Source organism: Aptenodytes patagonicus, chromosome 3, assembly GCF_965638725.1.
Source record: "Aptenodytes patagonicus chromosome 3, bAptPat1.pri.cur, whole genome shotgun sequence".
NCBI classification, from domain to species: domain Eukaryota; kingdom Metazoa; phylum Chordata; class Aves; order Sphenisciformes; family Spheniscidae; genus Aptenodytes; species Aptenodytes patagonicus.
Genome location: NC_134951.1, coordinates 55,570,001 through 55,642,089, shown reverse-complemented (window position 1 = coordinate 55,642,089; position 72,089 = coordinate 55,570,001).

Below are 72,089 nucleotides of genomic sequence, written 5' to 3'. Positions count from 1 at the left end.
CCAAGCAGACACAGGTCAGGCTGAATCACCACTGGGCACGAGAGTTGTCTCACCTGATTATGTACAACACCATAGAGTTCAAAAATACCTCAGATGTGACCTTTACAAATAGAAACTTGCTTCTTTCCTCTCCCACCCACCCCCCACATTTGCCCTCCAAGACCGCATAAAACATGGCTTTTTTCTCAAAGGTTTTTGTTAGTGTTGCAAATATGTCCTGACGTTGGGGCAAATCTTCAGCATACACTGAGCAGAGTTAGGGGGCAGGACTCCTATTAACAGTGATCTAAGTTGTTTAATTCTCCTGCAAGCTGTGCTGAAAATGAGCCCTACTGTGCCATGCCGCATCAATTAGGACACAGTACGTGACCTGAAGCAACGGTTCTAATGCAAAAAATTCAGTGTCAGACTGTTTCAGTTTGTGAAAAAACAAGGCACAGGAAAGTGACTGCGAAAGATTTTTTTAATTAAAGACCCAATGTCATCTTGAAAATCACAGATCTTTCTTAAATCTTGTTACTTCTACTATAATTAATGTGATGTTTACAGTTGTGCAATGAAAGAACATTATATTTTTACTGTTTTTTGCTTTACTGTTCCAGTATGACTGTTTCTTATATAGTCATTTTGTCATATTATTGCTTGTATTTTTTTGATATTACTCCAACTCATTTCAGGTTGCATATCATGTCACAGTATTACTGTTTTCAAATAACCCCTGTAAAGACTATCCTCTGTCAGAAAGAAGCATCTGTTCTTTTGGCTACAAGAGCAGTTTTAATTTCTAAATATTTGCTCAACTTTTTACAGCTTTCTCTGTCTACTTCTAAAATTGCATTTCAGATATTTTGACAGCTAAGTACAGGGTAGTCAGGCTTTCATCAAAGTCTTCATGTTCTGATTTCTTGGGTTTTTCTTTCCACTGCATAGAAAACCAAAAGGTGGAAGTATGTGAAAAATTCTCTTTCCATAATAAAAAATACATTTAGCACTGCATTGCCACTTTCCACATAAAACATGCAGGGAGCCATTGCTGTGGACGCATGTCAAAGCCATGTTTCAAACTCTCTGTTTGACAGCAATCGAATGAGAAGGCTGTATGGATTTGCCCAGTCATCTGACATTTTGTTCGCTCCAAAACAAAGCGACGATAAAGACTTGTGCTCTTCACTTTTAAGTGGAACTATTTGTACCTTGCCTGCAGGAAACCGACCAGCAAGATATACATTAATACTCTAAGCTGCTCTAGGCAGTAGGACTTTTGCCAGTTTTAACATTCTGGTCATTTTTACTGACATGTGTAATGCATGGGGATAATCCATCAATGTGCTTTCCATATGTGGCTACACTCAAGCTAAGGCCAAACTAAAACCCCACCTGGGAAGACCCACAAGTTTTAGACAACCTCAGTATGCAGGATCACATCTTTCTCTCGTTCATACCAACACCTTTTACAAGCTGACCGAGTGATTGAACTTCACTATATCTAGGCATTTAAATGAGGGAAGTTAACACTGCCAGGAAATCCTGTTTGCTAGGAAAATGCAAGTAGCAGAATACGTTTTGTCATCCCCTAATCCCTAGCTAGGGAAAAAATGAGAGTTAAAAACAAATAAAAGCAGATCATCAAAGACTTTGTAGCCCTAAATATCACAAGACAACTAAATGAGACAAAGATCACAGAACAAACTATCCAATAAATAAAGACCACCCAGAGAAAGAAAAGTATAGCAAGCCAAATGGAGACATAACTAACCACTCTACACAGCAAATGAACACAAATTAAATTAAGCAAGACTGAAATCAAAGTAAATTACATGCAATCAAGGGATCAGAAAAAAGGCAGGTCCTAAAAGTATTGCTGGCTTCTTTCCATCTCTCCCTTTGTCTATCTGATAATAGCCAATACCATTAAGCATCTCACCATCACTGAATTAAATTTATCTGATTAGAGGAATTTCAGTGTTTGGGAGGATGTGTCTTACATTTCCAGGAGTGTTGTGCTTTAGTTTTAACGGTCACTGGAAATAAAATGCCCCTATCTGTTTGTGACCGACAAATGACATTTCATACCATAGACCTTTGTTGAGGATAATTTCAGTAATCGTTTTCCTTTCCATCTGACAGCCAGCAGCAAGAACATAAGAGAAAAGATAAACCTTTGCAAAGGCTAAGGAAACTCCATGAAAACAGAAAACACACAGGAAAACCAAATAGTGGAAGCTAATTATAAATATTAGACTAATATTACTCTAAGTCATTATTTCAAATTAGATTTGAGTAGTATAAGCTTATACTCATTCCCAAGAGAATACATTCAGAGTGAATAATAGCAGAAACCGTACTCCTGAAAGCTTGCCCAGGTGAGCAGTTCAGCAACTTCAATAGAGAGACTTATTTTTCTGAAATGGAGCACATGCCTATAGAATGGGAAACTAGGAATGTTTTCATCTTTTTCCACTCAGCTGGGCTACACCCACTTTAACCTTGATCCAGCAAATGCCAGAGATGAACAACTGTGCCTTTCCGTGGGTGATCAAGCCTGGTGCTTCTGAAAGCATGAACTAAACGAGTTGGGAAAATGAAGCAAGTAGACGACATAAAATGGGAGTGAGAGCTCAAAGTGGAGGAAGGGGAAGCTAAACATCTCACTACAGACTTTTGTGATGTGGGTTCCATTTCCTCAGACCTGCTTTAATGTTTTCAGCAATTTGTGTTCCTTGTTTCCCCAACTTTGAGGATAATTCCTTCTCCGATTCCATAGGTGAATTTTCTGGGACAGATATTCTCTACAGGTATGTCTGGTACCTTGACAACGCAGTCACCTCTTCCATGACATGTGGGCCCTAGCAGGACTAATGGGGTAGGAATCACCATCTGCTTGACCATTTGCTACTTTATTTACTCCTGTAATGGCCCTATATCTGGATACTGCCAACATGTGCTTCTTTTCTCAAATGTTTTGAGAGCTGACAGATTCCCAGCAGATGCAACCCATATTTGCTTCTGGCTGTTACAGGGGCAAGTACAATAATCCTTGTAATAAAATACTTATGGCTATACCCATCCATATTGTTCTCATCTTTCACTCTAGGCTTCAGTTTAACAACAAGTTATGGTATGGAGGTCAAAGCATTTTCAATGGAGCATTTTCTACTGTCAGAAAATGGAGTGCCACCAAAACTGAAAGTTTCCATGTAAACAGATTGATATGGAGAAAATGTTTGGTTAGAAAATATTTTGCCTTAGGTTAGGCTGGCATTAATCTCTGTCTCTGCCTCATATATTATCTCTTACACCAGTTTGTTAAAACCAGAGGCCAATATAAATTGAGTTTCAGCTTAAGGTAATACAAAAACTGCTGTGTATTGTATATGTCATTAAATTCCTGTGGACAGACCCTGAAACTTATGTCATGCCCAGTGACTGCTAGTTTTGTTTCTTTAAGTCAGTAGAGCTTCACAGAGGAGCTAGGATCCATCTGTATAGATACAAGGGCAGAAATGAAGCCATAGGGCTGAATCCTATGATCACTCAAACTTTTTGATACATTTGCAGCCTTTCAGTGGACGTAAATTTAAGACTAAGGAAAATATATGATGAATTACATATTCACGATAAAGCCATACATTACTACTTTAGTTTAATATTCCCAGATTGCTGAGGTTCCTCAAACAGAAATGATAAGATGGTCCATGTGTATTTTTCTACAATCATGCAAAATTCTGCTTGGTCATCAATAAAAAAAAGCTATTGAGAAAAAGTAAAATGCTACTTCATTATAAAGTGGATTTGGTGTAAGTCTAAACCAGGTCCTCGTGCACGAATCTGCAGTTATAGAGAGGTGTGTATAAAGACGCAGAGAAGAATATAGCAGTGATGGATTATTTTCTTTATTAGTTTATACAGAGAGACCAGTCAGAGAAAACAATAAAACTAAAAGATAAAGGAAGAAAATATGTAGTCCTTTTTTGCATAGCTTAACCAGACATTAAACCTTTATAGTTTGAATAAGGTCTTAAAACTCTCGGGAGAGGTTTTGTGAGGCTCTCACAAGTCAAACAAGAGCATAAATTATTTTGGTAGCAATTCTGGCAAGGTAAAATGGTAGCAAAGAATAAGGCCATATGGGCTTGTGTTTTAATGTAGGTTGAAAGGCTCCTTTTGCTGTCAGATTAAGATTGTAATGCTCCAATGTTTATAGCAACACATAACTACATTCTTGCAATTTAGAGGAGCATATAATTTAAGTTTGGTACAATACCAGTTAAAGTACTTGCAAAACCAGTGTCAATGTTAATTTTGAATTAGTGTCATAATCCTTGAAAGACTGACTGCAAAACCTGTGAATTAAAACAACACGTGACAGAAAGTGAGAACAGTTCTTTATCCCCTGCAGCAGAGCAAAACAGACACTCATTTCAGCGTTGCCTAATATTTCTATTAATTAAAAAGACAACAACAAGAAAACCCTACTGTATATCATGTTCTATCCATGCAGGCATGTGTTTTGGCCTTTACAGGCCTGGTCTATAAATAAAATGTAGATATATTTATATTGATTTGTTTCCATAGCAATGTAAAAGCTCCTCTTAGGTTTCCAAGGCAATATGCAGCAGAGTAACAAATCAGAAAAGTATAGGAAATGTTCAGCAAGCAATGGGTTTAGGCAGCTCCCCAGGCCTCCAAGCAGAAATGTATTCTTCATTATAGCAATCTGAAAAAATCGCTTGAAATTAAAAGAGAAAATCTCATCTACCAGGTTCATATTTCCTTTTGTCATTAAACACACTCTGCAGAAATATGCTTTTGTTTGTGACAATTCTCATTCAAGTTAGTCCCACTGACAGGAGCAAGAGATGTACCCTTTAATTTTTTTTTAAATGTAGAGCTGTCTACAAGGGTTTTAGAAACTCTCATACAAAACCTGCTGGAGGAGGGGTGGCTCCAAGAGAAAACCCCAGACAATAAAATTAAACAATTTGACTCCTCTTTTTTTTAACCATATAGAGATGCCACTAATAATTTGGGTAAAAGGAGACCTAGTATAAACTTTTATTCTGATCTGACCAAACCTTCTTGGAATATCCTTAAGATTTTTGTTCTATCTACCAAAGAGATCTGTCACAAGGGACTACTTTGCATTCAAAAGCTGAAAGGAAAAACCTCTTAGTTTTAATACTGTTGTTACATCCATGGCTCTACCCTACATCAGCCTTCAAAAGGTTTTCTGTCCCCTTCTAAATTAAGGCTCTGAATGTGAGAAGTCTCCATCTTGTCCTAAGAGCCATCCTAAGTACGAACTAGGTCAATACAAATTAGTTAAGCCTGTGAATATCTGAAGTATATTTGGACTTAAATCTTGGGCTTGTTCAGACAAAATACACATTTTACAGCCAAATTTATCACTTTTTCCTTGATATTCAGAAAAAAACCCTTATTGTCTTGAAATAGTTCTAGATTCAGGCAAAGGAAAGAATAGTTACACTAAAAGATTTTCTCTGTTGTCATATATCATTGCTGGAATTAAAGTTGCTTAAGTACTTTAAGTGACAAAGCTTTTAATTTTGGAGTTACACAAATAATGTTAGTGCTCAAGAAAGATTTGATGTACTTCACATGAGGTGAGATGCCTTACCTGCGCAGATACTGCAAACACCCTCATCACTGCTAACTGCTGCAGCCAACCTTTCTTGGGTTAGAAGGAAAAACAATAAAGCATATGGCGTCTAACTGCTCTAAACTCTCGGTATTGACTGCTCCCTCATCCTGTTCCTCTGAAGTGGCTGGTATTGCTTTATTTTAAGAGAGCTGTGCTTTATTTCTTTGCTTTGTATGTAACAAGTGATCATTCATATTCTGGTTTTGAGTATGTAATTTTTTCATTAATTTTTCACATGAATGAAGGAAGATGGAAACAAGTGAAAAACTCTTTGCTAAGTGACAATAGGCAGCATAATTGTTGATTGAATTTTCTTTTTAGAGCAGAATTCAGCCTGAAGAAAACTAGTCATTTAGCAGAATCTATCAAGTTCAAAGAGAAAAGTTTCCTTTTGTGTTATCCAAAGATTGCTCTAAATTACACACCTGCAATGAAAATCAGAAATGCGGCTTCCTATTTGAGGCTTCTCTAATTAAAATATGATCTGATCCCTGGTTTGTTTTTGTACTCAAAAGCAGCATTCAAGAAAGAAAATTTCTAAAAAGCTTTACTATAAACCTTGCTATATAAAAGGCATTGGTTTGGGGTTTTTTTTAAATAAAGGGTAGGGCTTTAAAACATGGCAAAAAGCTAGTTTATTCAACAAATTTGGAAGTTTTTAACTAGACACCTTCCCAAAGCTCTCTGGCAATTTTCATCTAACCTCACTCACCTATGACTCAAGGAAATGGAAAGCCGTGAAACACAGAAATAAAGTGGGGTCCTTTTGAGCTTAAAACAAGATGAGAGTTTCAAGGGAGACCTGTAACTTCCTTAGCACCCCAAAACTGACATTCCTGTGGGGACTTAAGTCAAAAGTCTCAAACAGGATGGACAGTTGCTATCTGGATGGTGACAGGTGTCTCCACTGCAAAGGGACACTTCAATTTCATCATTATATCTCACTTTTAATTTGATTTCCATAGCTCTTGCCACAGATGGAGATTCCTTCAGGTCTTTTATTTGCAAGCACTGTTTGAAGCATGAAGAGTTATACCAGAAAGAAGGAAACCTGTGGGAAGGACTGTAAGAAGTATTGTAATATTCACTGCCGTGGAGGGAACGTTTACAAGTGAACAGAAAATGTTTACATTTTACAATAAATATTTACAACCAGTTAATTTCCTGTATCACATGCTGAATACAGCAAAATGCCATAGTTAAGTCCTTATCTGTATAACAAATTTCTCTATCATTTGTCTTCATTTATGAAAAGATTTCAGTCATGTGGGTGATATTTCCTTTTCTCAGCCTCAGAATCTGGAAATGTTGAGGCCTGCTCCAAGATGTTTACCTCTACATCTTGCCATTATAATGTTACTAAAAAGGTTTCCGCTAACCGGAATTTTCTTCTGTGCGTTGGGTCTGCAATATCCAGGTACAAATCTCAACTTCACTAAAGGTGATGAAGACTGAACATTAAGAAGCTTTTCGTGACTGAATACCACTTATCTTTCTTTCACAATTCAGCTAAAAGGTTTTCTGATACAATCTTATATTTGCAAAATCTGACCTGAACATGCTGAAGTTAATAACAAAATGGGTCTAGCAATGGTTAAATTAAAACAAATTGTTGACATGAATGTAAGTTTTGAATAAAAGCACAAACAAACTTAACAGTTGCAGCATTATTTCTGGAAAAGGACAAAAATGAAATATGCATGCAGAAGGTTTGAAAGATGAAAAGCAGGTATATGTATATATTGGTTTTCTACAAGTATTGTATACAGTGATTCTCTAAGGCATCTGTGTATGTCATATTAGTCTTATTAGAGCACTACATTATTTTTAATGTTCGCATTCTTTTTGTGTGATATTTTTTAAGTATGTAGTTTATTCAATCTCATTCAAACGTAATGAAATGCAGCAATTAAAATAACTATTTTCTTTGTGTAAAAAGATTTGGACAGATGAAAATCAATATTAAGAAATTTCTGTGTTAAAGCTAAGATTCAAATTATGTGTTAATTTAAATTGCAAACATAAAGTGTTAAATTAATTAGTTTAGAAGCAAAGATGTGTTGAAATGTATTAAAGGTACCATTTAGAAAAGAAATGGAAGCTTATAAAGATTCAGCTGTATGTCAAATGGCAGAAGAAATGGAGACCTGGAAAAAAATACATTATATAGTTTTCCCCTAAACTGACCCTTTAAATAAATGTTGTCCCTAACTTTTAGGTAGTTATCTCTTACTTTATTTCTATTCCCTCCTGTCCCACTTTGCAATAACCCACCTCCATATTCTTTACCTTGCCACCCTATTACCATGCCATGTTGTTATAGCAGCCACATTAACTGGTCTCTTTCTCTTCTTATCCACCACTTATTCACAGGAATCTGCCCAGTACTTGTTTTTTATCTCAAGCTAATGGCAGAAAACATCAAGAGGCAATAACTATTGCCTTACACTCATGCACCAGAGTCAAGTCCAACTGAGGGCAGAGGCTGTATTTATTTATTATTTTCTTTGTTTATGTTCTTAGAACCACATTTGCACCATAAAAGTCACACACAGCTTGGGAGATGCTGTTTGGCCTGACCTATATTCAGAAGTAGCAACTACATGACAATTTTATAATGCCAATATTTGTTCATTACTTATAACAAACAGGAAGAAGCCCCCCTTCTATACTGATCCAAAATTCAGCATTTGGGATTATGTAAATTCTCTGTCTTCAATGCGGTTTAATCTACACTTCATCTGAATCTTCCTGCCTTCCTGTTTTGAAATATGGAGGCTACACTGTAGCACAAAACCTGGAAAGCTTCATTTGTTTCTGTCTTCTCCAAAAATCATCATTCGAAAGGTGTGCACTGTTGAATTACTTGATCAAATTCTTTCAGGAGCATTTGCAATTGCTAAGGAAAAGCATTTAAAGCACTGTCTGTGCATTCTATCAAGTGTGTTTGAAGAAATGACAAGTTTTTTTAGTGCAGAAGTCTCTCACATTTCAGCAATCTGGGACATCTATCTCATTATTTTTAAAACCCTTATTCTTTGCTCATGCCCCAAACCCACTGTTTTTAATTTGACAAATAAACAAGGAAAAATCTTCTCATCTTGGGGAGATGTATACCTATTTATGTTAATTAATGAAAACAAAGTCTCATCTGGTACTTTCCACTTGAAACTGACTAAGAATCAGCTTAAAGTTGCAGGGAAGTTAAAAGAGTTTTGCTAATGATATGTACATATTTTTAAACAGTTGGAGATCACAAGTTAGTACAGAGGATGATGGAAACTGCTAATTATAATAGGCAGAAATGTTGATCTATGTGTCTTCACAAGCAAAGGCTTCTTAACGTAATCCTACCATAACCCAGCAGAAAACCATTCAATAGTCGAGCTCACATAGGTATATTGGCTATGGAGAGCTATGGGGAGAAATTAACATTCTCATTCATTTCCACATAGGTTAATTAGCAAGATCAGTGGGTTTCTTTGTGCACAGAACATCACTGGATGTTGTCCGGTTAGTTTCTATTACATGTGTGTTTGAAGACCAAGCTTTTTTTACCCTTTGGGTAAGATTCTTCGACAGAACTTAAACGTGCTCCCGGGCAACAGGTCTACTATAGGCAGAGATGTGAGCTCACTCAGGCTGTCTGCACGTTTTGACCACTAGCTTCAAATGATGTTCACTGGTTCCCTGATATTCATGTCTTTGACTATTACTCCTGAATAACAGAGGATTAGTTCCAACTGCAGCTTGTAAATAACCTACAGGCCCAGATTTATTGTAGACTAAGAAGGCAAAATTATCACTACATAAAAAACAGTCATAAGACATGCTAATAGATAGATACCTGTGTAGGATATCCTTCTGCACACCCATTGACTCTGCCTCTGATATCAGTACATGGGGTATGTCCAAAAAAGTGTCTATGACACAGATAAACTCCATCAGTGATGGGAGGTATCAATGCTCTGCGTCAAGGAAACAAGTATGTCTCGGTGAGGTTAAATTTGTTTTGTCCACCAGGTAGTGCTTACATAATTAGTTTCTACACCCGCAGATATGCAGGATTTGTTCCACCTGTACCTCTAGTCGGGGCAGTAAAACCAACAGACTTAGAACGTATCATACATATTATGCATGTGCAAATCCTTATGCAACACATAAGTTGCAAAGTACACACAGACATCTTCGAGGAAATCTCAGGCAGAAATATGAGAGCCTTTGCTCATCTGTTGTGATGAGTTAGAACTTTGATTTTGAAAATGGTAGCTAATGGTAAATAGCCAAAACCTTCTGTGGACGATAGCAAAATGTACAAGACCTGATCTCCACTGTCAACATGTAAGTATCTGCTTCTGAAAAGGCAATCTGCATTTGCCTTTCCTGAGTTCATCAGTAAATGAAGGCTTACTTCAACTTAGTAATAGTGTTCACAGTTTACAAGGAACATTTTTATCTGATGGATGAGGATACCTTTTCCTTCTGTTCCCAAATTCATCAGCCTAAGTCTATTTTTATTCCATTTAGTTAGAGTAATTCAAAGAAACTTGGAAAGGAACAAATCATATAAAGAACTAAGAAAAAAGAATCTGGTAATCACACTCCCAGCACGATAAGGTCAAGATACAGTGAATGAACATCCTTTTAAAACTGCATATGGTATTTCACACAAGAAGGAAAAGGTGAACTCTAGGCCTGCTCACAAAAATCACATTCTCTTAATACAACCTTAATAGAAATAAACTAGATAGTGGTTCATCCAATGACCGGAGCTGCCCGCCACTCGCTACAAGGCCTGATGGAGTTACAGTGCTGGTACTCTTCCCTGCATGCAATCGACAACTTTTTCAGCAACATACAAACCATAGAGATGTCAAGCTTGTAGGAACAAATCCTGATGCACTCAGAGAAGATAAAATAAACATTAAATATCCCTGACAGATGTTTGTTTAACCTGTTTTTCAACGCTTCTAGGAAGGAAACTTCCGAAGAAGTTTCTTAACCCTTACAGGTGTCACCTTAGCTAACTCCTTCTGGCTGACAGTTACATCCTGTTCTTCTATCAACAGAGAAGAATAGGTCTACTACCCTATTCATTTTGACTTTTTACACGGTAGAAAACTGTTACCACATCTCCCCCATATTATTTAGTCTTCTATTTCCTAGACTTTAAAAAAATCTTATTCCTTCAATTATTCCTTATAAATTGTTTCCCAAAGTTCCTTTCATTCTCGCCACTATTCTATAGATCCTCTCCAATCTGCAGTGCTAGCACTTCCAGGAAGCAGTACCTAAGTGAGGCTTTCCAAGCACCACATTGATTAATCAACCCCCCCATCTTCTTTAATAGATTCTTAGCAATACATGACAGAACAAGCTTTGCCTTTCTTCATCAGCATTATACTGCTAACTGCTAGTTGTTCTCTGACCCACAGTTGATTTCTGATTATTCTTCCCATTTGTCAAGATCATTTTTAATCATGATCCTGTCCTGTGAAATGCTTGCCAAATCTGCACTTGCTGGTCGATTGGTCGGTCAGTCGGTTTGTTCATTGATTTATTTATTTATTGCCTCATTATCTTCTAAGTAGTTATAAATGTGTTTAGTACAGTTTGTCCTGGTGTCCCGCTGGCTATCAAAGTGCAACTGAATTCCTTCACAGCAAGAGCATGGAAACACCATACTCTTGATTCTAGCATGAGTTCCAACTACCAGACTTTTGCATAAACAGAAGGGAGCAGCTTCTTTTCACAGAGGTATTCCTATCTTAAAATAAGCAATGTGCACTCCAATTTGAAGGGAATATTGTCCTGTTGCTGTTATTTCAGATATATTGCCTGTTTTGAGCATGATGAGATCCTGAGGCCACAAGACATTTGGTTTCTGAAACTTCACTGGATCTATGCAGGAGAGGAATTACAAGGTACGCAGGAGTAATTGTTGGCAGGTACAGGAGATCAGAAAGATGTGCCATTCTTCCTAAAGTGCAATGGATATGTTAAGCATGTACAATGCCTCAAAATGTCAGCACGCAAGCAATGAGATATAAAAACCTAATTAAATTTAAAAAAAAAATGCCAAGCATTAAAGTCTGAGATTTAAGAAATCAAATTTTCATGGTGGAAATAACAATAGCATGGGTAGAGTATACTCTGGAATTAACTTGCTCATATTCCTGAACTGGATACTTTTCAAATATTTATTGCCACTGAAAACAGCAAAAATGCAGAAAACACTCACATCCATTTTCCCATCTTGAAATGAGATGTTTAATTTAATTAACTCATTTAATTGATTGAAGAATTGTGTTCTACAGAGTAAAATTTCAGTGGACATTTTGGAGATTCATGTTAAAAATACAAACTATGAAGAACATTTGAAAGCAGGAAAAGTATTTAATGATAACAAGTGTAAGATGCCAGTCTGGTTTGTAAAATCACTACAACCACTTTCGCACTGTCCCCATAATTTATACACGGTTCAAATAACTGGATTTTTAACAAAATTCAGTCAGCACTTTTATTAGTGTTAAGTGCATGTTAATGTTAATCAGCTGATAGTTAAAGGCTTAGCTTATTGTTCTGTAACACCAAGACATCCATTCTTTCCTCACTTATAGAAGAGAATGATTTCAAGTTTTCAAAACACTCAGAGATCCATACATAACATTACCATGAATTACTGTACAGATTAAAAAGAATAACAAAAAAGTGAACCTTAAAGATGTTCAGATGGCCTGAAACATACAATGACAAGAAAGACCAGTGCACTAGGTTTTCCATAAAACTGTGGCATGCTGATATCTAAAATATGCAATCTTAATAAGAGTTAATAACCCTGATCACGAAATGTACAATATTGATAGCTTAATAAAAGTTTGCTCAGGCCATTGTATTTGTCCAGCTCTTTGTAGGGAAATGTAAGCAGATAGCCATAGTAAGAAAAAGGATACAGAGTAGAAATTATCAAACAAGAAATCTTCAGCTAATTCTTCATATGCTGTATATAAATAATACAATATAAAGAATATTTTGCATAACACAGATTTAAAGGATTTTACTGAGTAAAATTAATTCCACCTACAAAATGTCCATTAAGCAACCAGACTGCAAAGAAGCTGTGGAAATGAAATCTTCCTGAAGAGCCATAGTTAGGGTACAGCACATTTCCTCCCAAACTGAGATTATATTAGAGTCAAGGTCTGTTGGGTCCATTTGGTCTATGTGAAGAAAGTCTAAGACATTTCTCCTACTCTACTGATAGAAAAAAAATTTTGTTACTTAGTTGTTTATCTTTGCCACACCTAAAATGTCACACTTGAGAATCTGAAATACCCATGATTGTCATACCTAAATGTTGGAATACCCTACTTCCATGTTAGTCTGAGGAAACAACTGCACAGAAAAGAGAGAGCTAATTAATTAATTTTGAGCCTCTTACTACCCTCCTTCAATGCGTATCACTGTTCCTCCAGCATGACATGGTCTTTTGTCTCTTCTCCTTATTTCTACGCAATCTTATCTACACCCATGGTGAAAGGTGCTGGTAGTCCTTCACTATAAAGATAAGAAATAAAATTTCTTCCTTAACAGGAGATATCCTTCTAATCTAAAATAAACTCTTTGAGGTGGACAGGTAGTCCAGCACAACCATAGATCAAACAAGCCAGGTGGACTGATCATGAGCAGCTAGTAATCTCCAACTAATTGCAGTCTAACAGTTACCACAGTAACAAGAGAAGCGTAAAGGGAATGCTCACACAACATAGAATCATAGAATCATTAAGGTTGGAAAAGACCTCTAAGATCATTGAGTCCAACCATCAACCCAACACCACCAGGCCCACTAAACCATGTCCCTAAGCGCCGCATCTACACGTCTTTTAAATGCTTCCAGGGATGGGGACTCAACCACTTCCCTGGGCAGCCTCTTCCAATGTTTAACCACTCTTTCAGTAAAGACATTTTTCCTCACGTCCAATCTAAACCTCCCCTGGCACAACTTGAGGCCATTTCCTCTCGTCCTATCACTAGTTACTTGGGAGAAGAGACCGACACCCACCTCGCTACAACCTCCTGTCAGGTAGTTGTAGAGAGCGATAAGGTCTCCCCTCAGCCTCCTTTTCTCCGGGCTAAACAACCCCAGTTCCCTCAGCCGCTCCTCAGAAGACTTGTTCTCCAGACCCCTCACCAGCCTCGTTGCCCTTCTCTGGACACGCTCCAGCACCTCAACGTCCTTCTTGTAGTGAGGGGCCCAAAACTGAACACAGTATTTGAGGTGCAGCCTCACCAGGGCCGAGTACAGGGGCACGATCACTTCCCTACTCCTGCTGGCCACACTATTTCTGATACAGGCCAGGATGCCATTGGCCCTCTTGGCCGCCTGGGCACACTGCCGGCTCACGTTCAGCTGGCTGTCAACCACCACCCCCAGGTCCTTTTCTGACAGGCAGCTTTCCAGCCACTCTTCCCCAAGCCTGTAGCGCTGCATGGGGTTGTTGTGGCCCAAGTGCAGGACACGGCACTTGGCCTTGTTGAACCTCCTACAGAACCATACCTCTGGGCCCATCGATCCAGCCTGTCCAGGTCCCTCTGCAGAGCCTTCCTACCCTCGAGCAGATCAATGCTCCCACACAACTTGGTGTCGTCTGCAAACTTACTGAGGGAGCACTCGATCCCCTCATCCAGATCATCGATAAAGATATTGAACAAGACCGGCCCCAGAACTGAGCCCTGGGGAACACCGCTCGTGACCGGCCGCCAACTGGATGTAACTCCATTCACCACAACTCTTTGGGCCCGGCCATCCAGCCAGTTTTTGACCCAGCGCAGAGTACACCTGTCTGAGCCGTGAGCCGCCAGCTTCTCTAGGAGAATGCTGTGGGAGACAGTGTAAAAGGCCTTACTGAAGTCCAGGTAGACCACATCCACAGCCTTTCCCTCATCCACTAGGCGGGTCACCTGGTCATAGAAGATCAGGTTGGTCAAGCAGGACCCACCTCTCATGAATCCGTGCTGGCTGGGCCTGATCCCCTGGTTGTCCTGCTCATGCCTTGTGAGCGCCCTCAAGATGAACCGCTCCATAATCTTCCCCGGCACCGAGGTCAGGCTGACAGGCCTGTAGTACCCCGGATCCTCCTTCTGGCCCTTCCTGTAGATGGGCATCACATTGGCAAGCCTCCAGTCGTCCGGGACCTCCCCCGTTAACCAGGACTGCTGATAAATGATGGAGAGCAGCTTGGCAAGCTCCTCTGCCAGCTCCCTCAGCACTGTCGGGTGGATCCCATCCGGCCCCATAGACTTGTGAGCGTCCAGGTGGCGTAGCAGGTCATTAACTGCTTCCTCTTGGATTATGAGGGGTTCATCCTGCTCACCATTCCTGTCTTCCAGCTCAGGGGCTGAGTACCCTGAGGATAACTGGTCTGCCTGTTAAAGACTGAGGCAAAGAAGGCATTGAGTACCTCAGCCTTTTCCTCATCCTCAGTGACAATATTCTCCCCCACATCCAATAAAGGATGGAGATTCTCCTTGGCTCTCTTCTTGTCATTAATATATTTGTAAAAACATTTTTTGTTGTCTCTAACAACAGCGGCCAGATTGCGTTCTAGCTGGGCTTTTGCCTTTCTCATTTCCTCTCTGAATGACCTAACGAGATCCCTGTACTCTTCTTGAGTCGCCTGCCCCTTCTTCCGCAAGCGGTAAACTCTCCTTTTTTTCCTGAGTCCCAGCGAGAGCTCCCCGTTCAGCCAGGCCGGTCGTCTTCCCCGCCCATTCTTCTTACGGCGTACAGGGACAGCCTGCTCCTGCGCCTTTAAGACAACATAAAAGGTTGTCAAATACAATCCATATATTTGAAAAAGTATTTTTGTACTTTTGGACATTTTTGATTTGCATGTTGGAATATATGTGCAGATAGGAATCCACTTGTGGAATTTTCCTTCATGAGCCTAATTTTTTTATCATATATTAGAAAATTCTTATCAGTATGCATGCATTTTTTTTAAGAACAGAACACTGCTTTGCTTTCTATTTTAGTTTTTATTTCTGCTTTGCCTCCTTGGTTTTGTGCCTAATTCTATCTTGAGTTAGACAGAAACAGAGGTTAGTAGTGCCATCTTCTAGATGATAATAATATATTTAGATAAAAAAAAAAAATTCTGAATCACCTAGTAAAGAAAAATATTTATGTTAGAACCTACCTGACTGAAAGTAGTTATGCAATTGAGAGATTCTATATAATAGGAAGATCCTGACCACAAACAAGAAACAGAGGTCAAATTTCCTCACTTTTTAATATTTTTCCCAGCCCTTAATGTAAGAAAGAGGACTAAATAAAATTCCTATTTATTGCTATAGTGAGCATGAGTAAAAACTTCTATCTGAAAATAGGTGTACAGACTTAATACAGTCTCAGAGTCTAAGGGGTTTCTATATTGAGCCCTAAGAATGGTATGGAGACACTCAAACTGCAAACTCGCCTTTTGCCATTTCTCTTTGAATTCATATTTCTTAGGTTTGGTATTATAGAAACTTTGTCATCTCTAGTTTAAAGAAAGGCTAAAGTAATGAACATCAAAGTGAGCAGGCAAACAAGTACAGTGGAGGATATCATGTGAGAAAGCAGATGGATGCTGAAATTCTTGTGCAATATCACAGATGTCATACAGGCTCCCCAGGCTGTTGATAAGACCTCTTTTAACTAGTTAGATGCATATAACCTGTTAAAACCTAGTTTTTTCAATTATATAGCTACATTATTTAAAGCATAGAGGCCACTCATTTTATCTTGTCTCTGCCAAGACATTTTCATAGTGCTTAATGATATGTCTTTTAGTGCCAACTCAAAGAAATATATTAGGGAAAGTTTTTGTGAAAGGCGAAAAAAAAATAAGAGAGCAAAAGTGAGTTAATGTGAGAACCACACAGTGCCCAGACACCAGGCAGCTCAAGGTCAAACCAAGCAAGCAGTTTTTCTTCATGACTGAGAGAAGTGACCTATAGGTCCCTCTCACTCTCCAGTGTCTCCTTGGAGGAGGCAACTGCTTACCTACTGCCAGCCTGGGATAAGAACGACAGCAAAGCTGCCACCACATATCCCAACTGGGCTTGCTTCCAGCTGGGGAAAGATGCTAGCCCTGCCTAGGACCACTTTCTTTCCCTCTCTGGTTCATTGCCTTGCCTCACAAGGTAGCATTTCTACTCACTATGTTACTTGTGGAGAGACTTCCTTCCTACAGCTTACTGACTTCTCATGCTCCCTTTGGGTAACTTGGGTATATCAGATTTCAAAATGCAGTTCTAAAAATCCATAACCTTTTTACAGTTGAAATCTTTTATAGGAGTCTGTGTACAGTTTCTTGAGATCACAGGTGTTGGAACTTGAGTTTGCTTAGAGAGGAAGGAAGTGAGAGTATAATGCATTTTTCATACCAGATGATGACATGGAATGTAGTCATGCAGAAATCACTCAGCTTCTTCTTAGAGACTTGGTTTCAAAGCACCATTAAGTAAAGCTGATTGTTTTGCCCAAATACTAACTTCATTACTTAAAAGTAATCTGCAAGGGAAATGCATGCTTTCTTTAATTCACTAAATGATTCTCCTTGTCGAAGTGTCAGATAAGACAAAGAACCTTTAAATCCCAGAAGAGCTTGCTCACAGAATGAAAGACAAGCCACTTTTTGTTTTACTGATTTATTTGATCAAGAATGCCTGAGTAACTTGTCTCTGTTATAAACTTCAATATAAAGCTCAAATTAAGCATTCAGTTCTAATTTCACTGAATATTACAGTATCACCAACAATTGCTCAGATATAATGAAAAATTAAAGCAGTTGGTATGCGTCTACCGGGACAAAATTATTCCCCACAATAGTAGAGCTGGACCTAACTCCCAGAAGCTTGCAGCATTGCCATGTGGAATTTGGGAGGAGCTCTGCTTTCATATTAAGACTAACAGGCAAATCCTCGCTGCATATGTCACCTTCTATCTGTAAGTCAGACGGGAAATCTCAGCCAAGGAATTATCTGTGAAAATTCTTTTCTACTTACTGTAGCAGAAAACTTCACCAAGTAATGCTATTTTCCCACCCATGAAAAAAGTTTGGGGTTTTTTTTTTTCCCATTTCATAGGCTCACATTAGCTTACGATTACTGAGATCATTAGAAATAAAGCATCCATATTTTATGCATTTCATGCTAATTTTACAGGCCTGCATGATGTCAAATCCATCTTTATTGTATGTAGACTATATAGGAATTCTGCCTAATAATAACTGCTCTCTTAATTGTACAATCACATGTGTGCACGCAAATATATTTTCCCATTCCAGGAAATCTATAAATTCACCACAGTCTATAGCAAGCATAGGAACAAAAAGGGAAAAGGACTGTAATACTCGCTTCCTGTGGCCTACAGAAGCAATGAGACAGGTGAAACTTTTGCTGTCCTTTTTACCCTTGTGACAAGCATTTTGCTTCAGAGACTTTGATTACCTTCAGCGTAGTGTGGTTCTGTAGATGAAGATGATGCCTTAGTACTGTTGGCTTGTAGGTATTTCATATCACAGTTCACTGGTTGGTGCCACTGTATATGAGCTGCCAATCTCTCATCTTCAGCTTAAGTTCAGCCAGGCTTTCCTAGGCCAGCATGTCAACACACAGATGCTGACATAAAATAATGTTTTTCTGGGATGAGCTGGTGATGGAGAAATCCGGGTCATTGCAGTAACCCTTTCAGGTCTTGAGCAGGATTCTCAGCCAGCTCTTATTGCTGGGGCCTACTCTACTAATGATATTCTTTTGCATGGATATAAGCAAAAATAATTCAGTAAGAGCAAGTTTAATCAACTACACACACATAAAATGGAGAAACACTGACTAGGCAGCAGTTGGTACAATAAAGTCTGGGAATCACAGTGGATCAGAAATATAAAATTTGGCCCAATCTGCAGAATTAGGAAGGTCTTCTCTGAAATACGTCATCCAGTTTGGAGCACCACACTTCAGGGAAGATGTGAATCAGTTGAAGAGACTGCATGGAGAAAAGGAAGGGTCCAAAGTCTAGGAAGCAAACTATGATGCACGACTGAAAGGAGCAACGTTGTTCTTCAGATGACTAAAGGACGATTGTTATCAAAGATTGCAAAGAAGGGTGCAAATTAAAAGGGAATAAACCATTTCCTGTGTCCACCAAGGCAAGAATAACCTGTTGTACCTATAAATTTAAAGTTGCATTTTTGAGAAAAAAATGCTCGCTGTCTAAAAGTAGGTAGATAATCAAATAGATTGACATTTTTTAAAAAAGGTTGGAAAATCTGTTAGGAAAGACTTATATTTAGCTGATCCTACCTTGAAACAGGGAATCGAACTGACGGTGTCTTACAGCCTCATCCAGCCTAATTTTCTGTGATGCCATGAGTCTACTATCTTAATTCAGCATCTCGAAAATTTAGGGTCAGTCACTGCAAGGAAATAGAGAAAAAGGGGGGCCAGAAACGTTCCAACTCCCCATGAGCATATGAAAGATATGAAAAATAAGAGAAAAGGACATCCTGCAGTAGGATCAGGTGCCCCGGCACGCTAGGCACTCAGATCCACAGCAGTGACCAGAGGTGACAGCCTCCCCCAGGGCAGGTGGGGAGGTCTCCACCCGGCGCAGCCTGACTCATGGAGCAGAGACCGTCGTATATATACTGCCATTAAATAGATTTAACAGGAAAGTGGGCTGGGTGTAGAGGAGGTTTCACGCCTGCTTCAGGCACAAAGGGTTCAGACGCAACTGTCAGGTATTTCAGTGATACTCTTTACATCCCAGAGCCATGTCCAAGGCACGCAGTCTTAATTCACTGAAGTCAATAAAAAAATTAACCTTGACTTCAAAGTGACTTGTAACATTTGCAGCATCCACTGGATATATGCATGCTGTATTTGCAGAAGAGTAAATAGAAGTACAGATCTTAAATTATTTAATGCCAAATATACTGAGAAAGACACTGATATATGTTGCTCTATTTTTAATGTATGCCATTACCACATGTCTAAGAGTTTAAACACATTTTTCTCACAGGGGTTAATTCTTGAGTCACCTGTTACTGATGAAATAAACGTCTTTAAAAAATTTACCTGCAAATACCATTAAAATTACTGTTCTTCAGCTACATTATTATCAATGCAGACAAAACAGGATTCTCTTAAAAATGTTTAACCCAAGCTTTTTCCCTTAAGGAAAAAAAGATCCTACATATACAAACCGCAGTTGATTTTAGACAAGGAGGGTGCTCTGAAGATGGAAATTAGGAGGAAATGATGTAACAAATAAATATTTTAAATTGTATTTCTTATTTTTATTTTAACCAGTTGAAGTTAGACAGAAGGTTACCACACTGGGAAATGAACACTAAGTGAACACTAAATGCTGCGTACGAGCATTGCTTGGAAAAACTGAAAATCTGATATACAAAAAACTATTTAATCATTACAGACGAAAACTGCATGTTCCACAAACGGCAAGTGGGCAGATGGGTGGAAGGCTTGGACGAGCTGTTTGACGGCCTCCCACCATTCATTCTGGTATGCCAACTGGTAATTATTTTGCAGAAAACTATGTAGGTCCAGGCTGTGTTTTGTCACATAAAATCTATACAATGACACAGATCATAAACAATCTGTAGGTATATCTACATTGGCTTTACAAAAGAAATGACGTAATGATAAGTCATTGTAATTTTGAAGGTAACAGAAGCATAATTGTGTATAGTAATGCGGTCACATCTGGTCAAACTGCCACATGTGCAAAATCAGAAGACTTACCAGGCCAGCTGAAAAAATAATGCTGAAATACACCAATAGACTGTATTACTTTGCCCAAATACTCTTGCAGTTATAGTTCCAGCTATGGCCCTTTTGTGTCACAGTGTTAAAATTCACAGTCCTGATACTGAACTATGTTTTCAATCAGTCAGTAATTTTTAGCTACATTTTCTTCTGACAGAAGAAAATTGAGTACACCAGTTGGGTTTAGCTATAGGTCAGCTACAGTTCAGTGCTGCAGTCTTATCTATGCAATCTGTTGAATCATTATCATGACTTCCTTTGCTGATACTGTTTCCAGCTCATCTGAAATCATATGGAGGTAGGGAAAAGCACCGACTACCAGTTCAGTTAAGAACAAATGATCCACACTGTCACTGAATTTGAGTATTTCTGATAAGATACACGGGGATCCACAGTGCACATTTTAAAGTTATAGTTAAGCTTTTAGGATAAATTAGGATGACATGAGGATGTCTCTTTTTGACAATAACAAATTATTTCTCTTTATTACAAATTGGAATGCTAAGTAATACATACTACTTTTCTGCTTATTAAAGGCTCTTCTCATTTTAGTATTGGTGCCAGCTGTCACTGAAATATTACACATAAATAATATCACACCTAAAGCTGATTCTTGACGGACTCCACCCATAGCTTACCTCCACTTTGATACTTCCCCTTTCAACACACTCCCAACACCTACTTAGATGTTCATTGATATGACATACCTGAGCTGAAAATCCTAACTACTAGCCTCACATTACTCCAGGAATAGCTCAAACATTTTCCTACTGCTCAGAACTGTACTTGGAGGACTTTTTAAAAAATTGTTATTATTTAATATGCCATATATATGTTAAGACCTAATTCTCTTTATTAGTCAGTCATTGATTTATCTTCAGATACACAATGGAGAATACAAATTGCAAAACTTCACACATTTTAAAGAAAAGATAAGGATGTTGAAAAAAAAATCTGGAATTTCCTTTAGAATAAAAGGCCAGGATTAATTTCTATATTATCCAGGATCCCTGCCTTGCTATTCACTTTCTATAAAACTACAAGGAAAATGACATCTGGGAAACCATGCTTGTGAGAAAACTCAATAGCAATGGGATAGTTGTGTAAATAAAAACTGCCCTTAACAAAAATTCTTCAATGGCCACCTTGAGAGCTCTTTGTGGAACAGAGATTCACCCTGAAGAAGCAGGGGATGATAGGATTTGATATCTGCTGTATTCAGTCATATTCAAAGTCCTTGTTTAGCTAGGTAAAGGAGTGCACAGATAATGAATTCACGTTTCCAAATGCTAAATACGTAAACACGAGTGCTTACATCCATGTCTATACACCTAAACACAGTAACTTCTCCAAAATGTGGAGGTAAAGTCAGGTTCACAGCGCAGAGCAAACTATTCCAGGCCTGGTCCTGGAGAGACACAAATGCACAAATGAGTTTAATTTTAATTTTAGAGTTTCAGACAGGTAATGGTATGGACTGTGCTAATTTTCTGGTATGCTCCAATTTTGAGATACAGACATGTCAATAGCTATTTCATACAGATAAATATCTAAAATAAGAGGATTGAGACACGCTCATAAGGCACGTATTCTCTCATTGAAATACACAGAAGGAATAGATTATTAGTTTAGACTAATAATGTTTAAACATCAGACGGAAAAAATCCTGCCCAGAGAGACCTACTGTTCCTGAATTCACAATAAGATCCCTCTTTGCGTACATAAACCAAAGTTTCACTGCCCTTCTTTGTTACCATATTGCATTTCAGATGCTTATCTGTTCATGCTGTCTACCACACACCAGCTCCTATTCTGGCACTGTAGCTGATGTCCAGGTTTTCACCGTTCATGACAAAATCATATTTCATTAGCATTGTCCACATGGACACCTGTCATACTACATTGCATCTTGTATGGAGCACTTCATAGAGAGTTTTGATGTGAAAAATATGTCCCCAGACATTTGCTGAAGAGTTGAGAGAAAAATGGATGTCTGTAATTTTTTTAAAAAGGTTAGTCAGCTAGTCTGGTTCTGATTCTGCAAAAAAAACCAGCAGTGTGGGTTGAAAGCAAACAGGAATAGTTTCAATCCCAAAGCTGTATTCTTTTCACAAATTAAGAAGAACTGCAGATTGAATTATTTATAGTCATTTGCTTATTGACTGTCACCTCCTCTTTAATTTAGGAGCTATCCACTGTGCAGTCAGTTTAAAAACATTCCCCTTTCTGAAATTTTCTGCTAAATATATTTTTATTGGTTTGAGTCTTCAGCTGTTAAAAGTCCATCATAAAAACTACAGATCTGAATCTAACCTGATTTGATTGTATAAATGGATCATCTTGTAGGTTTTCTTCCTTACGGACAGTCTTAATTCTTAACCTAAAATTTTCCTAGTCCAATATTTTCAGGAAGTACCTAAGCCATTATTGTCAACTGTTAGAGCCTTCTATTGGATGGGCCATTTTCTAGAACACGTTTTGCCAGAAATGAAAAAGATCATAGAATGAGTCAAAGGAAACTCATTTCGTATCTCTGAATCATATTTTCTCAGTTCTTGCCATGGTTGTCTGAAAAAGGAGACTTGCAATGAAAGTTCCTCTGTAATCTTAGCTATAGTCTATTAAAATTCAATCTTTGAATAAGGAGCTGATAAAGCAGTTGTCTACAGACACTAAATAAGTCACATGAACCTTAAATATATTACTTATAGGAAGGAGACTGAGGAAGCAAATGTCTTCAGGCATGAGATGGAAAGACCTTAGCCTGGATCAGACAAATCTTAAAGGAGCATTCAGTGCCAGAAGATATTTTAATCTATTAAAATGCAGTAAATCAAAGAAGTTATAAGGTACAGCATGATATTGCATGATATAAATAATTAAAAATAAATCTACTGTTGTAGTATCTATCAGAATTCAAACATTTTCTAACAGGTCAAGCCAAAGAAAGGTATTTATTGTCTGTCAAGAAGATTACTACCATTAAATCATGGTTTTGCAATCAAAAAACATATGAATTATATTTCTTCAAGGAGAAAGTTAGTACTATAGCACACAGAAAGCAATGCCCATAGATACAGAGGAGTCGGAATTACAGGCATCTCTGCCTTTATGTACACTAAAGAAAGAGTAGTGTGGGAGAATCTTGTGAACACTGGAAGTGACCAAAACCAGCTCTAAATTTTTGATTAAAGAGAGGGCAATTGAAGGGAGCAGAGGAATGATGAAATATAGAGATATTTGAAGTGAGGAAAACCTTGTTTTAAACTTGTTTGGAAGGATTAAAATAGATGAGCCTTGTAGTATAAATGGAGTCATTCATACACATTTGACATTTTAAACTGCAGCAGCACAAAACAGGGATTATACATCAGTAAGAGTAGTTTCTTTGTTGCTTGCCCAAGATTTGAGATTTGCATTATTATTCCTTGGATTTTTTATATATTTTATATAATTGAATTATTTCAGACATAATCAGAAGGCACAATTAATCTTTCTGGGATCTCCAAAGATGATTAGATATTTCTGTCTGCCAAGAATATTGTTAAAACACATTAGAGCATCAAAAATAACAGAGCTAACATTTTTTTCAAAACTGAGTTTTCCTTACATTTCTTGAAAGACTAGCAACATTTCTACTTATGACTTATTACATTTCCTACAACTCACAGTACTGTGTTCAGCCACTTTGCTCAGCATACTGTCCATATCTTCAGACATTCGTTATCAGTCAAAGAAATCCTTGAAATACCTCAAAATATGTACAACGGTCAAAGAGTCAGAAGTTCAGATAGTCACTCATGCCTTTGTTCTCCTTCCCCTCATTTATATACTGGGTGTGCTCCAGAGTGTACTGGGGATCTTTTGATTGCCTTCAAAGGGGACTGGCAGAAATGCCCTTGCAACCAGACAGACCCTCCCTGTTTGCCAGGGTATCTTTTCTGCTTCACCCCTGGGCTTTGCTGACCTCTACAAGACACACACATCTGGCAACTGATGTTTTCCCTCATGCTGCTGCTTTCTTCTCCCTGAATCATTATTGATGACAAGCTCACTATGGGGTCTCAACAGGCTTAGCAGCCTCAGCTGGACCAGGTCTGTACCAAAACTTACACTAGAGAGTGTTTTCCCTAGACTGAATTCACCATAATGTAAATCGCTCCTCTCTGCCAATATGGGAAGCTGCAAAAACTGCTCCAGGACTCCAAAAAGAGAGTGGCAAGATCTTAGTGGAGGTGAATGGGAGCTGGGTCAGGTGTGATTTGTGAATTAAATGAAGTCAGCATCCAGCTCAGCTGAAAATCACCTGAAAGCCATAACGGGGTGTGCAAAGCACCAAAAGGAGAGTAACAGTGTGAATAAGAAACTTGCAGTGACTTCACCTGCTCCCACTTTCTAATGATGGCTGCCACCTGTCCTTCTCTCTGGGTGGGATTTGCAGTCCTCACTGCAATGCACAAGAGATAATTTAGAGAAGCTTTTAAAAAGTGAGTGTTGATGCTGATGTAGAAATAGCATTCTGACTGTACTTGTACAATGTCTTTCAAGAACTACTAATTAAAGTGCATGGTAAATACTTCATTGTTATACCTCTGAGATAAATAGTATGGGAGTTGAAATGAAATTCCAACTCAAGAGTAATGTTTTTAAAAAACTAAATGGAGAAAACTTCAGTTTGAGCATACCTATACTTTGATTTATTCTGGAATCTTGAATTTTATATTCTTTCTTCTCCATGTAAGAGAGTGAACTAAACTTCATTCCTTAAAGTAACAATTTTATGTAGCATTAGGTCTGTCTGAAAATGTGGGAAAGATGTGAAATCTTTTATAAAATTGTTTTGCTTCTATTTGCCAAAATTACAACTGGTTTTAGAGCTGGTCAGATAACACAAGGAGGGGATAGAAGTTGCAAAAGTGATATTACTTCTTCATTTATGTTTTCCTAAACCAATTCAAAGTTTAAAAGCTTTCATCATACGCTAAAGCATTACAGCCATTTCTTTTTAATGGCTAAGTCCCAGATGCTGCCTGGATCTTGCAGCAAACTCCAGCAGCATGTTCTCTCATGTTGCCTTTCGCTTGTTTCCTCAATAGCCACATGATCACTTCTTGTAATCAAGAACTGTGTGATAAAGGTGTGATAAAGAGAGCTCTCTCTCTATCCCTATCTCATTATCCTCTTCTCAGCATCCCCTCTGGCCTGGCTGCATACTGAGGAGGACGGTACCCCTGCTTTCCACTTCCCAGGGAGCCATCGGGGCCGGCAGGAGCCCGTGCAGAGGTGGCTGCACCTCTTCTCTGCAGCTCAACAACACTTGTCAGGGCATGCATGCCTGCCAGTCATGGCCCTTAGGCACAGGGGAAGACCTAATTCATTAATCCTAAACAAGTTTAGGAGGAAGCTAGCCACTAAAATACTTAGCTCAGACAAGAAAGCAGTAATTCATATACTGTATATACAATAACACGCAATAGTTTCTGAGACAAGAGCCTGGGTACCAGTCAGATATTAGGCTGGCTAAGCAGCCAGTGGGATCGTTACAAATTGGTGTTGCATAGCTAAGATCTGCCTAAGAAGAAATGCAAGTACAGGGTCTCCTGTGAAAGCAGAATAAACTAAAAGGGACCCTTGAGCTCCAGACCTGGCCCTGTCGATGATTCCTTGCACATGCTTCATCCTCAGAGACCTAAGGAAATTTACTTATCTATCTCCATTGTCTATAGTTAGATTTCAGTCTGCTGCCAGCCCCCCCTAGAGCTGTCTCTGCCCCAGACTGAGCCAGCCCATCCCTCAGCTTCTCCTCGCAGGGCAACTGCTCCAGCCCCGACTAGCTTGGAGCCCTTGCTGAACTCACACCAGTTTGTCCACATCTTGTATTGAGAGGGGCCCAAAACCTGACATTGTATCTGGCTGTGGTCTCATCAGTGTGGAGTAGAGGGGGATAATCCCATCCCTTGCAGGATGGGCCATGCTCCTACTGCCTGGGCACTGCTGGCTCCTGCATGGCTCATGGTGCTCCAGGGCATCAGCGCTGCTCCCCAGCCCAGCCACCCCCAGCCCACACCCTTGCAGGGTTATCTGCCTTCCCAGGGGCAGGAGCCTGCACTGTGTGGGAGCTTAAGTCGTGTGATATATTGTAAAATCAGGTTGCTCCTAAGTGACTGAAGACAGTACAGCAGGTAGCTATTTCCTTAGGGATTTCAAAGGGAAGGAAAGGTTGATTGCAAGTGTATGCTTTTAAGGGAGGTATGCAGTCATGTAAAAGTCAGATGGGGGTCTTGGAGGAAATGTTTTTTCCCCACCACAGAAAGGATCACAGAAATAAACAATATGGTTCCTGCAACTTTTTAATTAAAAGGTGCCTCCTCATGGTTGGATCAATTTCCTAACCAGCAAGCTCTTCTTGAGCAGAGCAGCTGAAGTGAAGGACAGTATCCCCATAAGGCAGTGTTTGCAGCTTAGACTTTCCTATTTAACATAGTGTTTGTCTTCCACCTACTGTGTTTTCTATAAACACTAAACAGTTTGGCCAGGACTGAATTTTCATTTAATGGCTACTGACACCTTGCTATATTACGGTGGTTTAGAGGTGATTTTGCATTCAAATGTGAGTCTACACCTGAGAAAAAGTTGTTTCTACCTACTTGTCTCATGGAGGAAGAACCCCAAACCATCATTTCGTCACAACTCAGTCCCTGCAGTGCTTCTAGGACAGCAAATTATGTGCTGCCCCCTTATACAGACTTCATTTTGAGGATGTATTTAAGCCCCAGAAGTAAACAAATATGGTCAATGTCTATTGCAGCTATTGGAAGGAATAGGGACTGAAGGATCAAGTCCTGAATTAAATTACACCCTTGCAAGAGTTCCCATTACAGAGGAAAAAAAGGACAGAACTGGTGGGAAAAAAAAAAAAAAAGTAGTCGTGTGTTGTAATTCTCTCCAGATTTGTCCTTACGTTAATCACATCTGATATTAATGTGATTAAAGGAGCAGAGACTCGCTAGAAGAACTCGGGAGAAAGAAAAGCTCCTCCATGATGTTTGCTTTTCAATTCCTCGATATTTTGAATTCAGATAAAGATCCCTGGGATGAGTTTTCAGTAATCTCTCTGACACAGTGCAAAAACCTGATGCAGGGCTGGAGACAAGGTTGCAAAACCAACCAATTTTCTTTCCTCATTAAATGGTTAAAACCAGAATAAATGGTTATGCAATGATTCTTCAAACCAGTCCGTACATCAGATTTTAGAAAACTAATACTGTAGTCACGTATATACTATAACCACAGTTACCATGGTAATCCACTAAACAGCTCCCATTTGCCCTGAAAGTCATTGTCATTCATATGATATATGCCTTAACATCAGCTTTCAGAAATACTTCATATTGAACTACAGATTATATTTTATTGTTAATTGAAAATACTTTAGTTGCTAACAAACTTTTCTTTTATATGGAAATAAGCCCATATCAAAATGTGCAATGCTAGCTTACTGCTATGTGGGAAGCTGGTCTCTTTCTCACAGGTATCTAATAGGTTGCTTTGCAAGTATGAAAAGTATTTGTTAGCCTGCATCTTTGCAGGCTGAGAACTCACAACATACATCTTGCTAGCTGCTAGGTCAGGTATCGCTGAGGTGACGTTCAATACAGAAAAATAGAGCTCATCATGATTTTAATACTAAATTGGTGGTCGTGCTGTTTCCTACTGGTTATCTGTACAGTTTAACTTAAAAATTACATGTTAGAACTCCCCACTCAACATCACACCACTCTGCTGCACTACTTGAGGAAATTTTGTTTCTATGGTAACTGCAGGAGACTTATTCACAGCCATTGATGTCACCCACATGCTAAATTTAATTACAATATATACAAACCATTGAACCGTTGATTTCTTTCATTATACTATCTGGAACTTTAATGTAATAGTTACCAGTTATGATCACAGTGAGTATTTTAGTAATCTAAATAAACATATACAGAGAGATGGCTATAGATATATTTCCTAAAATATATATAAATAGAAAAGCTTTGGAGAGGAACAAATTTATTGTCTCTCTCCACCGGCAGATGACCAATTCCATTTTAGGCACACTTTAGAGGCAAATATCACTTCATTAGACATTTGCCAAATTCCTCTGGTGGCTCAGAAAGCGCTTGGGGACTGTGTGGTCACAGCCACCAACTGCAACAGCTGAAACCAATCCCACTACTTTTGGATCTGCGGAGTGCCTTAGTACGATGCTTTCAGTTCTGCTGGGGATTTAAGAAGTGTGTACGGGAGTCCACACCTCCTTCACCCTCCGGAGGGTGAGGGTCTGCCGGTGGTTCCTGTCCACGGCTAAGGGGGATCTGGATCTGAGGCCAGAGCAGAATTTATAGAATCATAGAATCATTTAGGTTGGAAAAGACCTTTAAGATCATCAAGTCCAACCGTTAACCTAGCACTGCCAAGTCCACCACTAAACCATGTCCCTAAGCACCACATCTACACGCCTTTTAAATACCTCCAGGGATGGTGAGTCAACCCCTTCCCTGGGCAGCCTGTTCCAATGCTTGACAACCCTTTCGGTGAAGAAATTTTTCCTCATGTCCAATCTAAACCTCCCCTGACGCAACTTGAGGCCGTTTCCTCTTGTTCTAGCACTTGTTACTTGGGAGAAGAGACTGACACCCACCTCGCTACAACCTCTTTCAGGTAGTTGTAGAGAGTGATGAGGTCTCCCCTCAGCCTCCTTCTCTCCAGGCTAAACAACAACAGTTCCCTCAACCACTCTTGTGCTAAGACTTGTGCTCTAGACCCTTCACCAGCTTCGTTGCCTTTCTTTGGACACACTCCAGCACCTCAATGTCTTTCTTGTAGTGAGGGGCCCAAAACTGAACACAGTATTGGAGGTGCGGCCTCACCAGTGCTCAGCACAGGGGCACAATCACTTCCCTACTCCTGCTGGCCACACGATTTCTGATACAGGCCAGGATGCTCTTGGGCACACTGCCGGCTCATATTCAGCCGGCTGTCGACCGACACCCCCAGGTCCTTTTCCGACGGGCAGCTTTCCAGCTACTCTTCCCCAAGCCTGTAGCGTTGCATGGGATTGTTGGGACCCAAGTGCAGGACCCAACACTTCGCCTTGTTGAACCTCACACAATTGGCCTCAGCCCCTCAATCCAGCCTGTCCAGATCCCTCTGCAGAGCATTTCTACCCTCGAGCAGATCAACACTCCCGCCCAACTTGGTGTCGTCTGCAAACTTACTGAGGGTGCACTTGATCCCCTCATCCAGATCATTGATAAAGATACAGAACTGGCCCCAGTACTGAGCCTCGGGGAACACCACTTGTGACAGGCTGCCAACTGGATGTAACTCCATTCACCACAACTCTTTGGGCCCAGCCGTCCAGCCAGTTTTTTACTCAGCGAAAAGTACGCCCGTCCAAGCCATGAGCAGCCAGTTTCTCCAGGAGAATGCTGTGGGAAACAGTGTCAAAGGCTTTACTAAAGTCCAGGTAAACAACATCCACAGCCTTTCCCTCACCCACTAAGTGGGTCACCTGGTCATAGAAGGAGATCAGATTAGTCAAGCAGGACCTGCCTTTCATAAACCCATGCTGACTGGGCCTGATCACTGGGTTGTCCTGTACGTGCCGTGTGATGGCACTCAAGATGATCTGCTCCATAACCCTCCCCAGCACCGAGATCAGGCTGACAGGCCTGTAGTACCCCGGATCCTCCTTCCAGCCCTTCTTGTAGATGGATGTCACATTTGCTAACCTTCAGTCAACTGGGACCTCCCTCGTTAGCCAGCACTGCTGATAAATGATTTGTGACTAAGCCCTCAGCCATTCCCCACAAGGTGATAAGAGACAGTCAGATGAGCAGAGCTGACGTATCATTAGGCTGTAGGATCAATCGCAGAGCAATTCTGATCGAGCAAAAAGATTATGATGATGGGGAACTTCAGAGACTGACAGACCTGTTCTTTAGAGCAGCTCCCTTTATAACTCTCATCTACACAGCCTAGCTTAGAAAAGAAATTAGAAAAATTTTGACAACGAACTGGAAGAAACAAATGCTTACAATCTGTAAAAGTCAGGCCATAGGGCTGAGGGATTTTTCAAAGCATTAGACTCTCTTAGTCTGCTTGTGACAAGCAAGACACTACAACAGAGATCATTTCTCCTCCTGTAAATGAGAACCTGGAGGCTATTGATCTTCCTGTAAGACAGTTTCCAGAGAAGCTAGAAAGAGAAAAGCTCTAAAGGCTTCACCTTTGATATATTTTCTCAGGTCTGGCCCTGGCCCATTAAGAATTTCCCTCTCTCATTCAGAGACAGTGGCCTTAGCACATTCAGACTCTGATGACTGAGCCTAGGACATAGTTTCAAGGGCCCCTGCATTGAGATGATGTGTTTTAAAACTTTGACCGTGGTCATAGGACCATAGATCAGAATTTTTTTTTTTTTTCCATTTGCAGCAGTTCCAAAGCTGTCATTTTTGTGGGGAGCTCACCAGCACAAAGTTTCCCACATGAAAGTTTTTGCAATGGTAACCAATGATACAACTATCAATTTTATTTCCAGACCACAGTCTAGAAGAAGGAATGCTAGAAAAAAGGTGTATTTGCCATGTCAGTACCTTCTGTTTCTTGTGGTTTTTCATCCTGCTGTTACAGGGAACAGTAGCACGAATAGCCTCCTATATCAGGAGAGTAGGGGATTTCCTGTATCAACAGAAACTATACCTTGCCTAGCAATGACTCTTCAAGTAAATTATTAGATGAAGCTACAATCACAAGAGATGTTTAGAAATACATTCACCAAACATTGACCATGGCTTCTTCGATTCCCGCTCTGATCTTACAGAAACTTGCATGTAATTGTTAGAACATCCAAATACCATGAAAACATTTCCCTTTCCTGAAAAAAAAATGCAGCAATTCCTAAATAAAATCTATAGTCAAGTTATAATATTGCGTGGGCTAACTCTGCAAATGTGAATAGTACTTACCTTAACCTGGAGCCTTTATGTTTAATTCTTCTCACTTTGTCTCCTCTTTTACATATTGGCATTCCTTCTTGGAAATCTTTCTGCTTTGCTGAATTCTTGCTGTATCTTACAACATCTATAGTATTCAAGAGAGAACACAGGTTGCAGCAGGGAACTGCTTTTGAGAAGGATCCCTGAAGTCAGGCTGTATGCAGTGCTACAACGTTTGCTGAAGTACATTTTAATAAAGAGCAAATATTTATAAACATGATGTCCTCTGCTGTTGCCCAGCATGAAGTACCTGCAATATCTCAAATGTGATATGAACAGTTAGATTAGGGTGACTCACACTGAAGGGATTAAAAGGTGTAAACACAGCAGAACCAGAGCAAACAAACCTGCAGAGATTGATTCCTGCAGAATCTGTGTGTGTATAAAATATTTTGTAGAAGAATAGAAGAAGTGAAAGGAAGTCTTAATTCTATGTACAGACCTGACCATGAGAGATAATGATGAGATAATAAACATGGAGCTATATTGTGGCTGCTGTGCTGCCTTGCAAAGGTTTTTTTTATTTACTTGTTTTCACTGTCACATGGAGGGGAAAAGGATGGCAAGGGAGTAAAATGTATTTTCAGGAACATGGCTAATGTATTACAGGGAAGCTTTTGCCAGGAGAACAATGAATGAAACAAATCTCCTCAGGACAGCATTAGAGAAAGTGAAACTGTTGCCGATACACCAAACTCTTGTGCATTTCATTTTTAACAAGATAAAGATTTTCACAGGACAAAAAAAGGAAATGGATGATTACACAGCACAGCTAGAAACTCTAGAACTCAGAAAATCTATGAGATACCTATTAAGATGGTAGGATGTGTGATTTTAGCTTCTGAGAGAGATCAAGACATAGATAATTCCTCCAAATAACAAAGACAGCTGTATTGTCCAGAGAAAGGGTTAAAACTATAGCAGCCTCTAAGACTGAGCAAATACATGGGATTGTCCACAGAGCAGGACAGAAACAGAAAAACCGCTAGTGCCCAGTCTGTGGTGCAAGGAGACTCAAACCCTATGGGCTCCAATGCTTCTATCTTTGGGACATAGGCAAAACCAAGAAAAAACACAAATCTCAGTGAATTCAGTGACTGAGAGTTTAAGGATTTATAGCAAAGGGGAGGATGCCTGCAGGACAAATTTAGTATGCGCACAGGTTCTCAACATGTGCGCAACAAGGGGGGCTGCCTGCCATTCGGCTGCCATCACTGTAGCCCTGTGTTAAATTAGTGACTCCTTTGATTTCAGCTGCATTGTGGAGCCAGCTGCAATGTGATGTTAGCCCTGTAACAGGCTGAAGAAATGAAGCCAGGTGGTAATGATATACAAAAAGCAATTTTAATGCAGTTGATAAGAAACTCAGCAAACCAGATACATTGGGGCTTGGAGTTTGCATAGTTTTGTTACAACAACTATGAAAACAGTTAAAAGCAAAAGGGTAGTAACCTCAGAAACTGGAGGAAAGAATCCACATTGTAAGAAAGAGAGCTGGAAGACAAACCAGAAAGCACACATGGCTAGAAAGGCAAACATATTTGCAACACCACTGCAAACATTTCTGGCAGGGCAGCAGGTTAGCCTTTACAACGTGGAATTCACCTTCAGTTGCTGCCCAGCACACAATTTTCACAATATGTATATTGCAGACAGCTTTGTGTGCAGCAAAAGAAACTGTACTCCAACACTTGAATAATGTGAATCAAATCTATGTTCACAGCTACTTTGAAATAAATCTGAAATAATTTGGCAAAAGACATTGTAATTATTCCAGGTTTGTGTGGCTGTCAAATAATTGATGATGTATGAGGTTTAGATCATTTTTCCTGTCATCAAGGACAAACCCAAGCTTTTAGAAAAAATTCATTTATCTTTTCTCCATTATGTATGTAAAATAAAGATTAATTATGTATGTAGATTCATTCTAGTCAGAGCTGGTTGAGTTCTAATTTATTTTATTATTTCCATAAAGAGTGGGTCAAATTTACCTGCACTTTCGTGGGGTCAGATGGGTATAACCGGGAGCAGAAGCTGGCCCAACAGGTAACATAGACTGATATTTATGACATCCTAATTTGGCCTGCTCACGCTACGGCTGCATTGCAGCTGCTTGAAGCTTTACCTCTCGAATAATTACAACCCCAGAAAGTCTCTTACTCAGCTAATTTATATGTGCTTTTTCCTATTGGCTTCAACAGCGTCAATAAAATCTTGTCTCCACTGTGCAAAACAGCACAGCATAGAGTCTGGCCTGCTGCCAGGGCAGAGAAGACTCATTAGCTGGGCTGCAGCATCAACCCGATACTGCTCTGCTGCTCCTGGCCCAGCTTCACATCTCAGAAGACCATTGCTCTGCACCCCACAGACAGCTCAACTCGGTTAGCACAGTGCAAGATCACCTCTGCTGGGGATCCTGCTCTGGGGTCTCCAGGCGAAGGCTCAAGCTTGTTGCATCCAAAGTATCCAGCTCCTAAGTTTCAGGCAGGGTTGTGTCTGAACTGATTTATGCCTTGTATATATTTGTTTTCATGTAATGGCATCTGTGTATTTTCTGTCTTCAATTAAGTATAATTACCAGATGAATTCATGTATGACAATACGATTGTTTAGCTTTGAAGCCTATGATTGTGGCAGTCCTCATATGCATTTAATCTTCAGCACTCTGTGAAGTACGTTAGTAATAGTTAGGAATGGTTCACTTTGCCACAGAGGCCTGTCTTCAAGTGTCTGTTTTTATCTTAGTGTTTTTATCTGTTTTTATCTTAGACTGGAAAAAATCCAGGATGTTTCCTGTTAATTATAATACTAATTTGTTTAAGCTTAGCATCAGTCTTTCTTCCATGGCTATTTATTTTGTGGTTTTTATAAGCAAATCAAAACTTTGGTGGACCCCAAAGACATTTTCTTCACTGTCTGAAAGCCAGGTTGTCCTCTCCGTGCACAAGTGGTCTAACTATGATGTGTTAGGGAAAGGATAGCACCACTGCCACTTGCTAGATTTTCAATGAAAACAGTGAGTTGGTCACACATGCTTAGATGCGTTGGCCTTTATGTTCAGGGAATGGCTTCTAGTTCCAATCCCCATTTTGCCTCAGAGATGGATCTCTGGTCTTTTACCAACTTTGGTCTCTACGTGATGGCCCTGTTTCATTCCACTAGAGGCATGAAAATCAGGACTGGGGACTCCAGACCCAGGAGCAGACACTAACCTTCCTTTGTGGATGTGGGCCTTTGTGCTTCTCAGGGGAGTTTGCTGCTATTATAGTCAACTATCTGTTTGCGTCTGTCACTGCAGAAAGTGTTGAAATGTGATGGGATCATTTCTTAATCCTCTGCAAAACCCAGCACTCCCTAGAACAGTACATTTTCTTGATTTAGCTGTATAAGACTGTGAGCCCTAGATGGAACAATAACATATCTGGCTACACAATAAATGCCAATGATTTGTTAAAATCAATACGAACACTGAAGACTACTACATTTACATGAGCACTTTGATTGACTTTACATGATTTGCTTCAGGTTTCCTCCTTACATTGTCTAGAGGAACACAGCAAAAACAAGGAGTAAAACTGGCTTGTACTACATTAGATCATGTCACACGCAAGGACTGAGTATCCACAGCAGTGATTATAAGAATTAAAGGAGGAGTGGCAGAGGTTGTCCTCATATTGCTTGAGACACTATCTGGAGGGCAATTTGAATGGCAAAAAAATTATGTATCAAAGAACACATCCTTTTCTCACTATAATCATACTATTTCCTATCACTTAACTAGCTGTATTTAGCTACATGTTTTATTTTTACTGAGATGCTTTATAATTGAAACTCACATCCTTCTATGTAATTTTTAAAGGTGATGACTGCTATTGCAGTGAATGAGACATAATGGTATATGCTCAAATTTTATAGTGCAGTAATGCTAGATTTCATTAATAGAAGAATTACTTTATTGGAAATAACTTCTGCAGTTATGATGTGAATGCAGGTAATGGGATTCTGAGAGATTTGAATCATCAGCTATGCAACAGTTACTGTCATTCATTAGGAGAGCAGCTAGAAGATGGAGAAGTAGTTACATGTGCAAGCTAGACTGGCAAAGAATTTTCTATTATGATATTAACCATTTCACTGTCGTACAGGCTGTGTCACTTACCACACACAGTGCAAAAAAGGATACGCTTTGGCCTATAAAAGCCATTTTTGCTTTGTCTCACAAAGAATGGTTTCCCACATACATGAGGTTAGCCTCATGGCTAAAAGGGAGCTCCATCCATCCGAGCTGCAGCAGAGCCCATCGACAGTGTTGACACAAGGCTGTTTTGTGGGAACTCAGAAAATGTAGACTAAAGCTGTGTCTGTCATCCAGCTACAGACCATTTCACTCCAGGATCCAAGAATGACTGCAAACATAACTATGTGTTTGCTAAGAGTAAAGTCAGGCTTTAAAGTATTTTCACTGTTTCTTTAGGCATGTATTAGCGAGTGATTCATCAAAATGCTAAGTTGGTCATTTTACAAACATGACAAATCAGCACTGAACATAATTTTTTATCAGTTAACTTTTCACCCAATCCGAAGTCCAGCAGGACCTTTGGCCACAGTCTCCCTCGAGGATATGAAACAAAAAAGCCAGGGTTATATAAACACCTCGGGTCTCAGATGCCCATGCATTTGCAGGCGGGGACTTATGAGACACCACAGGGTATCCAAAACATCTATATGGGGCTTGCAAAGGTGGCACATGATTCATAGGAGAACCACACCCTCTTGGTATGTTAGATGGACTCCAGGATATGCATCTCAAACAGGTTTGAACTGACCTCCAGTGACTATCAAAAGAGGTGAGCTGGTATGAAACAGCAACTGATAGCTATTTTCCTTCTTAATGGAGCATCCCCAGCAGTTAACAAGCAGAGCAGGAAAACTACTACCAAATACAGCTGAACAACTATAGAGGGAATACAGGGTTTCTTGCTGATCTAGAACAGGATAAAAATGAAAAGCTCTAGATCTGCTTTTTCTTGAGGGTTCTTATGAGAGGTTGAAGACCTCCTCCTCTGCCACTTCACTGCGGGAGGAATTCAGCATCTTTGGCTAGCAATAGTTTTGAGTTATCCTAAGATGCAGCAATTCCCACATGATTCACTGGGTCATCACCAGGGTGGAGGCAGGAGACTCTATGTCAAGGTAAACAGCAGGTAGGAGCGAGGTAGTCTCCAGGTAGGCATTCTCCTAGCAAGTCAGACCTGTGAGCTTCTCTGAGGCATGTGCAGCAATCTCCTGTGCTGCTCAGTGTGTGCTTCATAAAGCTTCACTTGTTTTTTTAGCAAGGGAGTGACAACCATTCACCCCATACCCCTAATCTTGCTTTTTCAGCAGCCCATCCTTTTCAGCTGCACTTCAGTTGCAGAGGCTGGAGATGGAAGGTGTTAATTTGCTGGGCATCTTGTTTACAGATTCAGTGCAGAAATGCCATTCTACTGCAAATTGGTTCTGGGGGGTGTGTGTTTAACTATTACCCATGTGCAGTGATGCTGCAAGCCATCTATTAGAAGAGAAAAACACTGACATATATAATTAGCTGTAGTCAGCATGGCTACTTTGTACAGAACTTGGGAAAAGAGCATCAAACAGCAGCATTCGGTAATCTTCTGTGCTTATGAACAGATTCTTACTAGGTGTGACTCTATTCCCCTTAAACTTTTGCAGAGAAAAATTATTGCAATAATAAAGAAGATTGGTTGTCTGTCTAACTGAAGAGGATTATTTTCTTTTTAAGCCACTGTTGTCAGCCTGACTGGCTTCAATTTTGCAGTTAATGTGGGTCACAGTGTTTGTCTTTTCCTTTCAACACTGCTGTCTTTATTTACACAGTTAATCACTGTTTTCAAACTATTTAATTATTTTGGAAAGCTTACATTCCACCATGCATATATTTCCTACAATGCTTTAGCTTTGAAGGAGGCACAAGAGAGGCATCAGGCCTGGCCTGCCTAAACCAATGACTGGGCATACTCAGGAAATCCTCTGGCACATCCCCCTCCTCCTGCCACATCCCCAAGCATGACAGTGCTGAGGTACCTGGAGACAAAAGGGATTCAGAGGGTGGGATCCGGCTCCAGATTCAGCCACCTAAATGTAGATAAATGTAGGTGTCTGCTCTGAACAAGGTGTCCAAACTTCCATCATAGCTTGTGGAGACCTAGGATTCAATTCAGTTGCCTAAACATCGGAGTTTACTTTTGAGACACACAGGGATAGCCACAACGTTTGCATGGTGATAGCTCTTATGAAGCAGGACCTATGGGTGACCTTTTGAAGTGGCATTTAGAAGCCAGATGGGACATCCCAGGTCTCAAATGCCAATAGATGCTCTAGACCTCCATTAACTCCTAAAGGAGGTTTGAACATCTTGTCGCCACATAGTGCCCTAGACTGTAAACACATTTAGGTTTTTCACTCTGAAAATCATTCAAACTTACTAGTGAGGAAAAAGATAAAAAGGGCATTAAAAAAAGCTCAGTGCAAAGAAGACATAAATTTACTGTTGACAGTTCATGCCATTTTGTTATTGTTATTACAGTACCCAGTATTTTTTAAAAACTAAGGAAGGAAGGAAGGAAGGAAGGAAGGAAGGAAGGAAGGAAGGAAGGAAGGAAGGAAAGGAAGCTTGTGTCCACCAAACACATGGTGATATGGAAGAGTGAGAGCTCACCAAGCTGTATCCAAAAAGCTTGGTAGGTCTTCATGGCACAGTGCAGAGCCATGTAGAGATACTAGTTAGTGTCCCAGCATTGGTGTAAACATGTCATTCTAGCACCGTCATGAACCAAATCTGCTATGGGACATTAATCTGAGGATCTCTGCACGATGATACATCTTTTCATGTGGAATAATCCTAAAAAACTCCCTGCATTAAGGTTCATGATGTCATGATCTAAGAAAGAAATGGAAGCTACTTGATTTTTTATTACTTAGTCTTAGCAATATTTTGAACATTTGACTGAAAGTCCTTGCACCCATTCTGCCCTCAAGCTCAATGAATTTGAATTGCAACTGTGGAAATCCAGACAAACCTTGACTGAATAAAAAATGAATAAGAATTCAGTACATACTTCCACTTATTAGTGCTTTCCATGCACTTTCCATTAGTGTTCGAGTGCATGTATAAAAAATCCTCTAGACTTTCAAATGATTTCTGCATAAGTTGGGGGATAAGAGAAATAATTGTAAAGAATTAGACAAAGCTTTTAGGCTTTATCCATATAAATGTGAAGCCTGTGTTTATAACTAAGGAAGACATACCACAGACACAGCACATATTCTACATGCCTCACTGCTAGACGTGCATATTATGTATATTAACATCATTTGGCATACCTTCTACGTGTTTACTATTGTATAGCTTCAGATTAGTCCATAAACCTTTTGCTCACTATGCAGTGATTTCTGAAACACTTCCTTCCTTCACAAAATGAAAGACCACATAGGGAAAAAGCAGCATCAGATCCGACTGAGTCCTGTCCACATTACAATCCCCCGTGGCTTAGGTGCTAAGAACAGTCACTATAGCAAAGCATGTGGAACTCCTCTTACAGCACAGCCACGCAGGCTGTGGCCCTAGTGAATTGTAACCTATATTTTAATACATAGACATACATGGATTAGTGATATTTGCCTTGAAAGAGTAGCAATGCCAAGCTCTTCTGACTCAGTGGAAGTTGTTGGCCTGCTCTCTAACATCTCTGTAGGACTGACAGTGTCTGTTCTTTGAGAGACAGTCTGAGTAGGATTTGGCTCCGTGTTTGGACACTAAAATATAGGTGTCTGTCTGTAAGTGCCTACTGTATCTGAGATAGTCAATGGAGACTGGAGTGTCAGAGCACTACCCAGTAACCTAAACATAGGTCCTGAGACACCTAGGCACCTACTGCCATTTCAGACATGCTAGAGTATCTGGGACAGCAACTCAGGGATGGCGTATATTACACTGGATATAAAGACCTCATCCCCTCAGCCAAAAGAGACAGGCTAGAAAGAAGTGTCTTATGCGTTACACCCAGCCCTAAGGCTGTGAGCTGACCAACAGCTTCAATATGGCCCATATGTAAAAATTAGGCCAAGTGCCGGGTCCTGCACTTTGGCCACAACAACCCCATGCAGCGCTACAGGTTTGGGGAAGAGTGGCTGGAAAGCTGCCTGTCAGAAAAGGACCTGGGGGTGGTGGTTGACAGCCGGCTGAACATGAGCCGGCAGTGTGCCCAGATGGCCAAGAAGGCCAATGGCATCCTGGCCTGTATCAGAAATAGTGTGGCCAGCAGGAGTAGGGAAGTGATCGTCCCCCTGTACTCGGCACTGGTGAGGCCACACCTCAAATACTGTGTTCAGTTTTGGGCCCCTCACTACAAGAAGGACATCGAGGTGCTGGAGCATGTCCAGAGAAGGGCAACGAGAATGGTGAGGGGTCTGGAGAACAAGTCTTCTGAGGAGCGGCTGAGGGAACTGGGGTTGTTTAGCCTGGAGAAAAGGAGGCTGAGGGGAGACCTTGTTGCTCTCTACAACTACCTGAAAGGAGGTTGTAGCGAGGTGGGTGTCGGTCTCTTCTCCCAAGTAACTAGTGATAGGATGAGAGGAAATGGCCTCAAGTTGCGGCAGGGGAGGTTTAGATTGGATGTAAGGAAAAATGTCTTTACTGAAAGAGTGGTTAAACATTGGAAGAGGCTGCCCAGGGAATTGGTTGAGTCCCCATTCCTGGAAGTATTTAAAAGACGTGTAGATGAGGCGCTTAGGGACATGGTTTAGTGGGCCTGGTGGTGTTGGGTTGATGGTTGGACTCAATGATCTTAGAGGTCTTTTCCAACCTTAATGATTCTATGATTCTATGATTCCTAGTAAGGAGGTTTTTATCTTCTGAGAACTTTAGCTTTTTAGTTCACAGTGATAACTAACAGGTCTTGAAGTATTGAGATATTTGTTTTCTGTTCTGTTTAAATTTCTTAGATTCTAGAAGGAAGCCCTGACTGAGCACTCCTTAAGGACTTGGCCATTATTGCTTGGTAAATTGCTAACTGTTCTGGCCACGGTCCAGAGAAGCACTTAAGCACATGCTTAAGTTTTGCATTTCCTCCATAAGTATGGCAGTGTGCTATTAATAATGTTATGTGCTCTATGTACGTGGAAGCTACCCTAGAAACAGTATGACGCTTTAAATCCACGTCCTTGAGCTGCAGCTAGGGAGCAATCATCACAGCTCCAGACAGGAGGTTATAAAGCGAACTTAAGCATCTTTGAATTCCCCTGATTCCAAAGGTTTTTGGGTACCACTGTGATCCTCAAACAATAAAGATAGAGCACCATTGTGAACCCCCGTAAAATCCCATTTTCCATCAATCTCTACAGCGACTGATAATTGCTAAAGAGCATGAATGACTTAGAAGAGAAATTTTCTCTTCAACCCAAGGCTTCATCTGTATTGCAAATGCCCTCCAAAGACCAGGGTCTTTAAGGCTTTAAGGCCACTTTACAGCTACTTGACTAAATAATTTTCTCTTTCTTGAGCTCACCTACTCTTCTCTGGGACCCAGATACACTTCAGCACTTGCAGCATCCTTTAGGCAATGAGCTGCACGACAGCTTGCATGGGGTACCTCCTCTGTTCAACCCTACCTCCTGTTTGATTCCTCTGTCTTTAGACATAACTCTTCACCCCTTGGCAGCTCAATCCCGACAGTACAGAGGGCTCTCTATTGATTTCTGGGAAAGGAAGAATGTTGCTGCAAGGCTGGCAACATATTAGACTAAACCATACATGTACATCAGAGGAAAAATATTCATGACTTTGTTCAGCCCTCAGTTCAGTTGAAAAGAAAAAATATAGAGCATTTTCACTGCTTCCCTATGAATCTCATCAACAATTTCATACAAGTACCATCTGAGGCAAATGCCAGCAGAAATAAAAAGGACTCCATACATGAAAGAGGAGGATCATTCTTTGTTTAGTTTGAGGGGAGGGAACTGTGTGATTGCAATTAATATTGGTTTTGAGCAACACAGAAAAGCCTCATGGCCATACAGGCTGAAAAGCAACATTTTCAGTTTCTTTGATGTTTTCCCAAGGAGAAGAAGGTGGCCAGAAGAGGAGAAATACATTTATTTCTGGGTAGTTTCCTTTTATTATTTGAAATATTTTTTAAAAGCAGTATGTTCATGCTATGCTAGTAGCTTGCTGATCAGATACTCAGACACTGAATAGTAAAGTAATGTTTGTAAAGGCACAAGTGCACGGGCTGATCACCTGATGAACAGTGGGAATTTTAGTTTCCCCTTAGAACTAATGTTAGCAGTACTGGCAACCTGCAAAATGCTGTTATAGATTTCCCAGATGGACTGCATTTCAACATCTGTATCTACAAGGTCTTGTATCTACAAGATATGGTCTGTACTGAGATGAAATTACCTGTAAAAATAGTTTAATTTTGTAGGAAACACTAAGGCAAATTCACCGTCCTTCTGCTACCCTAAGAGATCAGCAGAAGAACTGGGACACGTTTGTTCATAACTGTCCTGGTTTCAGCTGGGATAGAGTTAATTTTCTTCCTAGTAGCTGGTACAGTGCTGTGTTTTGGATTTAGGATGAGAACAACGTTGATAACACACCGATGTTTTAGTTGTTGCTGAGCAGTGCTTACACTAGCCAAGGACTTTTCAGCTTCCCATGCTCTACCGACTGAGAAGGCTGGGGGTGCACAAGAAGCTGGGAGGGGGCACAGCCAGGACAGCTGACCCAAACTGGCCAAAGGGACATTCCATCCCATGTGACGTCATGCTCAGTACATAAACTGGGGAAAGCTGGCCGGGGGGGCCGCTGCTCGGGGACTGGCTGGGCATCAGTTGGCTGGTGGTGAGCAATTGCATTGTGCATCACTTGCTTTGTATATTATTATTATTATTATCATTTTATTTCAATTATTAAACTGTTTTTATCTCAACCCACAAGTAAGTTTTCTCACTTTTACTCTTCCAATTCTCTACCCCATCCCACCGGTGGGTGGGGGAGAGTGAGCAAGCAGCTGTGTGGTGCTCAGTTGCCGGCTGAGGTTAAACCACGACAATAACTTCATCCTCATTTTCCTACAAACCTAAGTTATGAATTCATCTGGAACAAGCTTTTCAAAGAAGAATCATGGCCTGCATTAATTTTAGTAAAGTTCTGAATCTGACATTTCTAACAGAGAACTAAAGTAGCGCAGGAAACCAAATGTCTTCAGTGCCATCAATCCAGCTATCACATTGAACACTGAGAGGAGCTAAAGCTAACCAAGGTGCTCTCACAAATACTTGAACTTAGGCCTCACCATGGTATGGTAACCAGCTGTAAAACACAGTATATGGGAGGAGGATGGGAGGACAGGGTGGTATTTAATTTGAAAAACCTGATACGTGATAAAGGCCATGAAAAAGAGAATTTAATTCATTGTGGAAAACACAGTTAAGAGAGATCTCTTGATTGAACTGAACTGTTTTTTCCAAGATCCTAAAATGGGAAGAGTAGCTGTAGATAAGCCATATCAGCTATCATCAGAGCCTCTGACTTGGAAATGATATAAAAAATGAGATGATAGAGACTCAAGGCAGATGAAAGAAGCAGAACATGACCTCTTTTGTTGCGGCTTAGTGAAGCGGTTAAAGTAGCAACTGATACACCCAACTTATCTAGCAAAGAAGATTTTTAGAGCTATTTGCAGATAAAAGTGTTAATTAGGTAACTGGGCCATACAGAATTATTCCCAAACCTCTTTCTGTTTTATTAATCATAGAATCATAGAATAGTTTGGGTTGGAAGGGACATTTAAAGGTTTTCTAGTCCAACCCCCCTGCCGTGGGCAGGACATCTTCAACTAGATCAGGTTGCTCAGAGCCCCGTCCAACCTGACCTGGAATGTTTCCAGGGATGGGGCACCTACCACCCCTCTGGACAACCTGTTCCAGTGCTTCATCACCCTCAGCGTAAAAAACGTCTTCCTTATATCTAGTCTAAATCTACCCCCCTTTAGTTTAAAGCCATTCCCCCTTGTCCTGTCACAACAGGCCGTGCTAAAAAGTTTGCCGCCATCTTTTTTATAAGCCCCCTTTACGTACTGATAGACTGCAATGAGGTCTCCCCAAAGCCTTCTCTTCTCTAGGCTGAACAACCCCAACTCTCTCAGCCTTTCTTCAGAGGAGAGGTGTTCCATCCCCCTGGTCATTTTTGTGGCCCTCTTCTGGACCCGCTCCAACAGGTCCGTGTCTGTCTTGTGCTGAGGGCTCCAGAGCTGGAGGCAGTACTCCAGGTGGGGTCTCACCAGAGCAGAGTAGAGGGGCAGAATCCCCTCCCTCGACCTGCTGGCCACGCTTCTTTTGATGCAGCCCAGGATACGATTGGCCTCCTGGGCTGTGAGCGCACGTTGCTGGCTCACGTCCAGCTTTTCACCCACCAGTACCCCCAAGTCCTTCTCAGCAGGGCTGCTCTCGATCCCTTCATCCCCCAGCCTGTATTGATCCCGGGGGTTGCCCCGACCCAGGTGCAGGACCCTGCACTTGGCTTTGTTGATCCTCATGAGGTTCACACAGGCCCACTTCTCCAGCTTGTCCAGGTCCCTCTGGATGGCATCCTGTCCCTCTGGCGTGTCGACCGCACCACTCAGCTTGGTGTCATCTGCAAACTTGCTGAGGGTGCACTCGATCCCACTGTCTATGTCATTGAGGAAGATATTAAACAGTACCGGTCCCAATACGGACCCCTGCGGGACGCCACTCATCACCAGTCTCCATCTGGACATTGAGCCGTTGACCACTACCCTCTGGATGTGACCATCTAACCAATTCCTCACCCACCAGACAGTCCACCCATCAAATCCATACCTCTCCAGTTTAGAGAGAAGGATATTGTGGGGGACCGTGTCAAAGGCCCTACAGAGGTCCAGATAGACGACATCTGTAGCCCTTCCCATGTCCACTGATGTACTCACTCCATCGTAGAAGACCACTAGGTTAGTCAGGCAGGACTTGCCCTTGGTGAAGCCATGCTGGCTGTCTCGAATCACCTCCCTGTCCTCCATGTGCCTTAGCATAGCTTCCAGGAGGATCTGTTCCATGATCTTCCCAGGCACAGAGGGGAGACTGACTGGCCTGTAGTTCCCCGGGTCTTCCTTTTTTCCCTTTTTAAAAATGGGGGTTATGCTTCCCCTTTTCCAGTCAGTGGGAACTTCACCAGACTGCCACGACTTCTCAAATATGATGGATAGTGGCTTAGCAACTTCATCCGCCAGTTCCTTCAGGACCCATGGGTGGATCTCATTGGGTCCCATGGACCTGTGCACCTTCAGGTGCCTTAGATGGTCTCGCACCTGATGTTCTCCCACAGTGGGTGGCTCTTCATTCTCCCAGTCCCCGCCTTTGCCTTCTGCGGCTTGGGCGGTGACGCTCAAGCACTTGCCGGTGAAGACCGAGGCAAAAAAGTCATTGAGTACCTCCACCTTCTCCGTGTCCCAGGTAACCAGGTCTCCCATTTCGTTCTGGAGAGGGCCCACATTTTCCCTAGTCTTCCTTTTATCCCCGATGTACCTATAGAAGGTTTTCTTGTTGCCCTTGATGTCCCTGGCCAGATTTAATTCTATCAGGGCTTTCGCTTTCCTAACCCGATCCCTGGCTGCTCAGACAATTTCTCTATACTCCTCCCAGGCTACCTGTCCTTGCTTCCACCCTCTGTAGGCTTCCTCTTTGTGTTTGAGTTTGTCCAGGAGCTCCTTGTTCATCCATGCAGGCCTCCTGGTGTTTTTGCCTGACTTCCTCTTTGTTGGGATGCATCGCTCCGGAGCTTGGAGGAGGTGATCCTTGAATATTACCCAGCTTTCTTGGGGCCCTCTTCCCTCCAGGGCTTTGTCCTATGGCACTCTGCCAAGGAGATCCCTGAAGAGGCCAAAGTCTGCTCTCCTGAAGGCCAGGGTAGTGAGCTTTCTGTGCGCCCTCCTTGGTGCCCTAAGGATCTTGAACTCCACCATTTTGTGGTCACTGCAGCCCAGGCTGCCCTTGAGCTTCACATTCCCCACCAGCCCCTCCTTGTTGGTGAGAACAAGGTCCAGCGTAGCACCTCTCCTTGTTGGCTCCTCTATCACTTGGAGGAGGAAGTTATCATTGATGCATTCCAGGAACCTCCTGGATTGCTCATGCCCTGCCGTGTTGTCCCTCCAACAGATGTCAGGGTGGTTGAAGTTGAATGTTTCTGTGTTGATACTTTTCAGTCCTCTTTATGGAGATGCTATAAAGTGAAGCAGATGTTTTGCATGCTCATCGCTGTTAATGAGCACTGACAGACATACTTTCCAGTTCCTTTCCTTCTTCTCTTTAGCATTCTTCAGTGACAACATTTTCGTTCAGCAATATGAGTGACTGATGTTTGTATTAGCACCTTAATTCATTAAGATGTTTTAGTAATGAAAATATATATATTATTTTCTTGACATTGTAAAATGACAACTAGAAGGTTGTCACATCTAGAATGTAAGGCAAGGTAGTTAGGTATGATTGACCACCAAATTATTCTAGTGAAAGGTATGTTCTGATAGGACTAACTACTGAAGAAAAGAGTAACAAAAACATGTGTATATATGCAGGTGTAAAAAGGCTGTGTAAATTATTTGATAGAGTAGATAGTGTTTGATGCTTGGCAGGAAATTAATTTCTGCACAGGCACTTGCTGTGACAGCAAAGTGATATGACAGCCCCTGGATAACATCCAGCTAATTACTGTATCTTCCTTCGCCTTGTGTTTTTTTTTCTCTACTGTAAACCATGGACAGAAAAGTGGAAATCCATACTCCAGCTGCTGTGAGAAATAGCCATGCAAAACAAATGTAAAAACCGTTCATACAGGGATGAAAAATGTTTGGACCCTGAGAAATGCAGAATTTCAAATCATGGACTCAGGTCAGTACAACTACTGAAATATTTCCTCAATGTTAGCATCACAATTAAAAATTACGTTTTCAGGTTGGAAAGTCTCTTTCCTTTGCACCAAAGTTAAACTGTACTTCTTTAATGCCAGCAGGCCACTATGCACTAAGTGCTGTTCAAATGCAATATGATAGGCAGCCTCTCCTCCACCAAGTTAACATGCACATTCAGAAAAGCACATTCAGGAGCTCAGCTTGTGAAAGCTGGGAGGTTTCTGCTGGTGTCAGGAGTCAGCGCTGAGCTGCGGAGAAAGAACCAGAGTGGAGACAGGGACTTGAAAGTCTGCTCTGCCCCAGGAGATACCCACCTGTCCGGGAGCTACAGTGAGCAAAATGCTGGATTTGTGCATTCCCGTCACACGTGTACAGAGGCACTCGAGATGGAGTCCCTGATGGATGTCAGCCCAGCAGACACCTTTTCCAGAAAGAAGGGAAGAGGTCTTTCTTCAACTGGAAGTTTTATTAGAACCACACTTTACACACTGTGACTTCAAGAAGTCTGTAACCAAATCTGCTGATTTGGGCTGGTTCCTTCTAGATCTCGCAGCAGAAGTGCACATCAAGGGGTCGCACAGAGGAAAAGCAAGGGCCTTGTGCAAGAAATCTGATACAGATCACTGTGTTCCGCATTGAAAGGGAAGTATAAAAGAAAGCACAAAGACAGTTAAGGTAAGAACAGAAGACGAAATACAAACCTGGATATATTTTCTTATTCTAATGAAGCTTCATTCTTCCTGACCAGAGAAAGTAATCTCATCAACTGCGATTTTGTTTGTCTAAGATTACCTTTTCTTTCCTTTGTTGGTTTTGGTTTTTTTTCCCCCCTTGCTTTCTTTCAGTTGTCATTGTGGAATATAATAATTTTGGTAGTGCAAATACCTTTAAAAGGAGAGTTTTCTAACAAAAGCTGGGATTTGGGGTGGGGTGGAGGAGGAGCAGCACAGGGAATAATTTAGAAAAAGCTCTGGTGGAAAACAGTAAAAAACCCAAAAAACTGTAATTATGCAAAGCCAGCCATTTTCTGATGGAACATCTTTAAGAAGTATAAAAGGAAATATAAAATAAGTGGGGAAGGATAAGGAAATATAGAAAGAAAAAAAAAGCAAAGGAAATATAAAGTAAAGCAAATACCAGGAAATCTTACCTATACATTTTTGTATCAAGGGATGAGCAATCTAGTCAAGTCTATCAGACAAATCAATGCAAGTTCATATGTAGCTTATCTGAGTAACAGTTTCATTCTGATTCTGCTGGACAGCTCTCAGCTGTCAACCCAATGAAATGGTGAGATCCACTGCAACCCCATACTCCCTCCTGCAACACTCAGGGATGCAGAGCAGCACTGCCTTAGAGGTGGATGGAGGATACCCAGGGTATGTGTGTATTGGCGTGGTGCAGGGCAGGCTTGCCCAGCAGCAACATCACCAGCCAACAAGGAGGCGCTCAGCTTTGTATGGAGCCTGAAATCTGGACCTCTCTAGAGGCGTGCTTGACACATGGAAGCAAGTGCAACACCTTTTCCCTTTTATTTGGAGAGACTAAGCTTGGTGATGACAAGTGTGCCAGGTGAACCAGCTTTGCCTGCAGGAACCTCAGATCCAGTTCTCTGCAAGTTACAAGCAATTAAAGGCTACATATGGACAGACCAAAGTCAAACAATTTACACACGTACTCTCAGATCTATTCATTTCCTCTTGCTATCTACATCCTCTGCAGTTATTCCACTTTCTTCTCCTTTTCTCCAGCATAAATCACTTTGGCAGCTTCCTTTCAATTCCAGCCGAGCCAGATATTTAAATCATTTTCTGCACAAGGGTGAGCTTTGCAGGGCAATCAGAGTAGGAGATAGCCTCTGCTCCTGAGATGTGGGGAAAAAATTCTCCGAAGGAGAGTTTACAGCTCTTCATGAAAATTGAAGATCACACGAATTTCCCAAATTTTCTGCCTGGTGGTAGTTAACAGGAAACCACAGGCAGATCCATCTTGCTTGCTGCAGGGGTAACTGAAAAAGCTGAAATTCAGACCCTGCCACTGATCTCAGCCTGACAACTGCTAAGCTCAGGGCTTTCAAAAGAGTAACCCCATTGCAGCTCTTTGGACCTATCTCAACAACAACTTCTAACATTGCTTGTGCATCCTGACAAAGAGGAACAGGAGGCTCATTAAGCTTCCTCAGGCTTATAACAAGGAGTCCATTTCCAAGTTTCTTAATTCCTTAATATATTTACTCTGAAAGCACAAAAGTCTAAAAAAAGAGAAATTAAATATTTGCTGTTAGATTGTTTAATTTGCTGTTACAACTGGGTCAGCGGCTATCACTTGCTTTTACTGACAGAACATACTGTTTTCTAATGACTGAAGGATAACCGTAGCACATAAGATTTGGTTATAGCTTTGAACCTGTGTCTTTAAACCAAAAATAGAACATAGAACTAAAATCAAAGATGAGTGAGAAGTTAAATTAATCTTGAGACAAGAAAAACAGTTAGTCTAGGAGGTACCTAAGGTGAATTGAAAGTCAGGTCCCCAGAAGGAAAATCCAGATCCAAATAAAAGTGCCCCATCCAAAAATATTCTCCCAATTCTTTCCCTGGAGGGTTTTGCAGCCATTAGACACCTTGCCTCCTGATCCACCTGTCTCTGCACCCTGCTTGACTAAAAATGTCCCAGGGTCAGCAGCTGTCGAGCACTTAGCTCCTGCTAAACCCTTTGAGGAACCAGAAACTAAACAAAGTGATACCTAAGCCCACTGGAGGAAACCAATCCAATAAAGCACGCTTCATTCACATGTAACATGAAGGGATCAAACTCCTCACAAGCACAGTGAAAGCTGCTTTCATTTTTAAATACACCCTGAAGAGAAGTCCTAACTGATGGTAATGGCCACCCTTATCCTCATTTTAGCACATGAGCTGAATGGTTAGAGCACTTGCACAGGGAGGGGGAGATTTGGTCTCCAGGTCTGCTCAGCCTGGGGAGTGAAACTCGTATCTCTCCTTCTCTAACTTTCTTTTGACTGGAAAAGTCCCAGTTAAAATTCCCTAAAACTGCAGAAAAAGTGAAGCTGAGCTCCCTAATTCCTAGATCACTAAACAAAATTGGTGGTGCGGTCACCAGGGACTGTCTCATCTCTCCCCACAAGCCAGAAAATGCCGGGGCCACCACTCCGGGGTACCTCACTCTCTGTGCTCCCCCAGCCCTTGGACTCAGAGTCCATTCTCAGGTCTAGCACCCAAAAACTAAGTAGGGCACTACCTAAGGGGCTGCGTGCTCTTGAGCCAAGAAGGCGCTGTTTTGTTACTTGGGAAAATTTCCTCTCAGTGTTTTTTTTCAATTATTTTATCTATTCTGGCTTTACATGCTCGCTATCATATAGTCTAAAACAACATGTAAATTATTTTCTACTACATATTAACTTCTGATAAGTAATTAGCCAACAACTATTAGTGCCATCCAGGCAAGCTAAAAGCAAAGCAAGCAAACATTTTTTCTACATTCATTTGGAAAGTTTTATTTTAATACCTAAGGACTGCCAGAGTGTAAGTACTACCCAAAGATGGTCACTATACAATTATTCAATAGGTGAAAAGTTTCTGAAGACCTGAAATATGTTAGGCATAGAAAGATCTTGCTGGATGGATAAAGTGATAGTGCTCGTTTATTTAACACCCTAAAATCAAAGTGGTGAAGATAGATTTTAGCTCAGCTGAGAAGAGCTAAACTGAAAGCTAAGCAAAGATAAGTTTCCCTACACAAATCTGTCTTTTCTGAAACACTCACTTACCCAATTCTCTGTAATTCTTGTAAATCCATATCATCAATACATCTTGTTATACCAGTATTGTGATTGACTGTTTTCACAAAGCTACGTGCTTCTTTGCAGGCTGATTCTGATTACTGGGAATGAAGTACATCAGTTGTGAGCTGCGTTTTTCAAATCTGTTGCATGCTTTCAAAACAGCAGGCAGGTGGCTGACAGGTCCACTTAATACTTCACTTATAGGCTTCCTATTCCACTGCATTCTAAGTAGTGTTTGATTATTATATATTTCATTAAAATGATGAGTAACATAACGTTGTTAGAACAAATTGTCCTTCATCAAATGTGCCATCTAATGAACAATGACATTGCAGTTATATTTTTCATTAAGGTTATTCCACTGTTATCTCTGTTTTTTAGAATAGAATGGAAGTTGTTTAGTCAGTCAGTTCGTGCCCTGCTAGTTACTTCTGTGAGTCACATATCAATGCCTGTTTGCCCTCAGAAAAAATCCTACTGTTGCTTCACGTCTGTGTTCCCATATTACCACAAGGCCTCTGCTGAGACTAGGGTCTCCTTGCCCTGGGCTGCACGCAGTTGTATCACAAGAACCTCGCAGAGCCTGATCCAGCAGGGGCTGTGTCTGTTCCTGGGCTAATGCACGAGAAATAATTCAAAATGTGTGGGCTCTGAGAGCAGAGCAGAAGCACAGCAGTACCATCAGGGACTCTCCATCCCTGTTTCTGAGACTGGCCCTGTGTTTCCTCCGGAGAAGGCTGGATGCTGCCAGGGGTTCCTCTCTGGAAGGTGGTGTTTCAGGTATCCCAGTCCTTTCCTGGATCCAACACAAGGTCTTTGCTGCAAAGAGCATATGGTATAAAGCAATAAATAACACATATAAAAGAAAAGTGGAGTGACTCATGCAAGGTCACAGAGCAGGCTAGTCATCAAACCAGTATTAAAGCCCTTCTCACCTGACTCCCAGCCCAATTTAATACGTATGGCATACATTTACCAGGGAGTTAGGGTTCCTGTAGATCAGCCATAGCACCATGTAATGAATTTGATATGCATAATTCTACTTAATATGACCTATTTTGGTCCTCACAACCTCCTCCAGCCTCCTCATCCACCCAGGAAATCAGCTACCCTCTTCACCCCACATTTTCCTAAATAATTAGTGTAGCACATTGATTGTTGATTTACAACATGGTTGTAAATGGACAATTTGACACCTTCTTTCAATGAATTCTTGAAATCTGCTCTTCACAGGTGTTGCCAGTAAAGCAGCTTAAATCTTTAGTATGAGAAATGAACACAAATGTGTTGATTAATAAAACCAAATTGGATTTAGTTTAAATTGAATTATCTTTGAATAGATACTCACAAATAACTGCTTTTGCTTTTTTGCCCATTGTCAATACTTCACACGTTGCTATTTCTTTAGGAAGTCAACAGAGTGCAGAAAGGGATATAAACAGACTGTCAGACTCAGTGTGTGCAGGCCAAAGGAGCATAAAAACCTTTCTTTTTGCCACAGTCATACAAATCTTTTCACTATTCTAAATGTCACTGATGCTGTACTGAGAAATGATTAATACAGTGGAACATCCTATTTCATGCTGTTTGATTTCTGTTGTGTGGTGTTTTTACTGTAGATTAATACCTTGGAAAAGTGACTGGAGTTGTGTGGTTTGTTAGCTCAACCCTATTCAACACTGCGTGCTTAAAAAAGATCAGCTACTGCTTTATCCAGCTATTGATTACTGGATAACAAATCAAATCGCCCTCTATTTACATAATGTTGGCAGATAAGTATATGATAGGCTGCCAAGTAAGAGGTCTGAGATCAATACACTGATCAAACAGCAATTATTACTCAACAGGAGAGGAGATCTCCAGAAGGTAAAGTGATGTTATAGTTGTACACCTCTGTACATGAGCAGTAAGGACCAGGTTAACAGCAGTGGTGTTCACTGGTTCATTAAAACATCTTTCACATCTCTCTTTTGGCTGATAGGGGATTAGAGAGATCTGTGGGCTCCTAGCAATCCTTTTTTTGAGCACAATTCATCTTTTCTGAAGGACCTATCACAGCCTTCGTTGAATGAAGCCAAGCCTGCTACTGTCTTTTCTGTACCACCACATACTTATTGCAAGATTGAATCTGGATTAATTTTTCTGCACAACTTCGACTTATATAGGCACTCATCTGGGCCCTCAAGAGAGTGGCTGCTTTCCACTGAAGCTGAAAGGTCCTACAGTCCAAGTAAAGCAAGCCACTTAGCCTAACCCTCCATGGGCCTCCAGCTTGTCTCACTCTTGTGTTTTACTGCCTACTCACCCCTATAGAGCTGCTAGATCTCTTCTGGGCACCTTCTGAGCTTACTCAGCTCCTTGTCTTTGAGAGAGAGACAGGCCTCAGCTAATAGGAACTACTCTGGACAGGCAGTATGGATAGGGACTGTCTCAATTTGGGACCGTCAATCCATGACAGCCCCAAACAGTTTCCTGGAGAGACTTGTGCCTCCAACATCCTGACTTGTCCTCATGCTAGGTACCTCAGCACGAGAAACATTTCCTGCAAAAAACCACACAGTTTTGGTGGATTGCAACACATTTCATTGTTTTGGATACTTTGAACTGAAAAGAAAAACATAGAGTTATTAAAAGCTAACGGCCACTTTATGGGTCCTGACCCTTGAGGAGGGTAACGTGAATGTGTCCAGTATGCACCAGAGGGGGCCAGCAGTGTATGTGCAAGCCACCCTCCATACCTATACACCTACAAAGGAGTTCTCAAATATGTCTATTTCAAAAATATTAGTAAATGTAAGGCCCAACGTTCTCCCTTCTTTCATCTGCAAAGACAATGTAGATGAGGCATTTACACAGAGAGTAGAAAAGCCTACATGAGGATACAGAAAATATATTTGAGCTACAGTAACTTTGGGATTGCTTGAGAAAAATCCAGCTGGCATTTAAATTATGGAAACTGTTGCATTTTTAGATGGTAACAGACCATCACTGCTGGTCTCTAAATATGGATTTATTAAAAAAGCTGTGCCTTGACTGGCTAACTTACAGATCATAAGATCCAGTAGACAAGATGACTCTATTTTATTCTGGGAACAATATTTACCTTGTTACCCAGACTCCCCCTCATCTGCAATAAATTCACTAGAAATCAAAATTCTGTATTTTTACACAATAAATTCAAGTTTTTCTCATAGCCCTCTATTTCTGAACCAAGCAGAACAGTCCCACAGAGAAACAGTTCCATATGGTGCCGTTGTTTAACCTCAGTCAGCAACTGAGCACCACACAGCCGCTCGCTCACTCCCCCCCGCAGTGGGATGGGGGAGAGAATTGGAAGAGTAGAAGTGAGTAAATTCATGGGTTGAGATAAAAACAGTTTAATAATTGAAATAAAATAAAATAAAATAAAATAAAATAAAATAATAATAATAATAATAATAATAATAATAATAATATACAAAACACATGATGCACAATGCAATTGCTCACCACCAGCCAACTGATGCCCAGCCAGTCCCTGAGCAGCGGCCCCCCCGGCCAGCTTTCCCCCAGTTTATGTACTAAGCATGACGTCACATGGTATGGAATGTCCCTTTGGCCAGTTTGGGTCAGCTGTCCTGGCTGTGCCCCCTCCCAGCTTCTTGTGCACCCCCAGCCTTCTCAGTCGGTAGAGCATGGGAAGCTGAAAAGTCCTTGGCTAGTGTAAGCACTGCTCAGCAACAACTAAAACATCGGTGTGTTATCAACATTGTTCTCACCCTAAATCTAAAACACAGCACTGTACCAGCTACTAGGAAGGAAATTAACTCTATCCCTGCCAAAAACAGGACATATGGGTATTCCAAAAATATTACAAAACCAGCTTAATATCTTGGAAGGCTTGAGGAGTCCGTGCCATAACCACTGTTATACAGCTGCCCCTTCATGCTGCAAAATAGTTTCAGTATCATTCTCAGCACCTAGTACAAACAGTCACAGTTATAGTGCTGTTCACAGTCCTCCCACACCCTCATCTGATGCGTTTTCTCTGCGGGAGGGTTGTGATGTTCATTAAGGTACAATGGATACTTGTGGAGGGCTCATCATGTTGTAATGAGCATCTGGACAGACATGGGGAGAGGGATGCATTCTTGCTGCATGTGGGCAGCAATGAGGGGAAGGTTACACTTCAAGTTGTTGGCACTGCTGTTGATACTGTTGATAGCATTTTCAATGGAAACACTGTTATTAACAAAATATTTTCTCCACCCCTCTTCATTTCTTATGACTCAAGAGAGCTGGCAGTGAAATGGGGGAATTCCATTGTTCACATATTTTAAATGGTAAGAGAGATGATGTTTCCAAATGACCTTTTTGTAACACATTTTGAGAAGTTTGCCTTATGCTTCACTGCAGAGTTTGCATTTTTTAAAGACCGTATCCATGTATTCTGGACTGTTAAGGAAATTTCTTCCTAGTGCAGTAGCTTTAAAAGACTTGTTTATTTGCAAGTCTATGTACCAGTATCGGTCAATGTTTTCCTCCAGTACTAAGAAGTTCAAACATGATTGCATCTACCAACTTAGTATTAAGTAAAAGATAGTACGGAGGGAACTTTGAAATGAGAGTAGTGCATGAAATGGACAACTGCAGTTCTGCAGAATAGAAAATACCATTCTAAATGAGGGACATTTCTAGCCCAAGTTACCTTGCCATCCATCTCTAAGGTAGAAAAATATTTCTTACATCTGGCCTCAAAAAGGACATTCCAACTCAAGAAAAGTACTAATAAGCCTAGCCCAATATTGATGAAAAGACTTATCTCAAAAAGAATCGTTTATTTTTCATAAGCTGTATATGTAATATATGCAACATTCAACTTTAAAAGTCTGTGATTGCCACCTTTAAGATTCCCTTCTTGGCTGAGCTGACAAAACAGGTAAAAGTTAGGAGAGGATCTAGTCATGTGTCATGTCCTTTTCTAATACAATAATCTCTGCCATTTTTCACTCTTTTAGTGGTCTTCACAGTTTATAGACATCTCCAAGCTGGAATTGCAGGGAAGATGCCCTATTACTCTTATACCCAGTCTTCATTTACTCTTCACCCAGCAGAGAGGCTGTGCATCCAAAACCGCATTCTACAATTTTTCTTGTAAGGGCTGTGCTACAATTGTCACCTTGCACCCACAATCATTATTAAAAATTCCTCTCAGACTTGCTGTTAAATGAATACCCAAAATGTTTGTATGGTTAACCGTGCTTAGTCTGCTCATTTCAATAATCACACAGTCCCCTGCAGATGCTTGCAACCTAATGCTGTATCCGGATGGGATATAATTGTGTGGCTGGTAAACATGTAATACCCTTTTATAATAAAATCAGAGGTGTTTTAGAAGCACATTAGCAACTCACCTGAATGCATTTGTTTTGAAATTCTGCCATCACCCCCTGTTGAAAACAGGATATAAAAGTCTGATCTGGTACTAAAAGTATTTGAAATTGCACACACTCTGTTGGATTGCAATAGTTTAACAGAGCAATTTAACAAGTAACTGAGTCCATAGAACTGAAATTAAATATAAGTCATCACCAGTATACCTCATTATTATAGTGGAATTTCACCAGAAATATGAATAGAGATATGTTATTTTATTAGAAGATTTTTCTCCTAAAAGAATGGAGCAGCTTGGATTCTTTTATAATCAACTTTACACTGAAATTTTATAATTTTTATAGCAGAGTGCAAGACAAAAAAAAAAAAAAAAGACTCACACTCCCATACACAACCCAAAGTTGGGATTGAAATACTCTGATCAAGATACTGCACAAAGAGTACTTCTAATTACTTCTCTTAAGATCTTATTTTCTTGCCTCCCCTCCTTCATCATAAAGTCAGTCTTACCAATTTAGGATACTTAGCAACTGGTCCTGATCAGGTAATCTCATCTAACAAATACTAGCATAAAGGAAAGAGGAGAATCTCTGGCATTTTTCTCAGCTCCGACTGCAGTTTTGCAAGAATCTGTAATGCTGTTATTCGTCAAGAATCATATTACCACACTTACAGCTGTTTGTGAAAGCATTCTTTCTCTCCATTTGCCATCCTTGTGTTTAAATAACCATGTGTGAATATATGTGTATGTATGCATGTATGTATGTATGTTTATATAAAACCATTTGCAGCGATATAAATGTCGGAATTAGAAGTATCCTAGCATTTGTAATACTGCCAAGTTTTGCAATATTGTCAAAGTCGCATCCATTCATACAGAAGTTTTTCAAACTAAGCATCTATCTCAAGTTCCTTTATTTGCAAAAAATGTTGTGGCTTCTGCTACAGGGATCTTTCTTTGTTGTTTTGGGGATAATGAAATATGGTGAATAAACAGATTAAAAACAAACCCTTCAAAAATAATCAAAATGCTGACCTACTTAGCACAACACAGAGAAGTTTGAATGCAGTCCCAGGATAGAGTACAGCTATTGCCTTTTGTCAGGGAAGACAGTAGAGATGTCTGAGTATTATGAGCAAAAATAAACTTCATTTCTGGTCAATGCCTGCTATGGGGGCCAGAGCCAAGCATCAAAGCTCACTGATTCTGCTGTCACTGGTGCAGGATCCACCATATACTCCCTGAAGGGCAGCACCCCCAGCAAACTGGGGGATTTCCAGATATCTGGCAAAGGCAGCACAAGCTTGAGGGCAAGAACAGCAATCTCATTCCCTACAGCTTGATGTCCCAGGCAGCTATGTCCTTTGCTTATGCTCCAACCAGTTGTGCAGTATAAACGGGAGAAAGAAGGAGATGGGTACCCTGACAAATTCATTAGATCTGATGTGCTCATCAGGCCCTGCAAGTAAGCAAGCCTTGCCTGAAGTCTAGCACTGAGTGGGAGACAGAGCTGTTGACAGCACTGTACTGTGGTAGAAAGATTAAAAAAAGCATAAGGTCGTGCTAAACTGATTTTTTGTTGTTGTTGTTGGGTACAGCTATTTATTAACAGAAACATTCAAGGCACAGGATTGCAAGGTAATACTCCCAGTTCTACTGAAAGCATAGAAAAGAAATATAGCAGGACCCAGGCAGTCCGGCAACTTCTTGGAATACGTTACAGACCTTTTTTTTTTTTTCCCCAGAAGGCTGGAAGAGCAGTTATACAGGAGCCTTTTCTATATTTGATTCTTAATGAGAGAGAAAAATGAGTTGCAAATGTAGGTGGCAGAAGGCAACTTGTGTTCTAGGAGCCTCTCACCTCTCCTAGGAGAAGAAAAGGCAGAGTAAGCACCATGGACTTCAAGGAAATTAACTTCCCAGTAATGGTGTGTGTGTTACTACTTGCTTACAAGGAAGAGAAAGTAAGGCAGAGAGAAAGGAGCTCCCGATTTTCTGCCAGCTGTACAGGAGGGAAGCAACCCCATTGATGAAAACATCATCTCTAGCCTGTGCCTGCTGGGCACAGTCTGCTGGGACCGAGCAATGAAGGTGGAGTCTTTCATGTGGAAACCGAGGTGCCTCATGCCATGTGACCCAGAAGACAGCCAAAAGCTGCCTCGTATTCAAAGGCTCATCTGTAATTGCAAATCAGAGCAAATCTATTTGTAATCGTAGAAAATAAGCACATTTTCTCCTGTCCTGGAGAGCAAGTTTTATTCAAGAAAACTTTACGGTCTTGTTTGAAGCTGAACTGGTCTTTCATTTGCAATAAGGGTAATTGAGTAGAAGAAACAAAGGCATCGATTTATTCTTATGCCTCCTGCTAGGTTTTTTCTTTGACTAGTCAGTTGTCTAAGTGTTAATGACATAGATGGTCCATGACTACTGCCAACATTTTTCTAAATATTGTTGACAAGCTGAAGGGCAACATGTTGTGTGGATAGTGGGTCAGGCTTAAAGAAATCTCAATTCCAGGTTTCCAATATGTGTTATAATATGTGTTACAGCTATCAAGTTTGTAATTCAAGTTTGCCATTTAAGAGCAACAATATCACATACATGATTTATCAAAGAAAAGATAAATGGAATAATTTTGGATCTTGAATAATGATGATGATGAAGTAATGGAAATTACATTCCAAGAACCAAAATCGACCCCTATTTTTGGCAGAGATAAAAAATAAAACCTTTGTTTCTGTATTAAGGGGCAGGACGTACAAGGTCTTATGCATCCAATGGGAGAAGAGGCTCTGTATTTTAAATATAGCATGCAACCAGCTCTGTTTACAATTAAGACTATGCCAGCTTTTTACCTTCAGCTACAACTTCCACAAATTATCCCTTCTTTCCCAAGTGGAGTTTGTCAGCAGTTGCAATAAGATAACCAGATAACATAAATCATACACTACCTCAAGAGCTTAAAAATTTTAAATATTTTCCCTTCCTTCCTTCCTCTCCCCCAAAAGAACCACTCATTTAAACTTCTTAAAATCTGATTATTTTGTTGTTCCCTAGCACTGAATGAAATTCAGGGAAGGACATGAAACCAATATTCTGATCACCTAGATGTGAAAAAAAAATTGTTTCATTTTTTTGAGGGGACCCATTTGTGAGGAGTTTCCTATACATCTGTTAGCAGAGTTGCAAGGCTCTGCTATCTTTTCCATTAATTCACTGAGTTATAAAATTTGGAACACAAATGTGAGACTGGTACCTACAATTCATTTAGCAACCTGTCAAACTCCGCCTTTTCATCAAAAGGTTGTTCAGGAGCCTGAACTCTGATCTGAAGCAAAATAAATCTGTCACAGAATATCCTTAGTGAAATACACTCTAAAGATGTCTTACAAATAGAAACAAATGGTGAATCTCTCTTACCCCACACTGACGGGGGGAAGAATCGCCTTCCCTGGGGACTAAGACAAAAGAGGAGAGTAAATGGTATAATCTGAATATTAAGATAGTCCCAGCAGAAAGTACAAAATAAGATATTGAGGAAATGTGTGGAGGTTAGCACGATGCACTGCTATATTTGGTGAATAAAAAGACTGAGGGAGCTCAGAGCACAATGATGAAGTTGTAGATGCAGGGAGAGAGGAAGTATTCATGGCTTATGAATAGAGTAGGAAATGATGAGAACTATCAAAAGCTGGCTGCACTGAGCAAGGAGCAATGAAGATACAGGTTGGCTATAGACCCCGAAGTTCGTCCGAACTATACACCAGACCGGTAGCACACAGCACATAACAGCAGACGACTCTCTCATTTACCCTTACATGGTATTGAGAGTGCAATCCACAGTGGTGCAAATCCACCATATTGTGAGTGGATGAAGGCCCTTCCTCACTTGGCAAAGCTGCTCCGTGTGCCCCCAGACAGCCACTCAACTTCTAGGACATACAGTCAAGTACTCAAAGCAGCATCACCAAATTTCATTGTACATTTCTACAAAGGAGGGATAGGGGTAAATAAGAGGCCATTTATTCACTTTTAACTTCATTGTTCCTCATATGAGTGTTTGACATTGTAATTTCTCATGTTTTTATAACAACTTACGATGAACACCGTTAACCTGACCACACCAGGTAAACATGATGTGATTGCAGTTTAACAGAGCCACATCACTCAAAAGCAAGGCTGGTCATGCCAAACACCTTTCCATGACACCATGTGTTTGTGCATACCACATCATCCATGCCGTCTCAGCAGATAAATGCATTTTATGTTGCATTGGCACTACTTTCACACTTCTCACTTTGAAATTTTAGGCTGTCCCAGCACCATAGACTGCCTCTGTTTTCTCCAAGAAAAGGCAAAGTTAAAGAAATCTAAAAGTTATTAAAAGACTGTTGTGACTTTAATGCCTAGGATCTCCAGTTTAGAAACACAGGTTGCCTGTCCCACTTGGAAGAAGGAAGCAAACACATACATGCAGCGAATCACAGCTATGATGCTAAGCCTAAATCACAAAGAAATCTTGCCAATATGGGCTTCAGACCTGTGTAGTTTTTGTAGGGCTTTTGAAACAGAGTATTTTGCCTACAGGTGCCTTATTGAGAGGGTCTATCTTGTAATACGTGGATGATCACAGTATCATTTTATGTTTGTGTCCATTTAAAAATATACGGAAGATTCCCTAGCTCCTTGGTACTTCCGTAGACTCCCACAGTCTTAGGAAAAAAACTCCATGTTTTGAGGAAAGAAAAAGAGTTTTCCTCTCTCCTTTTTTAGAGCATAATTTGTAGCTGTTTAAAGCTATTCAGGGGTTTGATAAGTTACCAGTTCTAGCAGAACCAGTTCCTGGTGCCACACTAGAAAAAATAAGATAAAGAGGACCAAGGAGGTAAATCCTGTCACTTAAAATTTTCTTTCAAAAAATATGGCAGGCAGGAGTAGACAGATGTATCTTTTACAATATGCAAGAAAGAGAATAACAAGTTCCTTTTACTAGTCATATCTTGCCAGAAAATACTCTCCTTTTCTCAGAAAAAAAATCCATCCAATTTGTCCATCAACATTTGTATTATACTGTTTTCCTATTGTTGTAGGAATAGAAGAGCTGGTCAAATAATAAACTGTTTGAACATCATTGTAGTTATTTGTCAAATAGGACAGTTGATCCATAGTGCTTACCCACTGAAACCAAAATTTTGCAATTGCAAAATTTATTAAAAACTAACTTAACCATGAAAATAACGGTGGTATTATGCCTGTTAATATTTGAAGTATTGCAACATAAAAATGAAAATCCTTTGAAGAAGTCCATGTTTACAAAACAAGTAGACAGAAAACATTATTTTATTGACCCCCAAACAATCTAATGAACAAGGCTAAGGCTGGTTTTGGCAGTTTCTTATGGTACACAGTGACTATGACCAAAAAAACCTCCAGATTTTGGGGGGTTTTGCATGCTTACATTTACTAGACTCTAGCGTCTCTCTGAGTGCTCAGTGTCATAACCCAGAAAGATCGTCTAATTGGAAGAGGTATCGTGAGATCTCTACCATCTCAGACTACTCTGCCACAGTTCATTTGAAGTGGACAGGACCAGATTGGATTTGGACTGGACCTGGGCTGATCTGTTAAAAATCCATTCTCACCAACAGTTATGCCAAACAACGTCCAGCTGTTTCTGTGTGACTGTTCTGCCCTAGCACTGCTGCCACGTCAGTGACTTGAGGCTCCCCCCTTGGAATTACTGAACTCCAGCTATTTTCTGAGAGCTATCCCCTAGAGCTCATGCACTGTCAACATCTAGTCTAACTACCTATCCAACTTTAATGGTCTGAATATATATCCTTCCAGAGGTGGATGCAGGGAGGTAGCCCTCTTAAAGGGCTGTAGCCACTGGAGTTGAGCAAATGCATTAATCAGTGCAGAACTGGTTACGTGACTGTATTTCCACAAGCAGCAGGGCATGAAGAGAGCTCTCTCCCACCGAGGAATCCCACTGAAGCCAGACAAAATGAGAGTGTGAAAAGCTTCTGGCAGGAGGGAGGCAGCTTTCAAACGTCTTTTGTGAAGCCATCTGCTCTTCGCTCATATCTATCAGAGCATTTATATATCTAAAATGAAAGGTATTCTTGCAAATAAATCAACAGGGTTCATACTACTGTACAATAATGATGTAGTTAAGCACATCTTGAGAAAAATTTATAAATACATATTTTTATATTTTACATATGTTCACATAGAAAAACAAAATTATAAACTCTCTCCTAAAAAAAACAGTCCAGTAGTTCTTCCTTAATAAGGTAATCCTCTGCAGCCATGCATGATCAGAGGGACTCAGAATGCTTTCAAAAAACCCCACGCATTTATCTTGAAAGACAAGATACATTAATTCTTAATTTTTTTCTTCTTATTATTTACTTCATGGATTCAAGGTCTTTAAGTTTCATATTTTCAAACCAAGATCTTTAAAGTTTCTTTAAAAAAAAATTAAAGCAAGTATTTTCTTGCAATCTCATGATTCCAATAGGCTGGGCTTAAATAAAGTATCAAATATCACAAAATTCAGATGAAATCATCTTGCTTAACATTAAAGAAATAAAATCTTGACATGTTTTCTAGGGGAATTGCTGGAACTGGGCTCAATGAGTCCAGCACATACAGGAAAAATCAGAATTGAAGGTCTGTCACTAAAAAAGCCCTGGCAAAGGTGTTCCTAAAGAGGTCACTTCTATAGTAAGGTGAAGTCTTGGCTCAAAGGAGAGGTAAAGACACTGAACTCTGCAGCCCACGTGAACTTGCTCTCTTTCTTGCCTGCAGCCTGGCTGCATTTTAGGCTCAGAGCAGCCACCCTGACCTTGGGAGTAGCTGAGGTGCCCTTTGGGCATCTATTCCTGTTTCTTCCAGACTCTACAAGCATCTTGGACGCACCCTGCCAGACCAAAGCCTGGTCCTGAAAGGATGGGAATAGTGAACTAGTGAGCAGTTCCGGACTTCTGACTGGGTTTGGGCACATGTTTAATGGGCAGACAAAAATTAAAGCCAGGCAGGTGTTTTGAGCGTATTAGTTAATTTTTTTAATGGTTTAAGGTGATTTCTCACAAACTGATAGATGAATTCTAAAATTCAGATACTTCCCTTAAAATAAGATAATTCTTCTCTAAATCACTTTAGGAACAAAGGCATTCATGAATTCCATATTAAAACACATTTTTGTTGTTATTTTTAAGGAACTTTGATGTATATGTTTATTATTATTCACTTTTGCCATTGTAGAACCTCAAAGCCTTAGGATTAAGGCCCTGTTTGTATGGAGGGCAGTAATAAACCAAAAGCCAGAAGTCTTACAGTCAGAGTATATGCACATCCCCTTGGAATGCGTTATTGTCAAAGGAATTGTCTAAGATACTAAAAGGAGCTTTGTTTCCATTTAGATTTCTCTCTTTTCTTAAGCTGTTTGTTTAGAAATGGGTCGCTTCGCCTAGCAGATGTTTCCTCAACACAACATATTTGTGTCACAGATGAAGAAAACTTTCCAACCAACTCCCTTGTTTTAGTAATTATAATTCAATAATCCATTTTGTTTCTTTTTAGAGTAGAGAGAACAATTAACTAAAAATTCCAGTTGTTTGTCTGTGTTTTTCCCCCACCTCAAATTCGTACAGATAAACTGCTATGGGGAATTTTAGTTCTGTCCTGATAAAAAACTATAAACGCCTCATGAATGTGCAGTTTCAAGCCACCAGAAATTATTCAGGAAACATCACTTAGCTGGTTTAAGCACCAGAATGTAAATGAGGCCTCCTTTTTTTCCCTGCTACCAGTAAAGCTGAGGCATTCACCGCTTTCATTTCACTTCACCCCTTTTTTTTTCGGTTGCCATAGAAACCAGGGTGCCAGTCAGTCTGCAGAAGAGGCTGCCATTGCAGGTGGTTTGCAGATACTGTATTAATAAATGAAGAAATAAATAAATAAATAGGACGCACATTTTCCTCAAAAAGACAGCAGTAAAAAGCACATCGCTTTGCATTTATGTTGTTGGCTTGTGTAATTTGGCTACTGAGACTATAGAAAACATTTGCTGCCTTAGAAAATAAACATGCGTGTATTTCTTGTACCTGGCAAGCCCATTGTGTCTATTTACAGCCTTCTCTATAGCAATCAGCTAAAATATTGTAACAAAATAAACCGAGTTGAAGAGAATGAATCCTAAAAGAAAGGGAGAATAAGAGGGAGAGTGTGCATGCACACGCATGCAGCTATTGACTTATTCATGCGCATGTTCAGGTTATGTGCCTGGGATTAATAACAACTTTGGCTCCTATTTGTACGATGATCCTGTCTTGATCTAAGAAATTTAAAACAACCAAAAAAAAAAAAAAAAGGTCGGTTTAGCCTGATTTAAGCATAAGGAAAATAGGCTTAGGGGATCACTTTATCAGTCCACCTGGGAAACCCCCATAACCTTAGAACTCTTTTGTCTAAGTTCAACCAAATCTTAAAAATGGGTAGAAAACCCACAGGCAACTATTCATGTAAAATAATTTGTAAAAACTAACAACTGGAGAAGAGATCAGTGCCTTCAAAAAAGAAAGACAAGAACTCCTCTGTTATCTATTCTGTTTGGCACTTTTCATTGAAACAAAGATCAAACACACAAAGAGGTGTCACTTCAATTCTCTCCACCAAAAAATCACATTTTACTAGATGTAGGAAATGGAGGGACTGTATGACTTACAGTTGTACCTATGATGTATCTTAAGTCTTTCCAGTATAGAGAAAGCTCTACAGTTATTGCTGATTTAGGTGTTCATAACATTTTAATAAAATGTATACATCTTTTCTCTTCTATCATGATCCTGATTCCCCTCATATTTCTCAACAAAATTAATGTTAGTGTTAGTCTTCTAGGGAATGGATCATCTGTCAGAGTTCTCCCAGTAGACTATTTGTCTAACCCATAGATTAAAAAACAGTTTCCACTCCAGCAGATTTAAGAAGATTTAAAAACAAAAAAACAAAACATGAATGACCGACATTGTGGACCAGTAGAAGTCTGATGCTTTGCAAATACTTACATTCCAATGAAAAAGATGTCCTTGGCCTTTGCCAATTCTGCTCTGGTGCCAGCATCCTATCTATTGTCCAAACCACCATGTGAATGGTGGTTGCTTTTTATTGTGGCTATTTGATACATATATATATATACACATATATAACATATATAACAAGAGTAGTGAGAGAGGCCTCAGCCTCATTGTTTTAAGGATGCCAGAATAGAGGAGGGAAGTAAATGTCACTCCTATTTTCAAGAAAAGCAAGAAGGAAGACGTAGGGAACTAGGGGCTGGTCAGCATCACCTTGATCCCTGGGAAGGCAATGGAGCAGCTAATCCTGGAAACCATTTCCAGGCACATGAAGGACAGGAAAGTCATCAGGAGTAGTCAGCATGGTTTCACCAAGGGAAAGTCATGCTTGACCAACGTGGTAACCTTCTATGATGGAATTTGTAGATGAGGAGAGCAGTGGATATTGTCTACCTTGACTTAAGTAAGGCTTTTGACACTGTTTCCCATAAGTTCCTCATAGAAAAGCTGTTGAACTATGGGCTGGATGAGCAGACAGCGAGGTGGATTGAAATCTGGCTGAACAGCCAGGCCCAGAGCATGGTTATAAGTGGCATAAAGTCCAGTTGGAGGCTAGTAACTAGCAGTGTAGCCCAAGGGTCAATATTCAGTCCAGTCCTGTTAAACATTTTCATTAATGATCTGGACTATGGGGCTTAGTGTACCCTCAGCAAGTTTGCTGATGACACACAACTGGGAGGAGTCGCTGATACACCAGAGGGTCATGCTGCCATCCAGAGGGACCCCAACTGGCTGTGGAAATGGAATGACAGGAATCTCTTGAAGTTTAACAAGGAGAACTGCAGAGTCCTACACCTGGGGAGGAACAACCCCATGCACCAGTATATTCTGGGGGCCACCCAGCTGGAAAGCAGCTTTGCAGAAAAGGACCTGGGTGTCCTGGTGGACACCAAGTTGAAGATAAGCCACCAATGTGTCCTTGTGGCAAAGAAGGCCAATGGTATCCTGGGCTGCATTAGGCAAAGTATTGCCAGCAGATCGAGTGAGGTGATCCTTCCCCCTGCTCAGCACTGATGAGGCCACACCTGGAGTGCTGGGTCCAGTTCTGGGCTCCTCAGTACAAGAGAGACATGGACATACTAGAGAGAATCCTTAACAAAGGACCACAAAGACGATGAAGGGACTGGAACATCTCTCCTATGAGGAAAGGCTGAGAGAGCTGGGACTGTTTAGCCCAGAGAAGGGAAGGCTCAGGGGCGATCTTATCAATGTATACAAGTACCTGAAGGGAGGCTGCAAAGGGGATGGAACCAGGCTCTTTTCAGTAGTGCCCAGTGACAGGACCAGAGCCAATGGGCACAAACTGAAACACAGAGGTTCCCTCTGAACATCATGAAACTCTTTTTTACTGTGAGGATGACCAAGCCCTGGCACAGGTTGTCCCGAGTGGTGGTGGAGTCTCCATCCTTGGAGATCTTCAAAAGCCATCTGGTCATTGTCCTGGGCAGTTGTCACTAGGTGTCCCTGCTTGAGCAGGGGAGTTGGACCAGATGGTTCCTTCCAACGTCAACCATTCTGTGATTTTATGACTGTAACAAGCATAAAACCATCATCTCTCCCTGAAGAGTTTACCATTTCAGGCTTCAATCCAACAAAGTGAAATAGCCACTGCCATTAGAATCAGTGGCATTCAGCATCTTGCACAAAATCAGGCCTATTAGGTAAAAAAATTGATTGAAAGAATGTCTCTCAAGTTTTCATTGCGAGGATATGGGACATCTTTGTCATCTCCTGTCACCCAATGTATCACCAAATTTATGAAATTGCATCAAATGATTTTTGTGACTATTAAATCAGTAAAATTACAGTTATATGCCTCAATCACTTCTTATCCACTATTATTCCAGAAATGCTCCTGGATTTTACTCTACCATTCTGAGAAGAAGGAAAATAAATTTTTTCTACTGTGCTACACGTGAAACGGTTTGAAGTCCTGCACCAGCTGATGTAAACAACCCAAACCATAGTAGCTGGAGAACACTATCATCAGTCTGGAATAGTGACAGCTTTTTGCTCAGAAGGTGAATGGAAGTTTCAGCAGAAGTTTGATTGGAAAAGGCAACTTTTCTTCTCTTCCTCTTTCATCACCTTCCAGCCTGTTCCCATTCATGCTCCTGAGAACCCACTGAAAAACCATTAGCAGGGAAAGTAACTAGGGGAAGGTTTGCTGGACACGTGTCCTTGTTCTCAGAATTGGTTCATGGTTTATCAATAGCACAAACATTACATCTTCTTGTCCTGAAGGTTAAAAAAAAAAGAAATCAAAGAAACCTTTTTCTTACCTGCATTCCTGGGGCACAAATCTGAATTTTGTGGTGACATCAGAGTGAATTTCAAAGATACACTGGGGAAGGAGGAAGGGAGAGATGGGAGAAACAGCACGAGTTTTGGAGACGGGAAGTTTCAGAAAGGAAAGAAAGATTGAGGAGGAGGGAGAACTGGAGGAGTTCTGTTTCAGGAAGGAGCCAGCAGAGATCAGGATATTGCAGGGGATTATAGGTATCATGGGGCTCTGTGCAGGGTTAGGGGATCCCCTCATCTCCTGCTCCCTCTTTCATTATTCCCTAAATCCCCAGGGAATAGGAAATACCTTTAGCCTACCTCACTCCTAAGGTGTCTCATCCTGAATTACAGGATCACAACTCTAATTCTTCCTCTCACCATCCTGCCCTTTGTATGCAGCTTCCTCCTCTGCTAGTCTGCTACCATGAGCAACAGCCTATTTGCCTTATGATTTCCTAATTTTTATATTTGCTCCCTAAGCAATAAATCGACAAGTTAACACAGGATAATGAGCTTGATGAACTTCAGTTATGAGCCAGCATGGCTGTTCTCATGTCAATAATATATTTACCAGAAAATTTTTAGAAAGAGAAGCACTGGTTTTAGGGTGGGTTTTTTTAGGAACTTATCAACAGGAAGTTGATTTTCAGAGCTCTAGTATAACCTGCTTAGCAAAAATAGAGCATATAATAAAAGCAGTGGAAACTACGGATATCTCTTCCTCTATATAATTAACCGCACACTACAAGCTGTGTCCATCCATGGATTGTCTACCTTCTTATTCCAGAACTGATCCAGGGCTCTCTGCTTTTAAAGGTATCTACAGGCTCCTGTGTTGTTGGAGGTAGGCCATTCATAAATGCCACTTGCCTACAGAACTAGTTGAAAAAATGAAATGAACCCTCTACAGATAGAGTCTTCTGTAACTCCAACCATTGGAGAAAAGATTTGATGCCACTCATTTTAAAATACATTCTAGAAAAGGCAATATGAATATGAGATAGTTAAATAGGTCATTCGTGTTAGCAAATTTCCAGAATATTTACATTCTAGTGTAAAGTGGAAAAAGAAAAGAATTTTGTAAAATGGATCAAATGACAGAAATCAAAATGTTGACCTTGTATTACCTTTACATGAGACTTTTTTTTTTTAAAGCTCTGATTTGGAGCTGCCAATGGAGGGCTTTTGGAAAAGGCAAACAAACTGTTGTTTCTGTTTTCATTATTTCTATCTCATTTCAGTCTGGAATGTCACTTGGATGCTGAGATCATTGCACAATATGAATTGTACAGAAAACCCCTCAATTCTGTAAGATAAATGTGCTGTTATATTTTCAAGCAAGCAAGAACCTACAAAATTTGTACATGTAAATGGAAAAACGCTTATTTGGTGGAGAAATCTAAACCACATCCTTTTGTACTCTAACCATCTACCCACTAACAGAGGAGAGTTGTCAGGGAAGTATTTTAACTCTGAGTGTGTCTGAAGTTTCAAAATAGGCTGTTCTTTTTCTCCTATAGTGACCACATATATAAGCAGAATGTAGGAATTTTTGGTTTTAGGTTTCTCTTTCTGGGCAACAAAGAAAGAAACCTCTACTGTGCACCCCCACCTAGGCACAAGTTGCATTAAAAGAATGTCACCCTTACAAAAACAATGAGCCCCAGGAACATCTCGTAAAAATGGAGACAGTGCTGAGCATCTCTGAAATATATTCACCTCATGTTCTACTACTTTCTTTTTAGATGCAAGAAAAGCCTAAGCACTTGGAGCCAGGTAATCCAACCTTTATTTAATTTAGATTTGTATTCTGTTCAAGTCCATCTGTACTTAATGTAAAGGTTAAGGAATCCAGAAAAAAATATGGATTACAATTGGCAATCCTCATCTGGGCAAAGCTCCCCAGAAATCAGTGTAAATGTGCCTCAATTATGTTTCCAGGCTGGAACTTACTTGGAATTAGAGATCATAAACATCTGCTGCATGTTCTGTAATATTTGTCCGTAAAATTTTCTCAAGAGACAATCTTAAATATGCAGTCCATGTCTTAATGAGAAGAGAGGAAAACTTGGTTTTGATTTGGTTTTATGATTGTAGGAATACTGATGTCATAGCCTAAAATGGAAAAATTTCCTGTTATGTTATATAGCATTATATCGCATAATTTAACCTCTTGCTGAGATGGAGCACAAGATACAAAGGGCCCTTGGTGGTAGCTACTGCACTATTATATATTCATGGCTTGTTTTCTAAGCCTCGTAGAACTCCAGAAAACAGATGGAAGGGGATTGTGTAGTCCTGCAAGTTTCCAGGAAACCCTGATTATATAATTTATACTAGTCCTTTCACGAAAACGCCAATTGCTACTGAAGACCAAAATAATACAGAAGAACCTTCTGAGCCTGCGAAAATAGAGTAAATGCTCAAAGGGAGACAATAGCTAGTCAGAGGTGGGGGTAGTAAATGAGAAGTGAGATAACTGAGTAGCAGCCACTGTGGGACTAAAGGCTGCCTACCTTCACTGCCCCACACCTGGAAGCTTTAAAAATTAGCTCCAGCAGAGAATCTGCTATTTTGGAAATGCTGACTCTTGATTTAGCAAGTGGGAAACACATATAGTTCCCTAGGATTTCCATTAGGAGAACATCTGCCCACTGAGTGAGACCAGTTAAGGAGGAGATGCAAAGAGAGCACTGGTCCTCTCAGACAGCTTTGGGTACAGCATCGTGGCTCAGCAGAGGTGTACTGTGGTTTGATTTCTCTTCAGAGCTAGTGTTTTGAAACTGTTGGCCTTGTGTTTTGATTGATCTTCTACCATTTCCTTGCCTGTGCTTTTTAGGGGGCATTTCCAAAGGCAGATTTGAGGCTAGTGAGGTAACTCCACACTCCCTTCCTACAGTCCCCAGGAAGAAAGATGATTCTCCAGAGAAAGCACCAGATCCTACTGTACCCACTCCGAATCACCCTCTGGAGGTGTCTTGCTTTTCCCATGGGCTATCAGGAGACCTCAGGGACATTTATCTCATTAGTAGTCTACAGTGGCCTTTCTGAGAATTTCCCTTTTGTGTTTCCACATTTGTCTCCTGGTTTTGTAAGCTAAACAGAAACCATGGGATAGATTCATTCCTGCTCTAAGCTGACTGATGCCAGCAGAGTTTTATTCCAGAGAGACACTCAAACCCATCACTTGTATTTAGTCTAACTCTGGATTAAGTTTTATTTATTTGTTTTCATTACCATGCCATTTAATTATCTGTATTCTTACAAAACACGCTTGGGGCCTTTTCCTTTCCAAAAGAAAGAGGGTGTGTGATTTTTTCAGAAACATCCAAGTGACTTAGGAGTTGAAGTCTCACTGAAAATCAGTGGATGGTTTCTGAAATTCAAAATAATGACCCCTCGTCCAGTAGTTATCAGGAACATCAAATACCCGCAACCTCTACATTCAATAGGCAGAATGATGTCAGTCACCACATCACTGAACCTATCCTAGGCAAGTAATATATTCAGGAGCTAATTGGGTCTGATATTTTAATTACAGCTCATATTCATTTATTAAAGCCTAATGTTGGTTTCTGTGAAGAGGCAGGGGAAAATGGCAACACAGCAAAACTGGAACACAGTAATCCTGTTTGCTGCGCCTGCCACCTACTTTTACAGCCAGCCGTGTAATATATTTTTGGCACCCTAGCTACACCATTTCACTTACATTTAATGCTCTTTAATATAAGTGCTAAATGACTTCAGTATTTCCTGGAAACTCGACAGCGGTGAGCACGGATGGCTCCTCAGATGCAGCAGATGGCACAAGACCACGAATATATCAGTGGGAGTGTCTGCACTGCCTTCCATAGGCTTCGGATCGCATCCATAACGAGAGCATACATTCGGAAAAACCTTTCCATGGCTACCTGGGTTTCACGTGAAACACCAGAGGAATGGAAAACAAGACATGTCTCTGAGTACATGTTTGGGGATGGGGAGGAGAGCCAGCCCTCTGCGTTGTGGTGGCCTGGGAAGTCTCCTCCACCCTTCCGTTGGGAATACATCTGAAAGAAAGCAGGATGCAGAACTTGACTGTGTATCTGGAGCAGAAAAACTGAAAGAAAGGCTGAAAGAGCATGGCATCATTCTCATATTTTAGAGGGAAGTAACAGGAGTCAGCGTATATTTTCATTTCATAAATTCAAGTATGAATGCCTTTTGCAATCTCTGCCCACCGTAAGATAAATGTAAGAGTTGAGGAAGAACCCTAAAAATGTAAGTGTTAATTTGAGCATGTACAGAGGCTGCAGATTTCTGCAGGCCTTGCTGCCTTGTCCCCAGAAATACGCCTTTTTCTCAGTAGCAAATGGGCAGCCACAGCCGTACTGACCTTGACTTTTATTTATGTGCTGCTTACAGTGGTTTGACAACAACTTTGTTTGATTTATTCCTGGATTCCAAACTGAAATAATAATTTATTCTTCTCACTGAAGCAATTCTTATTCTGATTCTACAACTACAAGCAGAAAAAAAAAAAAAAAAAGAAATTAAAAACAAATGAGCCCCGGTGTTACATGTAAAAATATGTTATAAACCAGCTTTGCCACAGCAAAACTATATGAAAAAAACTCATCATAAACAAATATAATCAAAAAAGATGGGCAATGAAGGTAGTGGTAGTTGAACCTCTAAAAGTGATGCATCAGCCAGGCTCTCAACAAAAAATCTCAGCCACATTGATTACTTATATTTTGTCGGAGTTAACAGGGTTCTTTACCTCCTGGACACTTTTATGTGCAGCGTGAGGCATTTCTTCCCACACACAAAATAGCACATGCTGCAGAAAAATATTGTTGTTTGCTGCTACTGGCCACAAGGGACAAGCATCCTGCAGGGCCTTAGAGGAGTCCAGTGCATTGAGCCAGACTGGCTGAGGTTCGTCTTCTGTTTGTGAAAGATATTATACACTC